At 36.1% G+C, this 72,089-nt stretch overlaps 1 protein-coding gene across 5 annotated transcripts; it reads right to left on the minus strand.

The window, feature by feature from the left end:
• Positions 1 to 2,946: 2,946 nt before the first annotated feature.
• SLITRK5 (SLIT and NTRK like family member 5) lies at positions 2,947 to 11,741 on the minus strand. Of its 5 annotated transcripts, none has more exons than XM_081129551.1 (2): positions 10,919 to 11,741; positions 2,947 to 7,620 (listed from the first exon to the last, which is right to left on the minus strand). In XM_081129551.1, the coding sequence occupies exons 1-2, from the start codon at positions 10,983 to 10,985 to the stop codon at positions 4,727 to 4,729; spliced, it is 2,961 nt and encodes a 986-aa protein (XP_080985677.1). In that variant the 5' UTR covers positions 10,986 to 11,741; the 3' UTR covers positions 2,947 to 4,726. The 5 variants fall into 5 exon arrangements, with proteins under 5 accessions (XP_080985677.1, XP_080985673.1, XP_080985676.1 ...); XM_081129547.1 differs by lacking the exon at positions 10,919 to 11,741 and adding an exon at positions 10,731 to 10,882; XM_081129550.1 differs by lacking the exon at positions 10,919 to 11,741 and adding an exon at positions 10,227 to 10,406.
• Between the last annotated feature and the right edge of the window lie 60,348 nt (positions 11,742 to 72,089).

The following is a 72,089-nucleotide window of genomic DNA, read 5'->3' on the forward strand; positions in this document are numbered from 1 at the left end:
CCCTGACCAGGAACTGAACTGGCAACCTTTTGGTGCATGGGAGGACACCCAACCAACTGAGCCACACCACGGCCAAAAGCTATTCATTTTATAACACTCGTGCAATTACCATGAAAAATATTTGACCTGTGTCTTGTAAGTCAAAGGGTCTGCTACGAACAGAGGAAGAGAATTGCATATTATTGTCAAAATCAAATAATACACTGCATAACATTCTTTTCTTTACCCCAGTCTAGCATGCCTACACCATAGAACTTGAGAGTATAATTTAAAATAATTGTAAAAAAAGTAAATATAAAGAACACTAGATGAAAACTGAGTATGCAATGCTCTCTTTGATAATACATATATAGTGTATGCCACATACATGTGACATATAGTGAGGGAAATATATATGAATATTTCTAGAAAGGCATTAAATTAAATTAATGATAAAAGGCATAGTTGTATAATGTAATATTAATTATATAAGGTTCCTGTGAATATAGATACTGGATAATTATTTTTATGCACATGATTAATGGCAATCAACTACTTTGATTTTATTGTCATATATTTATATTTGAAAAAAAGGAGAGAACTTCAAAGGGTTTGAGAAACATTTTCCATAAGTTAAATAGTTAATTTAATAATAGTTTAATCACCACTTTCAGAACAATTTATTCCCTTTGAAATAATGAATTAAATGTTCCTTTGTTCTAGTATTTAAATCCGTTCTTCTGTTGTTTTCAGTTCCTCCTTCTCAATGTAAAATTTATTCTTAAAATTAGTTATACCAAATATTTTGCCAACCATGAAAATATTTTAATTTGGAGCCATCTTGAAAAGTACAAATGCATATTTGCAAGTAAATTGGAAGCCTAATTGTGGTCTGCTTTATTTTCCTTAATTTGGAGTTGTGTGACTTTGGAAACAATCTATTGAGCTCTTGAAGTTAAGTAGCCAGTTTTTGGCATTTCAAACAAGGACTGAACTATTCTCACTCTTTCCCTTTGACCTACTGAAAAATAATGAAGAGAAAGCATAAGAAGGAAGGAGGAAGGAACGGGGAAGATTTTTAAAAAGGGAACTCAAAAATATTAGATTATGGAAATAAAATTACACATATTTAATTTGAATAATTTGTTAACAACATAATTTAGTAACAAGAATAGATTTAATGATATAGGGCAAGAAACTAGTATATTAGATTAAGGTCTTAAATTCTAACCTTTTCCACATTATGGGTAGATGTTTTTATTACCCAATAGTTTGATTTCTTAATTGCTGTTGAGGGAACAGTGGTGAGACTGACTTGGATATCCAGGACACACACCAAAATTTTCCGCTTCACATATTTAAAGGTGATAATCTAGCCTAAGAAAAAGATGTGTTTCAAGTATGATATTTATGCTAAAGTTAACTCAGAACTTCAATCAATAGTTTAGTTGTAAATGACTTTGACTATTAGCATAGGAATTATTCACATTTACATAGAATACATTTACTTTCTCTGAAATAATTTAGTTATTTACACTATAATCATACATAGACAAAAATAAGATTTTATAATATCTACCTGGAAATATATTTGTATGAGATTATGCAACATATAAAATAGAACAATCACAAATAATACGTTTAGTTTGCATCCAGCTTTTAATTGACGCCTGAAACACTGCATATGTTGTTCTCCAAAATTCTATGGAGAGACTATGCAGGGCCACTTATTCCAATCATATACCACTGATATGCCCAATTATTTGTTCAGTGAACAAACTGAAAAGCCAAAAATCAGATATCAAAACCACACAACTTATGTTCTACTGTATATGTTACTGTATTGGCAGGAAACCATGTATAAGGAGAAACATAATTCACTTTTAATGCTATCCAAGTTTCTTGATTCTACATTTAAAAAATTTTCAAGTATATCAGAGAAATTACACTTACTTTTATCCTCTTAATACACCTGGGAAAAAATAATTTAGAAATGAGAAGTAATCTCTTTTCATAAATCATATCATTGTTATTTTTGATATTTAAAATAATGTTGGACACCTTAGGAACAATAGAGGTATAAACAAACCAGCTAAATAGAGTGTATGTGACAAGATTATGTGCTACAGTGCTAGTTTGGAATATTGTTTTGTAAATCGTTGAACATCACGGGTTTTCTTTGGAAGCTACATCTTTAATTTCATGTCATTCTTATCTCTTATTTTTATGCATCAAGAAAATAAACTGGTTACTTGGAGGATTCCACTTTGCATTTTATAATTTATACAACACCGCCGTATCTGCATGTAATATTACATTGAGGAAGTGATTTTGACATTTTTTTTAAAGAAAAATAACTCCCATAATGAAGAGAAATTAATTACAACCCCAATTGTGAAAGCAAATGCTACTATTTTTCTTTTCTAATCCTGAATTTAATATGGAGGAGGTAGATGAAAAGTAAGATACACTTTTTATTTTTCATGATATCACATGGCATTATTAATCTTGTTCCTTTCCCTTTGAAATAAAGTTGGAAGGAAAAATGTGGCACAGAATGAGGATAGTTTACTTCACTTGGCCAATGTAGCATTACCATATAATGACATATGCACATATATATATATTTAATTCCTCAGGAAAACCATTACCACCTGTTCAACCTGAATTCAAGCAGTTACTGTCAATTTACTCATGGGTGAATGCTGCCTCTTGGTGGCAGAATGCCATGAAAAGTGTTCCCTAAACATAAAGTTCATGAACAGCCCTTGATATTGTACACGTTTCAGGTGAGATTATGGGAGACCCACCAATAGCAATGAGTGGCTCTTTAAATTTCACGTTAATTCAAACATCTCCTCCCCTTAAATCTCAATTCACTGGCAAACCTTATTCAGAAGTGGACAGCTTATACCCACCAACATTATGAACATTTAGGATGTAGATCAACTGAAGATAAAGTATCCGTCATAATTGTTGAAGGTAACTTTATGCAGGTAAAAATATGAAACAGTAGAAATTTGTAGACTGAATAAGTAACGTTGACATGACAAAAATACACAATATTGGAAGAAAAATGAATATGCAGTATATTACTTACCATGCTCCATGTATTAGATGAATACTTCAGTAAGGAAAAGAAGTATACAATTAAAATTTCATTAATAAACACATTAAATGACATTTAGAAAAACACAATTCTGTGAACCACCATAGACATAACTACATATCTATATATATTTAAACTTGACAATTCAGGGAAATTTTTTTTTTCCGTGAGGAATAAGTTAGCTATCATGTCCTAAATTGTTAATAATGGAGATTCGGTCAATCACACATAGCTAATTCTTTTGCACTTTAAGCAATCATTACTTCAATTCCTTGTATTTGACATAGTTATCAAGTATTTATTCAGAAACTATTTAAAAAATTACATGTGCTGGGATACATAGAAGACTGTAACAACAGTAGCCCCATCTTACAGAGATCCTGTTTGTGGTTATCGTCATTGCTTGCTGCCCAGAGGGATCAAGACATTGTATAGGGATTTGTACAGTCCATCATTTGGTCTTCTGAGGTGCTAGTACACGTGGATCTGTACAAATGCGATGTTGTTTGGTTAAACAATCAAAAACCGGCTACAATAGTAGTCAAATCAATACATCATTTTGGTTTTTCTAATAAAAAATACTTTGAAATCTTCTCTAATAAAACCAGAAACCTGCACCTGATTCTCACCCGAATGACCCAATTAATTGCCCTAATGTTTTAATATACATCGGGATACAATCAGTTATATTATTATTATTTTTCAAATTACAGATCCAAATGGGCGGGTTGCACTGGCTTTAAAATTTTGTCATTAAGTTCTCCAAGTTTTTAATGGTTTAAAAGTGCCTTCCTGATATCGCTTCAGTTTTGGAAATGCAGCTCCTCGTGTAGTGTGACACCTCTGCGAAAATCATAGGCTAAATAGTGAAGGAAAGAGAAATGCTAAATGTGCATATAAAAATAGGTGCTACAATAAAATATTTGTATATTTCATCAATAAGTTATTTTGACTAATCAATTATGGATCATATAGCTCTGTAATTTTAATGATTTGTCCACATCTGTGGTGACCCCCCGTCCAGATCACAACGCTTTTGTCTTTAATTCAAATGTCCAGAATGCATACAAACACATCCTTTTAAAAGAAAGAAAGGGAATGAGCGAGGAGGGAGGCAGGGAGGCGGAGAGAGCGGGGGGGGGGGGGGGGGGGGGGGGGAGAAAGAGGGAACAAGAATAAACTTTCTATTGAAGTTGGGGTGTGCTAACCTCTCCACGGAAGCCATTTAGACCCACCCATGGCTTAAAGGGGGAGAAGGGGAGGGGGAGGGGAGGGAGCAAAAGAGACAGAACCTGCGCGCCGCCCCTTCCACCGGCCTCCGCACTTCCAGCCGCCGCGGGACCGGCGGCCCCGTCCCCCGTCCCCCGCGCACCCAATTGCTTTCCGCAAAAGCCCCTCTCCTCTCCCCCCCCACACGCAAGAGAAAGCGATGTGCCCTGTTTACACCCACGTCCCCCCGCGTGTAAAACGAAAAGGAAACCGCACACCCTCCAGCGCCGTCCGCCGGAGCTAAGAATCCCGTGCCAAGGCACTTCACTCGAAACATTGAAGCAACAGAATTCATCGGACGCGTCCGCCGGCCGCGCCGGCTCGCTCGCGTGTTTCAAGTGCAAAAGCTCCCAGGGAGTTTCTCTGCTTTTAGAACTGGCTGAATGTGGTCTGTTTTTCCAGCACTTCGAGGTAGTCCGGCTCAACGTTTAGTTTTGCTTTTAACTCCAGATACTCGTTCCGGTTGGGTTCTACAAAGACAGCACTGGGGGGGCTGTAAAGCACCGGCTCCCGCAGCCTGCTGTCCCCTGCCCCCGGGTGCAAATACTGATGGGGGCGTCTCAGGTCATAGTTGGGGGAGAAAGTGTAAGCGGCAGGGCTGCACGGGAATTTGGGGTACTCCGGGAGGCTGCTGCCGGCGGGGGCGGGGGCGGCGGCGCAGTGTTTGTCTGGCTCCAAAATGCCCCTGTAGAAGCGGTCGGCGTCCTGCACCGGCGACAGCAGGTCCTCCCGGGGCTCGATGGTGCTGACGCTGTAGGCCGGGCTCCGCAGGTGGTGGCTTTCCCGCCTCTCCTCCTCGGCCGGCTGCAGCTGCAGCTGCGGCGGGGGCTGCGGCTGGGGCGGCGGCGGCGGCGGCGGCTGCTGCGGCTGCTGCTGCAGGTGGTGGTTGCCGCCGTAGGTGACCTTGAGCTCGTGCAGGTCTTTGTAATCCTCCACGGAGTTGCCCTCGCGGGAGCGGTAGATGGGGTTTTTGCACATGTGGCCCAGCGGGTGGGGGATGTACTCGTACACGTGGCCCGCGGGCGTCTTCACCTTGGGCAGGGCGGGCCCGCGGTGGTGCACGTGCGCGTGGGGGTGGCCGCCCGCGCCCGCGCCGCCGCCGTACACGCTGTACTGCATGTTGAAGGAGCTCACGTCGGAATTGTTGGTGCTGGCGTGGTCGCTCTGGCTCTTCTTCCTGCGCTTCATAACCAGCACGAAGAGCCCGGCGGCCACGAAGACGGACATGATGAAAACCAGCAGCAGGCTGAGGATCAGCACCGACAAGGGCACCGAGGACGACGCCCCTCCGCCCGCGCCCAAGCCCGCGGGGGCCCCGGTGCTGTTCAACCGCACGGTGGGGGTGACCGCGCTGGTCCTCGCGGGGACCTGGGCCGAGGAGGGCGTGGGCGTGGACACCACCACGTCCGAGTAGTCTGGGCACAGCAGCTCCGACTTGATGGCGCGCATGTCTGTCTCGGCGAACTTCTTGGGCGCCTTGCAGATGACTTCGTCCACCAGGACGCCCACCTTGAGCTGCTCGACCCACAGCTTCATGCCCACCACGTCGCAGGTACAATCCCAGGGGTTGTCGTGGAGGTCGATTTGGATGAGTGACTTCAGCTGGTCCAGGACCCCACTCACTGGCAAGGAGGCGAAGTGGTTGCTCCTCAGGTTGAGCCTGAGGAGGGTCAGGCTGGAGAAGACGCCCGAGGGCATGGCCTGCAGGAGGTTGTTATTCAGAAAGAGCAGCTGAAGGTTTGGCACCGGGTCGAAAGTCCCAGGCTGAATCTCGCGGATGAGATTGTACTGGAGGAAGAGGTACTGCAGGCTCTGCAGGCCGTAGAACAACTCTGGGCTGAGCCTCTCGATCCTGTTGCCGTTTAGGTACAGGCGCCTCAGGTTGGTGAGATCTCCAAAGGCGTGGTCCTGGATCATGGATATGCGGTTGTTGCCCAGGTGCAGGAGGTCCAGCCCCGTGGCCTCCAGGAAGTCGCTCCTGCGCACCACCGCGATGTAGTTCTCCGTCAGATACATTTTCTTGGGGTTGTAGGGCTTGGGCTGCAGCTCTGAGATGCTCTCGATCTTTCGCTCCTGGCAGTTGACGTTGAGGCCCAGATCGGAGATTTGCAGGTTGCAGTAGCACTGGGTGGGGCACTCCAAAGGCACGGGAGATTTGGTCTGGTAGGCGATGCTGGGGCCAGAATTGCTGTAGCTCAAGTCCTTGAAGGGCTGCCTAGAGGTGGGGCGCACCCTGGGCTTGTTGGGTTGGCGGGTCCCTTTAGGAGTTTTCAAGGGAGGTTTGTAAACAGCAGAGGAAGAGGTGGCCACGGAATTCACCGAAGCTGGGGTGGTGTGTAAATACCCCGTGGTGCTCAGAGGCGTCTGGGGCCTCATCTCGTAGTCTGAAATCAGTTTCCTCGGGCAAAGCTCCTGCTTGGACACTTCGTCCAAGTCCCGGCCGTGTAAGCGGAAGGGTGTCTCACAAACCACATCGCCCACCAGGGCTGAGTAGGAGATACTGTCCAGCCAATCCTTCAGGGAGATCAGCTCACAGGAGCAGTTCCAGGGGTTTTCCTCCAGCTGTAACTCCACCACTTTATCCATGTGCTGCAACAGCCCCACATAGGGGAGCAGTTTCAGCCGGTTCCCCCGCAGGTCCAAGTGCGTTAAGGGCACAAAACGGAAAAGGTTGTTGGGTAAACTGGACAAGAGATTGTCATTGAGGATAAGCACCTGCAACGAATGCAGTTTCCCAAAAGCATTGGGTTCAATGACACTGATGTAATTATAATCGACCTGTAGGTACTCCAGGCTCTCCAAGCCAAGGAATATGTCATCACGCAGAAGTTCCAGTTTATTGTTGTTCAGATGCAGTCTCCTTAAACCCCTAAGCCCATGAAAAGCCCCCGTCTCGATGTCCTGGATCACGTTGCTACCCAGATGCAAAATCGAAGCCCCAGTGTAATTGACAAACTCATTGGGATAGAGGCGGTTCAAAAGGTTTCCAGACAGCAAGAGGTGGTAGACTGGGAAGCGGGGAGGGCTGATTTCAGAGAGGCTGATGATCCCCCGGTTTTCACAGCTCACAGTTAAAATGCCATCTTTTTCCTCACAAGGACATGCATTGTCACAGATTTCCCCATAATAATCGATGGTTTCTGCACACGAAAGGACGAGAGATGTTAGAGCAAATGCTAGAGTCTGCAGCATCCAGCTATGCATTTTTCTGTGGAGGTCCTGTTCCAAAGTTACCAGGGGGCAGCAAGTGTGCATTTTACCTCCTGCAAGGGAGAAAGGAAAAAAGGGAAACAACAGAATATGACAAAAATTTAAGGGATCACTCAGAAAGTCTCTTTTCCCTTATACTATTTCTCTGAAACCCAGTAGGAGGGGCTATGAATGGCACCCCCTCCCCAACAAGGACATTTCCAGGCTTTCTTAAAATCTGATAATCATTTTGATTTAAAGGTTGATTTCATTTCCTAATGAGTGCAACAGGAAATGCTGCTCTTTACAAGATAAGGGCAGGTTCAATAAAGTCCCATTTTAGTGTTCATCCTATCTCCTCCCCTCCCTTTTTCAAAACCAATCCATAAATATACATAAGATGGCTGTCAGTTCACTTTCATGGTTCTAATTTAAGAGAGGGGGAAAAAAAAAAAAGCATCATTTTACGGGGGTCCCCCCCTCACCTACACCCAGCCACTCTGCCCTCCTTTCAGAATCTTTTCAGTTAACAGTTCACAGCGAAGGTCTCCCATTTTCACAGAAATGCAAGGAGCCACAATATGCCAAAGTGGGGACCTAAATAATACTTTTCAGAGGCAAAGGGGAGGCCAGATAATGCATCAAAAGGACCCCGAAAGAAGCTCTTAAATCGCCAATTGTCTTCAGGAGCTTTTGTGGGGAGGGACGGGAGCGCGTTGGCTTTGATGGTGGGCTTCCCTGTCACGCTATTAAGCGCAGCGGCGCCCTAATTGCAGGCACGGTGCCGCTGAACAGTGCTGCTCAGAGAGCGCCGCGTCCACTGCTCCTGCTGATCCTGCCAGCGGCGCCTCCAAACCGCATCTTTAAGCCACTGAGACAGTTCTGCGCGGCGAATCACAAAGAGCCCTGCGAAGGCATCCGCAACCCGGAGCACCTTTCCGTACCTGGAGTTTAACGAGGGCATTCCAACTTGCTCACCCGGAATCGGCTAAAAGTAAACCCAGGGCCAGCGCCAAAGCCCCCCTTACCTCGGGCTGCACGTCTGTTTGCCACGGTAGGAAAAATTAACCCTATGGAATGAGCAAGATTTGGACTGAACTACTACAGAGCCAGCATCCCCATTTTTGGAGTTATTACATTTAATTGTCAAGGCTGTACCCCCCCACCCCCCCAACACACACAGACTTTTTTTTTTTTCCTTGGGGAAAGGGCACTTGGGCTGCTCAGAGACAAAATAGAAAGGTGGAAGGGCGGGGGGGGGAAGAACAGCAAGTGACATAGGTCAGTGCTTAAAGATCCGAATTTCATCTCCCCACGGAATCAATCTGATCCCCTCCCCCTGGTCTTTCTTGCTTTCTTTTTGTCCCCAGGCTTCCTTTGACTTCCTCCTTGGACTCGGCAGCAGCACTCAGAAAAGAAAGGACATAAATGGAGCGAGTGTGTGAATGTGTGAGAGCGCGCTGCGTTGGCTGGAGGGAGGGAACATTCGGCGGCAATGCTCTGCTCGGGAGCCAATGCCTTTCCTCCGGTTGCCCTCGCCGTATGCCACACCACCACACAAGTATGAAGTCCAATCGCAACCCCAAACTAAAGCCAAGGCGTTTCTGAGTCACGGGTTCAAGCCTGGAGATCTCGATCTGGGCCCCCCGCCCCCGAGCCGGACCCGGCCCGCGTTATGAAGAGCCCCCGCATTCGCACGCCCGTGGGCAAGTGTGCCTGCGGATCATTCACGCGCGGCCACCCGGACGTGTCGAGAAGAAGAGGAACCACAGCGTAAAAACCTCGCAAGTGTCCCCGACCTCTCAGCGCCACGGCAAACGCCTCCGGGCTTAAAAGCGGCAAAAAACACCCACTACGAAAGCAAAATGTTTACCTTGAGATTTCGGTTCTTCGCTGGATCAAACCTGCACATCCATTCAGCCCGCGCGGGGTCCCCTCCCCCTCGCTCCCCCTCCCTCCCTGCGCTTCCCCGCCCCCGTTCACCTCCCACCGCTGCTCGCAGCCCGTTGCAAATTGTATCCAGCCGGTATTCAACTCCAGCGCCTACAACTTTGATTCAGTACCGGTTAGCCAGGGTCGAAGAGCTTCCTCCCACCCCGCTCCCTTTGCCCTCCGGCTTGCCAGCAAAGGAGCCCGAAAATTTGAGAAAATAAAGTTGAATGAGCGGGGAAGGCTGGCATTCTGAGTCGGAAACGCACCTGCGATGTAAATTCGCGGGTGCGCTGCACATTCTCAGATTATCAGAATGTTTTTGGAGGGCGGGGGAACGGTATCTGCTTTCCCCCGAAGAATTTAGACAGACCCTGCCCGTCGCCCTGCTTATCCGCGTTCAGCTGCTTGGGGCCGCGCGGCTGGAGCCGGGCACCCAGGCCGGACCCGCGGTTCCCGGCACAGCTGTTCCCGTCGCGGCCCAGGCAGAAGCACCCGGAGTTCCAGGACGCGAGGCCCCCCTCCCCCACCCCGCCCCAAAGCTAAGGAAGGGGAAGGGGAGGAAGAAGGGGAGGGAGCAGAGGGAGGGGAAAAAGCCACCCCGTCGCCTCTCTCTCTCTCTCTCTCTCTCTCTCTCACACACACACACACACACACTCATACACACGAGCCTCTTTTGCAAAGTAAACGGCCCACTTACCCCGTCTCACATCTCCAGGGCCCACTCATTGTAGCCACCCTTAAAAAATACCTCTTTGGGGGTGTGCTCTGGGCTTCTCGAGCCCAAACAGGGCGAGCAGGCGGCGAGCAGCGCAGTCCGCGCCGCTGGAGGAGAGGCGCCCGGACGTCGCCAGCCCGGGGCTGCTGCCGCGGCGGCGACCGCGGGTTCCGGGGCTCCCCACACGGCTCTCCCCGTGGCTCTCCGCAGTAGTCGGAGCCGGCAGGGGGGCTGGGTGGGTAGAGGGGGGCGATCGCGAGCAGCGGGCTGGGAAGAGAGGGGGAGGGGGCGGCAGAGGACCCGCTGTAGGGGCCGAGAACAGAGGCCGGGCGGGGCGGGGAGGGAGCTGCGGGAGGAGGGGGGCGCGGAGAAGGCTGCCTGGCACCGCCGGCACCGCCAACGTGACGGTCAGCCCCACCGATCGCTCTCACCCGCTCCTCACACTCAGGCTCGCTCGTGTACTCGCTCCCACCCGCGCCAACGCGCGATCGCGGGGTGCCCAGTCCCCTTCACCGCACACCCTAGGCGGGTACTTACAGTTGCCATCTGCATGGGGAGCAACTTTCTTCCAGCCAGCAGCCGCCGCCGCCCCCTCCAGCAGCCTCAGGCTCCTCGCACCCTCCGGCCTGGGTTCGCGCCGGCCGCCCTCCCCTCCCCCTCGGCTCTCCCGGCGGGTGTCTTCACCACATTCCCCCCTGGTCAGTGGCGCACGCTCGGGGACGAGCCAGAGGGAGCGGGGCGCGGGGGTGTGCATGCATCGCCCGCCTTCTTCTTGCAGCGCACACTGTACATGGTAGTGAGGGGGCGAGTGAAGGTGGCACCGGCCCTTCGGCTGCTCCCGCGGCGCCTGCGGCTTCCTACCCGGTCCTCGCCCCCCGCGCCGTCCTCCTCCCCCCGCGCGGCGGCGACCCCCTCGCCGGGCTCCCGCCGCCGCTCTCGCCGCGCGCTGCCCGCTGCAGCCGCCGCCGCGGTCCCCACTTAGTGTTTGCACGGCTCCCACATCTTCTCGGTGCTGTCAGCGCTCCAGCGGCGTGCGGCTTTTTAAAAATATTCCTTTCCTATCCCTTCCCCAGATGCGGCCCACGATCGTCATTATTTGGAACTCTCTATCTCCGACATCCTTTGGGTTGTCCGGAGGGACAGGATCGGCCGTTGTTCCTCCGCCCGTGGCGTGTCCCGGCAACCCGGCGACTCTAAAAAACTCAGAGAAAGTCGTGTCTTCTCTCCCCGGCGCTGAGGAGGTGGCAACGGGGTAAGCAACGCGGGGTGTCAGAGGCGCCGCTGCGGTGCGGCGCGGGCGCAGGGCCCCGTCCGGTGCACTTGTTTATTGTCGCGCGGCCGGCGCGAGCCAAGCTGCAGCAGTCATGGTGGGCCCTGGGCGAGGCGGCGCGAGGCGGCCGATAGGTGGCAGCCGAGGGCGGAGGCGTCCCCGCAGGGCTCCCGCGGCGCCCCGGAGCCCCCCTTGCCTGTCACAGTTGCGGGAGACGGAGGAGTCTTGGACCACGTGCGTAACACGGCCGCGGGACTGGGCAATCCTCGGATTGAAAAAGGGAGGAGAGGAAGTACCCCCACAGCGCCCGGCTTGGCGGCGGTCAGGCGCCCGCGGATTCCAGCCCTGCTCTCGCCCGCCTTCCCCCTGCCGTTTAGAATAACACAGCCCCGGCTGCCGCCTCCTGCACCCACTGTAAAGGACCCTGCAAGAGGGAGTGGTTCGTCCTAGCTGCAAACAAGGGCGCTATTTTTAATTTTTATTTTTTAAGAATTACGTTTTATAGGTATGTCTGGGAGATACAAGGGAATAGGAACGACTTTCAGAGAGAATAATTTGGTGTGTACCAAAGAGCTGGACACCCCTAAATAAATGCAGTATCGATAGAAAGCGAGTTTCTTGAAGAGTCACCTGCTAAACTCCACAAGAGTCATCTCTACAGTAAGTATCCCTGGCTCTTTCCATGAAACTAGACACTGCCCTCCCCAAAAGGGGGTCTTTATATCCATAAGGAGCGTATTTACAATGTTTGCAATGTTAAACCTGCAGTCCATCCCGGGCACAGGGGAAAAAAAGTTGATCATAAGTAGCCCAGTGCAAGCTGAGTGCACATGTGCCTATTCCTTTTCCTAACTGGGTAGTTTTATCCCTCTTAAATATTTTTTATCCATTTTACTTTGGAATGAATTATGTAGTATCTTTGGAATCATCTTAAACAGAGCTGATATTGTCTTTCTTGGTTACGTTTGGGATAATATTGTGGTTTTAATATCCTGATTACATATAAGGTGAATCTAGATTTTGATATAGAGAGCCACAAACATATCTTCCCACATTCTCTGTATATATTTAGAATTAGAAGGAGTTTTCTTAGAGCTGATGAACATTGCAGTCTCCTGAAGCTTTGTAATATTTCTTGAAATTTCTTCTGACTCTGTTTTGCAAATATTTTTTTAGTTAAGCCATACATACTTTGTTGGAAACAATTTTGTTTATTTTTCTAAAATTTGGGACATGTATGAGAGAGAAAAGAAGCAATCTGCAATATGAGATAATGAAAATAAAATCTTATAATTGAACTTCCTGTTGAATTTAGAAACATTTATCCTAGGAATGATAGCCACTTGCTATAGGTACATTGTATGAACTGCTATAGGTACATTGTATGAACAGACAACTTAAATTCCACTCACAAAAATCTTGTTACTATATTTTATACATTATCTTCTAACATGATTGAAATATTTTAGAATTTTTTTAAAGAATTAAGTCACTTTTATGTTTTCAAAATGAAAGTGTTAAAGTGTTATAATTTTAAAATTACATATTAATTACAGTTAGAAACTTTTGGCATATAAATAGTGTTCTGCCACAGACATAGTTTTCAATGTTGATCAACTATAGAATTTCTGAAAAGGTAAAAATGCCTTAATTATTGGACTTACCTTTAGTTCATTATTTTATTTCTTACAAAAATCTTCACAATTGCAATAAAATATCAAATTTTAGTTCAATTTATGGTTTTGTATTTTTAAAAAAATATTTATTATCATAATTTAAATACATTTTGTTGCAATAAGAAGTATTAAACATGTTTGAAATTAATGTAGGTTATAGTTTTGTTAGAAATACTGACACTGAAAATATTTCCGTTTACTTCTTGTGGTTCAAATAAATAAATGATGTCAACTTTCTACCATTAAGTCAGTTTTAAAGGTGGCCTGAGAAGCTACCATTACAATTTTCCACTAGGTGTCTCTACAAGCTCCTCTGCAGGAAAGTGAATTTTGAGAAAATGCGGTGACATGAAGAGATCGCAGAAGAACTTGGGAGGGAAAACATAGAAATAAGGAAAAGCCTCATTTACTAGTCTGTAGACTTTTTTTTCTTTGAATGTTGACTCTTGCCTAGAAATGAAATACATGAGTCATGTAACAGTGATCAAATCTGGGTCAAAGTTGTAACCACAAGAACAAACATTAATTATCTATGTTTCAGTCCATACTGAACAATATACAGCCACATGATATGTCTACCTGCTTTCATACAATACTCAAATAAATGCACACGAGTACATAAACACATTTGGAAACTAGAAAATGAAATTATTGATCAAATAGATCTCTCCAAAATTAAAGTCATTTCTAAGTTAAACATTATTTGATTGAGTTGGAAGTGGAAAGCTGAGAATCTTTGTCCAAATGTTTGTGCATATATTTATGCATGTTATAATTAGCTCATGATGTAGTGTCATCACAAATGCATTTCATATATGGTGATATATTTGGGTTTAATTAGTGTAAATTACGGACATAATTTGATACCTGCATATTGAAATTTAAATTAAACCACAATTAGCTTACTTGTCACTTGAAATTGAAATATGTGAATTCATATTTATTATTACCTGGAGTTATGGTTTTAGTTTTTATGGGCTCTTTGGAGGAACTCTTATGTTACCTGCATTTCTTAAAATATCTCATCATATTACATTTGTGTAATATTGTGGTTTCTTTAGAATATTAAAATGCTTAGTCAAGAATTATAGTTTCTCATGGAGCAACCTAACAGATTATAAACAAGGAAATTCTTTGATAATAATTTTGAAATTTCATAAGAACTAATCAGCATCACTGAAATCTAAATCCAGTAGACCTTGTATTTCTTTTTGTTAGCTTAATGGTGAGATGGGATTATAGAATTTCAGTGCTAGATTCCTTATTCCTCTAAAATTAGCTCTATTAGGTTGCGTTTGTGATAGTAATAGCTAAGAAATCTATACAACCATATTTATTAAATGACATTTTTTTCAGAATTAAATTATATTTTTAATGTCTTTGAAATTTAAATTGTATATACCACATACTCACAAATGGAGAAAAGTTTCTTCCAGATGGTAAAACACAAATCATCATTTATGATGGTTTCTCCAAGCAATTGCTAAATTAAATAACCATATAGCATATGTTTTTGATCAGTCTGACATATTTGGAATTATAACAATCAAATATATAATGCAGGGATGTTTATTAAGTCCAAACTGGCCATCATAAACTTAATTAGTTATTTACAGACTTATAATATGTTCTCGGAGGCACAAGAGAAAGATGTGCATGAAACAGTCATTTCTCTTCCTTGCTTCATCCAGTTCCTTGTAAATACACTTTGATATACTTCTGCCAGAATTATGGGTTAAAACATTCTCTTTGGGGGGCCAATTGGAAATATCTACCAACATTTAAAATGCATATATTTTTTGAACAATTATATTTTCAAAAAGTAATCTATAGGTGTACTAAAATAAAATTCACAGAACAGTATGTAAGAATATAGTCATTGTAACAGTGGTTTGCATCTGTAAATGGCTAAGAACAGCACCAACACCTTGAAATTCTGTTCTGTCTTTAATAATAGTGCATTTAGGAATATGGTTCTGTTGTTATCAATCATGTCTATAGCATCATATAAAATATATATAGAAAGAGAGAGGAGGGTGGGAGAGAGAGAGAGAACCTTTTGCGGAAAGATACACATTCAGTTATGGTGGTTACCTCTTGGGAGAAGACTGGGGAGGTTAGAGTAGAATGGAGACATTTTTTTCACCGTATGTTCTATTTTTAATATTTGAAAAATTTCATTTCAAGAAAATGAACAAGAAAAAGATGTACTTGAAAAATAAAGATATTATTTGAAAGAATGTTATGAAAGATGATGAAGAGCTGAAGATGCCTTTACCAAATTAATCTCTGTCCCATAGTTTCCAAAAAACTATTGCATTTTTATGACTTGTTGCTATTAATGGAGACACTGAATATGTTTTTAAATATATGAGTGTACATTTGTTAAAATGGTTTTTCTTTATAGTTCTTATATGAGACATTTAATTCTAGTTGCCTATATTAATTAATGGGTCGGTGATTCATATAAGCCGGCTTCCATTATCTTCACTCCACAGAACCATACCATGTAGTGACAACATTAGTTTTATTTGATACTCCGGTGGGTGAAGGGAAAGATCAAAATGGTTCTCGAGAGAAGATACGTGATTATACTTGAAATTGTCAGCAGCAGATCTTTACTGCTATCTGAAGGAAAATCAGTAAGTGTGTAATTGCAACATTTTAAATATACAAACTATCATCAGGCCCTGTTAGAACAAAGGCTGCTGCCATCTGGCTTGTGCTCACATTGAAATATACACATTCCACTGGAAAAAGGAAATTTTATTATATAGCTAGATTAACTTTTCTATATATCTTTCTATTAGAGCTATGATTTGTCTCTTGGGATCTACTGGTTCTTGGTTCTTTCATGTCTTTTGTGATTTTTAGGAAACAAGTCCAAACAGGCCTCATGTACTTATATTTTCTATATCCTTTCTGGTTTTTCAAAAAAACCCCCATACAATTGATCATTCTAAAACACAATTTTATCAAAACATTTTCAGAAGAACCATTAAGTGTATGAGAATGACTAAATTGACCATATTGTAGTCATCTATTTTTACCCCCCCCCCCAAAAAAAAGTAGCTTTTTATTTCCAGTCCAGAAACTTACTTTATTCAGCTTTAACCAACTGGAATCCTTCATTCAGTGGGAGATTCCTATAATCTCTCTATCCCCGCAAAATAAATCAGCCTTTCTCTTAACTCCAAAACTTTGGTTTATATTGCCCATTTATCTAATTGGCTTTTCACATTTCTTTTATCTATTGTTCTAGAGAATTTACCATAAATCCTTCAATCCAAAAAATCTTTCCTATTCATTCTCACCAACACTGAACTTTCTCATCTTAAGCATTCTCTTGCATTATCTAACATTGGATCTAGCAGAGTTTCCTATTTCTTGCTTAAAGTTGTCCTTTTCTTCTGGCTTATGTTATCATTTCTTATTGAGAAGAGAATATATTATTGTATTTGTTACCCCTTAATAGTGAGAAAAGTGAGCTCCAAAACCTCTGTATATAGAAGAAATATTGGTATATTATGAATTTATTTATTCAACAAATACTCAGTACCTATATTGTATTAAACCCTATTATGTTTGAGATAAATAAGTTGATTCATGTCAGGGTAGTTGGATCATTTCAGAAACATTTTGACTTTCTGAAAAATCACCTGTGTTCTCTAGTAAAAAAAAAAAAAAAAAAAAAAAAGGACTATAGTATGTAAAAATGTTATTGCATAAATTGTACACTTGAATAATATTTATTATAGGATATATTTCCCAAGCCTCTAGAACAGTGCTCTCCAATAGAACTTACTGTGATGATGGAAGTAATCTATATCTGTGTTGTCAAATTTGATAACCATTAGCCACATATGACTATTGAACAATGAAAATGTGGCTGTTATAGGGAATACAATTTAAAATTTTAACTTATTTCAATTTAAATTGCCACATGTGGCTAGTGGCTACCATATTGGATAGTGCAGATCTAGAATATAAATCCCTAGGAGGCTGAAACTGTGCTTCTTGTGCAATTTTTTGGGATACCTTAGAAATTTAATTAATACAAATAGCTGCACTCATAAGTAATAATGGTGATCATGATGCCTTCAATAAATAAGGAAAATTATGATTGACATTTGGCAAAGGGCCTGATTTGCATTCTGTAGAGGAGCTCTAGTCAATTTTTAAAAATTGCATTCAGTTGAGGGCCTCTGCCGTTCTTTTCACAATTCGAAGGCATTTTTACAGTCATTTCAAAATTCCTTATTACATTCTCATTACACCCCTATCAAGCAGGAAAGGTATATTATTTTATTATCAGTAGACTTTTATTAGAAGACAAGTGCCTTTTCATGCATAAGAAAGTGCTTCCTAAAGTGCTTTTCTCCAGATCGCACAGTGGTATGTTAGTAAAACTGGAAAAGAAAGTCCTAAATGGGTACTTTGCCTTAAGAATGATCTAGAATAGGCTTTTTGTGCAGAGAAGTCTGACAGTCAGTAACAAAACTGCACTTGAACTCTTGCATTCTATCTATTTGAATACAAAAGCCCTCTGTTGAAGTTTAGTGGTGTTTTGTGCAATTAGAGTAGGCTGTTTGGACAGCAAATTGTAATTGATGAATTTATAAAATGCAAATATGGCCTATAATTTCCGTGAAGACCTGAATAAATCTTAGTTTTAATGAAATTATATTTATATATTTGAAACAAAGATGTAATTGCTTGATAACCAGTCCCACTTACACACAAATTATTGTAATTTTACAGTTTAATTTTTGTTTTTAATCAATGTATCTTAAATATTAGTAATAAAATTGACCTATATTTTTACTATTATACTTCTTTCATGGCAAAAATCAATATAGATTCAAAAGGAACTTTGGTTGCTTAAGGGATTAAGTCAAAATAAGTAGGAAGCCACCTGATCCAGAGCTGTGGAGTGGCTCTCAGAGATCTCAACTCCATTCTTAACTCTTTATTTGCATCAATTGTGCACTGGCATTTATGAAAACACGTATATTTGTAGATCACCTATCTTATATATAAAGAAGTTACACAATGGAATATTACTCAGCCTTTAAAAACAAGGGAATTTTATCCTTTGTGTCTGCATGGATGGACCTGGAGAGCATTATGTTAAATGAAATAAGCCGGTTAGAGAAAAACAAGTACCATCTTATTTCACTCATATGTGGAATCTAATGAACAAAATAAACTAACAAACAAAATAGAAACAAACTCATAGATACAGAGAACAGAGTGACAGCTGTCAGAGGGGACGTGGCTTGCAAAGCTGGGTGATAAAGGTGAAGAGATTAAGACTATAGACACAGATAACAGCACAATGGTTACCAAAGGGAAAGAGGGATGGGAGAGGTAGAAGAGGGTGAAGGGAGTATGAATAGTGATGGATGGAGACTGGACTTGGGGTGGTGAGCACACAGTACAATATACAGCTGATGTGTTACAGAACTGTACACCTGAAATCTATATGATTTTATTAACTGATGTCACCCCAATAAAGTCAATAAAAGAAGTTACTGTGCTTTCTTTTCAATGGACCATATGACACTGGTTAATCACATGATAAGTATTATAATGTAATATTCTCCAAAAAATATACATATACATATGATTATTATTCTTAAAATAAAGTCCAGATTATTTACCTGATCTTGAAATGTAAAGTTATCTTTATTTAAACAACTATTGGGAACTGAATGTTAATTTGTGAATGGTGTATCTTCTGTGGAAAATGAATCTCTGGCAGCTCGGTTTTTGTTTATCTCTTGATAAAAAACATTGCATCAATCTAATGAATATTTTATAGTGATGTTAGATTCACAGCTATTGTCATGTGACATATTACAATATATGCTGCAATTTTAATTGATTTTACATATCCTAATGAAGGAATAACTAATTTTAATTTGAATCACCAGTATCAGATGCACGATTCATTGTACATTTAATCTGCATCCTTAATTGCTGTATCATCTAAGTAGTGAATTCTATGCAGACAGAGTTTGATCAATGACTACACTGCCACTTGCTGGTATGAAGATGCTCATGAATTTATTTCCAGGTATTTTTATATTTAAAAGTATTTCATTGTAGCATTATAATGGTAATATTTAGAAGTAATCTAGTATATAGAGAGAGGGAAATCTAAATTGATTTTTCTCAAAGAATTGGAATCTACTTGATGAGATTTTTCAATTTGTATTGTGATTTTCAGTTAACACAAGCATCAGCAGGCAATTTATACATCACAATTCAAAATCAAAGGTAAATAAGTGATATGCATACATACAACATACATATAATCCTTTACTATTTGCTAGCTATTTTATTCCATTGTCCCTTTCTTTCATGAGAATGTGCTCAGTGGGTAGAGCTTTGGCGCCCCTGTACTGAAAGGTCGAGGGTTTGATTCCTTAGCATATACCTGAGTTTCAGGTTCCATCCCCCACCCCAGGCTCATGAAGATGGCAACCAATTGAGGTGTCTCTCTTACATTAATGTTTCTCTCTGTCTCTCTCTCTCTTTCTCTCTCTCCCCCTCCCTCCTTCTCTCTTCCACTCTCCCTAAAAATCAATGGAAAAAATATTTTTGGGTGAAGATTAACAACAACGAAAAGGCATTATTAACTACCACAAATTATTGACACAGTAACTTAAATAGGTAAGGTTCATAAAGCAACACCTTACTTTTTCTTAAAATAGAAAATGTTGCTAATAATAATTTTTTCCTATTTCTAAATATTTGACTAATTATTATTGTATATTTAATAAGCCAGTAGTCAAAGCAAGCATTATATACCTCCTAAAAAATCAATGCTAATATATGAAAATGTTCCTTTGAGAAGGAATCATATCAATCTTTTCATGTGTAAGTTGAGGGATACAACTCCCTAGCCCTTTGGGACATGAATTTGTTATTTAAATAATTTAATATTGAAAATGGCATGACATGATTTCTAAATTTTTTCAAAAGAATACATACAATGAAATAATCTTATGGCTAAATTAAATTCCTTAATAATTAATAAGTCACTTTAGTTTATGAAAATATTAATTACAAATGACTTACATCCATTCCAAATGGCTGTTTATTTTATTATGTTTCAATATCTGACCATAACCTTATTGATCATCCCTGTCAAATAGCCCAATTTCATTACAAATTCAACATGGGTATCGCCATAAAACACAAAGAAAATACCTGAGTGTCTGGGTATGTCAGTATTTATTTCCTCAAAGTAAGTAAAATACTACATGGAATGATTTGACATAATTATGGATCTCTAAATATCTTAATTTTGCAAATATTAGGTTCATCATTGACTGCCACTTTATCTATTTCTGATAAAGTGCTGAAATCAGTATGTGTGCAGAAAGAAAGAATGCAAGTATCTGTCCACTTTAGCAACTCATAACGTTTCTGACCACCTTCTCCTAATATGCACTCGGAGACCCGGCGGCAGCTCTTGAGAATGCATCTTGGAGTTCTTCCAGAAACTGTGTCAAAGAGCCATGTCTGCATTCACAAAGAAGCATTCACAGCTGTCAGAAGTTAGATGTCCATGAGACTCATAGTACAGCTGCAGTCTTTCCACTACACTGACAATATCTGTGGAAACTAGAGTTTGATAACTACTTCTTCCATGGAAAAAATATCACAAAAGAATGATTAATCCTTGCTTGACTGATAATAAATAATTCTGCATTCACAGCAGAGGAAGCATCGTTGTCCTGCATTATTTAGCCTGCAGTGCTTTTGCCGCTAATTTTCACTACCAGGGAAAACACTCTGGCTGCAATAAACTGTCAATGAACTTCTTGTAGACAAACACCTGCAGACACCTGCTAGCAGCATGCATAAGATTTCGGATCAGAGAAATTCCAGCATAAACCAAACTCTGCAAAGCGGTACTGGGTGTAAGGGAGTGTGTGAGAAGATGCATGACTGAAGAAATGCACTCTTGAACACAAATTTTGTGTTTCCATTTATACTTGATAAAATGAATAGCCTCCTTCTCCCCCCCCGCCCCCGAAATGTGTAGTATAGCTGAGCAGAGTAATATGAAAGCAAGCTACATTTGCAAATAAGGTTTTCAATTTTTGTACAATCTATCCTAATTTATTATCAGGTCTTTTCAGGCCAAATGATTACTATGCTAAAAATGTTTAGCTATACACCCTCTATGTCAATATGGAGAGAAATCATTCAGACTTTGAATCACTAAAAAACACAACCACCATGTTTAATATATCTTTAGAAAATATCTGACAGACTCTAAAGGTTTTAAGTCTTTGTTTCTGTAATAGATTAGGTGAGGTTCAAATGGAGGTAAGTGGATTAGTTTGTCTTTGCGTGGCTATTTAACTGTATGGCTGAATGGAGAAACCCATTTGAAAATGTATCAGTTTTTAATTGTTGAGCCACTTAGCAGGTCAGTAGTTCCTAAATATTATGTTCTGGTTCCCCAAATCTAGTGAATTATTGAAGATTTACTTCAAGGGAAAACAAATTAATCACGTCTAAAAGTAAAATCAATCAGATGTATTTTCAAAGTCAGTTTTTTAGTATGTTTCTGGAATCATGGGTGTGAGAACTAATGAGTAAAAATGGAAAACTTCTTTTCATTAAATTTTAAAAGTGGCGGGGGGCTATAGGGATCATGGAGCACTACAGCCTCATTTACGGGAGCCAGACGGTATAAATGTTTTAACCAAAGTGCATCTCTGCTTATTGGAGAATTAGATAGGTTTCCCAGTTTTCTGACTCCTTACTCAGTGTGCATTAGCCTAAACAAAAGAGTGAGTTAATTTGATAAATGACTTATTCTGAAAAGTATGAAATAAAAATACAACACTAACAACCACAGGTTCCATACCTCTTTGGCAGCATTCTTTGTCATTTGCAAGAGAACTTCATACACTGAATGGATTATCATAAAAACTCAGCTTGGTTTATTGAAGAACGTTGCTATACAAGGTGAGCAATAGGTAAGCTGTTAAGTTGTAGTCTTATGCATGTTCCCTGACAGCAAAAATCAAGTCAAACAGCTGGTTAACTTTATGGAAATAAATAAAGTTGATCTGTGATGAAAGGGTCCTATAGTCCTGGTTATATGCACATTAGTTTATACATGTTAATTAGATCATGCTTAGAGTACCTTTATTCATATAATAGACTCATATCTGTACATTTCTGATATCAACTAATGCACTATAAGAGCTTTGTATTTCAGATTTTTTTTTGGGTGAATTTGATAACATTTCAGCAGAAGACCTAGTTAAAAAGAAGGATATTTCTCCAAGTGGTATTCAGGATAGGCACTTTAAGGACATTGAACAAAAAGTCTGAAATGTATAGTTTTTTGTTTTTTTCATATCATTGTTAGGAAAAATAGGTTTAAAGTAAGACATTTTTTGTTGCATTTTTATCCAATAATTCTTTATATATATATAAATAAAGAATTAATAAATATATATAAAGAATTATATATAGAGAGAATTATATATATAAAGAAATATATATATATATATTTAATATTTTCAAACACAAAGGTAAGGGTCTTTTTTAGATTGCATTGTTGCTTTTTCCTGTGTGTGATAGACTTATTCACAAAGAGTACAGTGATTAAAAACAGAGGTGTGGATAAACATTCCCTAGGACCCCAAGTCGTCTTTGCCTTTTAGTGACTGCTTAAAATATTGGTTAATTTACTTTAGGATAAAGTAAATAATTTATACTGATTTATCTTAATAATTAATTAAGATAAAGGAGATAATTTATACAAAAGGTTTCGCACACTTCCCAACGCATTGCAAGTACTTAATAAGTGTTAGCTATTATTATTGTTTTGTTGTTATATTGTTAATTTTTACAGGCACCAACATGGTTTGAGTCCATGTGTAAAGCCAAGAGTTGGAGAAGGCCACATAGGATTGCAGTAGAGTTTCTTTTTCCCAGAATAGACATTGTTCAGGACATGTTGTATTCATTATCAGCTGATCCTGATTAGTTATAGATTTATAGCACCAAGAGCCTGCCATAGATTAAGTGGTGCTGGCTCACAGATTTCACCAGCTCTTTTTGGCTACTGGAATAAGAAATGAGAGTGCTTGCCAGACTGCACTTCCTTTGATGAGTTTTATAAAACCCATGCATGTAAATTGTTTCAAGAGGCCTGGAGGAGAGAATAGAGGAGAAACTACAGTTTTGTATCTTGAGTTTTCATAATAAGTAATGGAAAATTCTAATGAGATTGTATACAAAGTCATGTTTGAAGGTGAAACATACTTTTATACACTAAAGAAATTATAAAGGAATTCTTATAAATGTCTTCATGCTGTAAAGATAATTTATATATATTTAAAATAAGCCTATAGTACCATAGTTAATATTTAGATGTGAAAGTGAGGGTTAATTTTATAGAAAAATACAAGACAGCCAATGCCAATTGAAGTTACTAGGAATATTAAATTTTAGTGCAAATTACTTAATTTATCATGCATATAGTACATTACATATGCATACCATTAGTTCAAATTATTACTCTGCTGTATTTTCCATTAGTTTTTGTCAGTATGTGTGTAATTATATTTCAGAAACATTATAGTTTCATTGTTATTTTTACATATATTTTTTGCTTGTATATTTTGAATGATTTTTGTCACCCAAGTTTGCATTTTAAGCACAAAACCCTCTAACTTCGAATTGTGTTATTTCATATGTTTATTTTTAAGTGCCCCTATGAAAGAAGTACTTTTGTTAAGTGCAATTTTGAAGCCCAAGATTATGACCTTCAGAATCACGTATGAGAAAAAGAATATGTTCCTTCTGGAAGAAAATATTTTGAAGAAAAATTTCATAAACATTAATTTTGGTGCATTTGACTTAACAGATACTACTTTTCACATGGCAGCAAGCTATATAACAACTTTGCATTCATAGCTGTGGAGATGGAGTTTATACACACACACATACACACACTCATACTAGTAGAGAGTGAAAATGATAAATGCAGATACCATATGTGGAGTATCCAATTTTCAAATATCAGAGCATAGTAAAATGCACTTACCATGAATGTCATCCTGAAAACAATGATTTTTAAATTTTCTTCCAATTTCAAAACGCACTTACCACATGTATACAAATAAACTCTTCTCACTAATCTGAAATTTCCTTGATGGCAGGTAGTAACTATATTATGCTAATATTTATATCTCTCAGCAGCTAGGATACTTGTAGACTGACTTTCACATATAGGTTATGATCTCTATTGCCCATCATTTCAAATAATTTTTATTATATCCACATGTTAGTTAACAAACACTTTTTGCTGGGAGAAAATCCAATAGTTCATGTTTTATTGAATTTTGGAGGCTTAGATTTTTATAAAATATTTATGTTGCTTTGATTCTGTATGCCAAGGTCATATGTTGGGGCAATATTTAGAAAGCATGTTTAGGCATAGTTCCTAAGTCTGTTTTATCTATTCCTTACTAGTCTCTAACATCTGAGTTGAAGGATGTTTGTGTTTGTTTTTATGTTGTTTTTTAAAAATTTATTCCTTACGCACCCAGCCATCTTTTTTGCAGAATGCTGAAAGCCAGGGCTCAGAGCTTGAGCACAGTGAGGAGGAGCCTGGGGCCACAGTAGCTGTAGCTTGTGAGGCCCAAGGACTCCTTCAGACATCCAGAGGGCTCCTGCTGGAAGAGCCCTTCAGAAATATCTGGCCATGTAAATCCCAGTTGGTTGACCAGGCAGGCTGTAGCTGACCAGTAAAGCTGCTCTGTGCTAGCTTTAAAAGGCTACGGAAACCTCACAGCTGTTAGAGCAAGTCTAAAAATTCTTTCTTGTCCCTGAGAGCAATGGGTGATTCTAAAGTGCTCAGCCCTCTGGAGTTCCTGAATTTCCAGTGTAAATTGTTAGGAGAATCTGATGAATGTTTCATAAAATAAAATGGTTTTGGTACTCACTCTAACCTGGTAGCCCTAAAGTGCTGAGCGCCTATTGCCTAACTTTGAACAGGATGTATGTCCTGGAGAGATTTTACTTTTACTTTTAAAAGCTACTCAAATCCCTATATTTCACCCTTAATTTGACCTCATTTCTTGCTTTTGCTTTTAAGGGTAAATTATACAGAAACTTTCTTAGCATCTGATGACACTTGCAGGCCCCCATCAATAAAAGTACTTTATTATTACATGAATAATTATTTCATTTCCTCAATAAAAATATTAAATGATTCAAACACTTTCTTATTTTTAAATTATGTGTTATGTGAATAATACAGGTAGGTTTTATTTATAATTGTTCAAGAGAACAATTTCAAATCTACATAATAGCTCATGCTCTTTTTTTTCTAATTTTTGTCTTATGTTACTCTTTTTTTTGTAATTAAAATTTGTGAAAGTTTTAAATTTTGATATTTGCATTTTGATTTTTACCTCCATTTCAGTCAGATAACTTTAGGTATCTTCTACATTTGGTGATTTGATCAGATATATACCGTTAGTATGTACTTACGAGTTTTATTTTTGAAATGAATGAAAAAATATTCTTAGTCTTAGTTTATGTGTGTCTCAAATTATAATATGCTTTATCAATTACCTGCTTATTTATGTGCATTTATGTTTTCAAAAATTAAGTTCTCTAATATACGTAATTATTAAACAATCATTTACTAATTCCTTAACATATGTAAGGTCTTTTGTAAATTTTCAGAAACAAATAGAATCAAGAATGATAAGACCTATCCTTCAGAGAGTTCACAGTCTATAAGAGAAACCTAGAAAAAATATTTAAAATGTGAATTATGTACTCATAATTCAACAAATATGAAAAAGACAATACTTTTGAGAAGACTGAATTAACAGTAAATCTTGATTACATTTATTTTTAATTTAAAAAGCTTTCCAATAATTTATGAACCAAGAGAAGAAAAAATATTCTGTATCCTGTTTTAAATTTAATGTGACTGTATTGCATATTTGAAAATTGTTAAGAAAATAGATCTTAAAAATTCTCGTCACAAGAAAAAAATTGTAACTCTGTATGATGACGGATTCTTACTAGACTTATTATGGTGATCATTTTGTAATATATAAAACTACCAAATCATAAATTTAACATCTGTTTTAGAGAAACAGTGCATACCTCTGTGACTGCATTTGTCACACCAGGACTTAATGGTTTATTTGTCTTAGTGCCTTAGTCTAATGTAAGTTCCCTGAACTTTAAAATTTAATGAAAAATGTGTCTCCAAAATCAAGTATCTTATATAAACAACTTACGATAAAGGATCAATAAATGTTTGTTGGATGAAAATTCAGTAAATCAGGGGACAAGATATGAATGTTAAATATGTGTATTACCATTTCACAAAACAGAGAACTGGAGACTCAGGAATGATTGTCCAATAAATGGTGTCAGGACTCAAACCTACGTCCTTTGTGTTCTAGCCCCAGAGCTCTCTCAATTGTTCGAACCCAATGTTGTGTTTTCCTCTTTTGATAACACCAAATGATCACACACCAGATATTGGCTTAGGAACAAATCATGACAGGGAAGAAACCATTTGGAGAATTAATGTTCTAGCAACTTAGGTTGTATGCGAATGATGGACAATTAGGTCTAGAATATCCATGGCAGTGAACTTGGATGTTGTACATGTCTTAAATGAATGGTTGTCTGGAGGTTACTGTAGTGGATTCTATAATGTAAGGCTTATTTTAAGAATATACTTTGGGCCTAAAAATCAGATATTGGAATAACTGACAGTTAGGTTTGGAATTTCTTTTTAGTAATAAATATCAATAATTTTGAAATAATTCTAAGTGTCTGATATTACTTGATATGTGTTCCACAATTTAACTTAGGCCTAATAAAAGTTTTCCTTGGATTAAAAATGTATATAATATTGCAAACATTTACAAGCATCTGTCTTCTCAATTTATTTCCGTGTTTTAATAAAATTCTTAGTTCATAGTATATGTCAATAACGTAAAAATCTTATGATTAATATTGTATTCCAAGGTTTCAAAGTGTATAAGAAACACATATAAATTAGTAGAAAAAAAGTGAAAAATTTTGTTTTCATGGTAAATTTCATATAATTTATAAACATCTTTCATCATAATTATGCTTTTAGACAAGCAGGTGCAATTCAAAGGACTGTTGCAACATTAGTCTTGCTTGCCTTTTTAAAATTAATATACATAGGGCCATAATACATTTTTCAGCATGAATATCATCAACTCTTACCATTAATATGAGAAATTATATTAATACAAAAGTTATAGAATGACATGACAAAATGTTTTTGAAAAATATAGATTAACTAAACTTTATAATTTTGGAGGTTTTGCACTTAATATATAATTTTTAAATACTAAGCAAGTCAACATTTTTTTTCAAAATTTGAAAATGTGTTATTGCCACAAAAAATGTGTAATCACCAGAACAAGTAATTGATAGCAATGGCACATTTCTGTTTATCAATGTCATATATGACCTCACATTTTTTTTTCCAATTTGTGACATCTAAGAACTCATATCAAGATGTAAAGCTGTTAATAAATAGAAAATATCATTTAGGATTGATTTTTGTATAAAAGTGTAGCTTTAATATGAATTACTTGTAATTTAAAAATTTTCACTTTCTCTTGAAAAATATTTCTCTAAACTATGCCAAAATTTAAGTAATAAAAAAGAAGCCCAGTTTGCATTTTTGTGCTAGCAAATATGTAGGCCCTGTAAGGTTCTATGAATTTTAATCCAATGAATGTAAGTGAAATAATGTAGCCTTCCCTGTTTTGGTTAAGTACAAATCTGTGATTACAATTTATATCTTACAGTGGTGGTAGTTAAAGTTCTCTGGTTGCATTCTAAAGGCAGTAAAAGATTCCTTGGTCTTTTCACTAGAGGAGTCAATTAAGATTTCATAGATTAATAAAGAAAAAAAATAAACTGGACATGTGAGAAGACATGTTTTATATGTGATCAATGAAATTCGAAGCACTCAAAATGCTGACATGAATGTTTTATTTGTGCCAAAGGACATTTTCTTCTAAGCTGGTAGTATTAGCATATATAAATCAGACTCATCATTTATTAAACCAAATTGAAATTATTTTTAGGGTACAAATTCCATATATTATATTTATCAACAATGATTAATGATGTAAGCACATATTAACGTGTTATTGAAAAATGTAAACATGTACCCATAACTCATGGCCTTTCATAATTTTAATAACTTTTATAATTATTTTTTCATCTTTTCCCTTACCCACAAAATCCTGAGATTGATATTGCAGTAAATATCTCATTTTATTTCACCCACAAATATTTCAGAAGGCATCTTCAAGATAAAGATTTATTTTTTAATGTATGGCAACAAAATCATTTCACACTAAAAATTAGCAGTAATTCTTGATCTCCCTCTCCCTCCTGGTCTTTTCCTTCTCAAATATCTGATGAAGAATTTGAATCGCTGTCTTGATCTGGATTCACCGATTGCCCTCTGTGGTATCATTTAAGATGCTCCCTGTTTCCCTCTGTTTTCCTAGACCAATAGTTGAGAGGCTGATATGGGTATTTGAAAATTCAGTGATATAAAGAAGAAAAGGAAGGAAAAGTACTAGTGTAGATTAAAATATTTTCCTGTGAAAATGAGATGCATATTTCAATCACCACATTTTATAGATGATGAAACTAAAACCCAAAGATATGTCAAAAGTTATATAGCTTGTAGATGGCGTGGTTTCTAAAAGTACCCAGGTTTCCTGAAGAGAGAAGAGAGGAATCCAGGTTTTAGGACATGGACATAGAAAGTGCCCTGCCCCTCACAAAGAAGGTATATTAGGAAGAAAGCAGTTTGAATGAGATTTTTGTCTCCCTTTCTATATACTGACCACGTAACACTAGGCTAGCTGTTGATATTCTGAACCTGTAGTAGATATCAGAACAGTTTTGACTTTTTGTTTTTATAGGAAAAGCACAGAGATACATATTCTGTCAAATAACATTTAATTGGCTGTTGAAGGACGCAGTGAATTCATCGGAAGGCCAGACGCCTGGACAGAATTTAATCACTGTGGTGCAGAAGTGCAGCTTCAGGGTCCCTAAAATCAGCAGGAGCCAGAGGACCTCCCGCAGGGGCCTTTCCTGAGAGACCAAGCTCACCTCCTGTTCAGTTTGGAGGTGTGCTCTGAGGGAAAGCTGCTAGCTACGCTTCCAGGCGCAGGCTTTGTTTCTCTCATCCGTGCTTATCAAATGCATTTATAACAGGAAAAAAGGTATGCAATAAAGTTGAAACTTTTAACTTAAGGCAAATGGAATTTCTCCTTTTAGATTTCCTGTTGAATGAATTTTCTAAGCTGGATAATTCTTCAGAAAGTTGGCCACCTTATGACATACCCATTGCATGAAACTGCTCCATTTTCCTCCTGTATCAACGAGGAAGGGATGCCAATGAAAAACACTGTGCCCCATGCTTGTTAAAAACCCTGCTTTCTCACCAACTGAAGACTATCATGCCACTGTTACTGAATCCAAAATAAGTAAGTCAAGGACCATTATTGTAAGGGAGAACACTGGAATTTGAAAGGTCAAAAAGTCCATTGCCTCCAGATAATTTTCACAATATCTTAGATTGCAAGGCCAAAAGATTCAATAATTTATTTTAAGGTATTTCTTCCAAAAAAAAAGAAGCTCTGTTAAAATACAAATTTTTGCCTAGAGCTCTTTATCACTGCTTATATCACAATAATATTATAGGGCATTTCAGATTATTTAGATTTTATAAATTTAACCTCTGGAGACCCAGAAATTGAAAAATGAGTGAAAGGGGTGATGCTCTTACAGCATTTCTCCCTGTTCATTTGAGAGATGTTCATATCATTGGATGGCACAAGGTATGTATAAGTTAGATTAGGTAGGGTTGCCAAAAAGCTGGCAACAGTTTATAAAGACAAGGTAAAGAGGTTATTTTCATCAAATTTGTCTACTTTTTGTAGCATTTAAAATAATGTAAATCCAGGTTTCATCTTTCAAGGAACCCATGAATCGATCAGGGCTGACTTCATTGACAGATTGCTCTGGTTAATTACTATAATGTTTTCACTGAATTCCCCAAGGTATTGATGTAGTCAAGGACCACTTCAAGCCTTAGGATACTAGAAATCTAGACAAAACTCTGGAGACAGTTTATCAATATCTAAGGTATTTATTATTTTAAAAAACCACACAAAATCTATAGAAACATGGGTATTAATACTACAGTATTAAGCAGTATGATTAACTGAAGATTTCTTAGAAACTAAAAACCATCTGTAGGTCATATACATTGAACAACTACTAATGTATGCTTTTTACAAGATAAAGCTCAAGTAAGTATGTTATATAACAATCCTCAGAATTTTAGCATAAAATTTAGTGTTTTATTTTTAGCATTTATTTGGGACACTTAATTGGGAAACATGAATCTCATAGTTTACGAGACACATCCTTGGCCTAGTCTCCAGGATACATAAACTTGTAGTTCACATCAACTAGTTGTGATCTATGTGACTTCAAGCAGATAACTTGGTCACTGTGAGAGACATTTCCCCCTTATCTGAGAAAGCAATAGGCTCCCTTGCTTGTCTTTCCAGGTTCATGTCCCCTCTTGCCACCTGCCATTTGCCAAACTTTAGGCCCCAGTATTTCAGTCTCATAGAATGACTTGCAATTGTCTGATACAGCTACGCTCTCTTTAGCATTTAGGCCTTTGAATCTACTAATGAATGGGAAGTTAGGAGGCAAGATTCTGGAGCACTCTTTCTCTTTTCACTTTTTCCCTGATTAGATGTCAATGTATCCTTTAGTGCAGTCATTTTGTTTCTAAAACTTACCCTGACTACCCTCTAGGCTATATCCTGGGGTGATTATATGAGCTCTCACAAAATAGGGTGAATATAAATCCTGTGTTTTCAGATGTAGTCCCAGTTTGAATCTGTTTCCTAACTGAATTATTAATAGTGACCCCTTTTCCTCTTAAATATCCCAGTTTGTATAATAAATGACATAGATGTGCAACACAGTATCCTCTGTTTATTCCCATCTTTCCATTTTTAACTTTGCATTATTACTGCCAATTCATGTGACTGTTTTTCCCAGAAGGATGTAAGACCTTTAGCATCACATGAACTGTAACTTATTTGTCTGAGTATCACCAGAACTCTCAGTAAAATCTAGCTTTGGGTCTAAACACCTAGGCACGCAATCATGTTAAGGATTGGACTTACGACCTATAACTCTCAGTTTCTTTTGTTAGGAATTAAACAAATTTTAAAAAATATGTCTTTATTGGTTTCAGAGAGAGGAAAGGAGAGGGAGAGGAAGAGATAGAAACATCAATGATGAGTCATTGATTGGCTGTCTCTGCATGTCTCCCACTGGGGATCCAGCCCACAATTCTGGCATGTGCCCTGACTAGGAATAAAACTTCGATTTCCTGGATCATAGGTCAATGCTCAACTGCTGAGCCATGCTGACCGAGCAAGGGAATTAAACAATTTTTAAACTTCATATTTATGCTGGAAATCAGGGTCAAAAGTCTGACTGATTAATCCCCATTAATAAAAAAATTCATGCTAATATATATTTAATTATCAAATAATACTATTATATATTCAATTACTTACATTTTTAAATATTTTTTTAAAATTTATCATTTTTGTTGAAAGTACTACAGACATCCCCCCTTTTCCCCCCATTGATCCCCTCCACCCTGCATCCACCCCCCCAGGCCTTCCCCACACTATTGTCTGTGTCCATGGGTTATACATATATGCATATAAATTCTTTGGTTAATCTCTCCTCACCCACCTTCCCTCTGAGATTCATCAGTCTGTTCCATGCTTCTATGTCACTGAATCTATTTTGTTCATCAGTTTATTTTGTTCTTTGGGTTCCACATATAAGAGAGATCATGTGATATTTGGTTTTCTCTGCCTGGCTTATTTTGAGTAGCATAATATTCTTCAGGTCTACCTATGTTGCCTTAAAGGGGAAAATCCTGAAAGAAAACATAAGCAGGAAAGTCACAGACATCTCATGTAGTGGAATTTTCACTGATACATCTCCTAGGGCAAGAGAAATAAAAGAAAAAATAAACTAATGAGGCTACATCAAACTAAAAAGCTTCTGCACAGCAAAAGAAATCGGCCTCAAAATACAAAGGAACCCCATGGTATGGGAGAACATATTCGCCAAGGACACATCTGGTAAAGGACTAATTTCCAAAATATACAACTCAACAAGAGGAAGACAAACAATTTAATTTAAAAAATGGGCAAGCCCAAATGGCATGGCTCAGAGGTTGGGCATTGACCAGGAGATGGAGGTTTGACTCCTGGTCAGAGTACATGTCCAGTTTCAAGCTCCATTCCCAGGAGGCGACTTGCAGAAGGCAGCCAATCAATGACTCTCTCATCATTGATGTTTCTTTCTCTCTCTCCCTCTCCCCTTCTCTCTCTGATATCAATAAAAATATTTAAAAAATAATTTTAAAAAAATGGGCAAAGAACCTGAATAGACACTTCTCCAAAGAGGACATACAGACGGCCAAGAGACACATAAGAAAATGCTCAACATCGCTAATCATCAGAGAGATGCAAACTAAAACCACAATGAGGTATCACTTCACACCTGTCAGAATGGCTCCATCAACAAATCAACAAACAACATGTGCTGGCGAGGGTGTGGAGAAAGGGGAGCCCTAGTACACTGCTGGTGGGAATGCAGACTGGGGCAGCCACTATGGAAAACAGCATGGAGGTTCCTCAAAAAATTAAAACTGGAGCTGCCTTTTGACCCAGTGATCCCATTCTAGGAATATATCCTAAGAATCCTGAAACACTAATCAGAAAGAATATATGCACCCCTATGTTCACAGCAGCACAATTTACAATAGCTAATTTCTAGAAAGCCCAAGTGCCCATCAGTAGATGAGTGGACAAAAAAACTGTGGGACATTTACACCTTGGAATACTATGCAGCCGGAAAAGTATGCATTTTAATAAGTAATAAACAACATGCACTCAACTTGTTCCATAGGCTGGCTTGACATAACACTGGCAGGATTGTTGTAACCCTAGTTGTTCTCTATCAGAGGAAATTACTGCTTACAATAAACATTGTTTTGAAATTTTATTTTAAGGTATTTCTAAATTCATTTCTCACAAATTAAAAAAAAGCTACCTGCAGCATATAACGAAATAAGACTGTATTCCGGTACATTTACATTTTTTAGCAATTTCTCTCATTTTCAGATTTCATCAAGATTTATGTGCTCTTCACTCCTGAAATGAACTCTCTCTCTTCACAAATCAAGTGTGTGAAGCCAGGGATTCACTGCAACCCATCTAAAGTGTAATAAAATCCACCAGAAGAAAGCCAAAAGTTCACTTTTGCAAAATATGAATAATGTTAAAGAAAAGAATAACTCTCATCCTGACTCTCCTTCTTACAAATGCCCCTAAAAAATTTATTGCTCAAGTGAATGACTAGCCTAGTGGGAAGCAGTTTTCGGGACTGAGATGTAAAATATCCTAAGCACATTCATTACTGCTCAGCTGCACCTGAACCTTTTTAGGAGGATAGGTCTACAAATCAGACGTATCATGTTAGAAAAACTAGTTTCTATTAAATTTGGACAATAATAAAAATAAGATTATCTTATTTGAGTTATCATTTATATTTTATATGCTCTATTTCATATTCTCGGAAAATTTATGAGTAGAGTCTAGCTAAATACCAACAATGGTGTTACACTAAGGGTGATATTCATTAGTTATACTGCTTTGGTTCCTTCTTAGAAATGTTTTTTAAATGAGAATGATTTCCAGAAAACTCTTTGAAAAACTACAAATCTTTTCAGATATGGTTTCAAAATAAATGCGGTTTGGATTGCTATTTATTCACTCTTAGCACCTCTCAAAGAAAAGAACAAATCTGCTTTGAAATATTTAGGCTGGAAGTAGGAACAGTTCCTAATGTGGCTCAATCAATCATTACTTCCACTTTTCACTTCATTTTGTCCATAAATTTGGAGACTTCCTATAGTATATATGAAGATCTATGTATAAGGTCAGCATTTGATGTGCTGTGAAAAGCCAATGAGGGGATAACTATTAAATACAGATGCGTTGAAGTAAGTTGCATAGATATTTCATGTTGTATCTATACAAGTAATTTTTAAAGTTACAGTTTCACCCAATTAAACATGATTGAAATGCTAGAAAAGAAGTCACATCTATTTTGTACATTTAAATTAAAAGTTGGTTGAATGAACTTTCATTTTAAAAGTATACACTTATAATTCCTTAAAGCCAAAACATTAGATAGCAGTAAACTAAATTAATTCTCTTAATTAAAAAATACAAAAACTGATGCCAAGTTTGATCTACACATCCTGTCTAGCCAGTTGCATTTCTAAAGCTCACTTAATTTTAAAAAAGACTGTTTTGCAATTAAATTTTTCAGAATAGGTGTATTGACTAAATATATTAGCAATTTGTTCACCGGTACATTTTGCACTTTTGTTTCTATGAAACAAATAGAAAAGAATTAGAAGAGTAAGATAACTTGAATATATTTTGGGACGTTGGTTTAACATAAGTTTTATAAATGTACACAAGTTTCAGTTTTATATTACACACTCAGAAAAAATTAATGAAAAATAAATAATAAATAATTTAAACAAATATGTGCAATGGGTGGTTATGAAATTATTATTTGGACTAAAAACCCAGTAATTTAACTTGAGTTTGATTTTCATCTACATAGTGAGTCTTTTTCTACATTTTCTTTTCACATGAATTATTCAGAGTTAGTTTTCCATATGTTTTTCTATTTAAATTTTAATTTCAGTAAATAGCTTCTATTTCTTTAAAAGATGCATAATTTTGTCCTGGCCAGTGTGGCTCAGTTGGTTGGGCATCCTTCTGTGCACCAAAAGGTTGCCAATTCTATTCCCAGTCAGGTGCTCTGGTTGTGGGTTCGATCCCTGGTAGGGGGCATGCAGGAGGCAGCCGATCGATGTTTCACTCTGACCTTGATGTTTCTCTTGCTCCCTCTCTCCCTCTCCTTTCCTCTCTCTCAAAAAAAAAAAAAATCATTTAAAATAAAGATATATAATTTTTATTCAATTTATAGTAAACACAAATAAATATTTTTAACCAATAAGTCAAATAGAAGTTTAATAATATTAATTTAGACATAACAATTATAAATTCATAAGAACTGGGTTGAAGTCCAAGTGCAGGACATGTTGACAACAGAAAAAGAAAATTAAGAAGGAATAAATATTAACAGCCAATAAAATGGTCAACCATTAAAAAATGAGATTTCATTTTTTTACCTATAATATTAGCCTTTAAAATATATGAGATCCATTGTTGGAATGGTGCATATAAACATTCCAAGCAATGTTGGTAGGACTGTTTTGGTGGAAAGAATTAACACAGATGAATTTGTATAATTTTCTTTCTCTATGCACTTGCAAATAACCTAAACTATTTAAGCTTCAGTTTTTCAGTTTGTTACATTGGGAGTAATAATATCTATTTAATGAAACCAGGCATGTAATGTTCTTTGTGTGCTGCCTACATAAGAAATTATGTAAATGGTAACCAATATGATGATTATAGTTTATGATTATGTCTATATTCTCTAGAAAGGAGTTTTGTAATCTTAATTAAGAACCTTTAAAATGTTCAGATCTTTGAGCTAATACTTCTATCGGTAGGAATTTATCCTAAGAAAGTGATCAAATTTTCACACACACACACACACACACACACACACTGCAATATCAAATTTTGTGGTAAAGATAGAGTGAGTTTATAAAAATATCTACAGTCTAAGTATATTAAATATTTCTGGGTTTTATTAAAGCTAATTCTTTTACATTGTTAGTAGGATAAAATGTATTGGTATAATGAGTTCAGGGACAAGTAGGATGCTAACCCATGTGACTATGCTGGTCTGGGGGCCAGGGCTGGCTGCACACCAACCTCCCCTTTGGGTGAGGAGGCATCTGCAGAGCTGCCTTTCCTACATTTTAGTTTTGTATCTTCTTACTCTTCGAAACTTCACATTTATTAAGGAAACTTTTCAAATGTCTTTCTTTTCTGAAATGAGCTTGAGGTGGGAGTATATATAATTCCTTTATTTTTCTCTTCTTTATCTAAATATTTTATCTTTCTTCTCTGTCTCTCACTATAACCATGAATATTTTTACACATTTAGGAAAGTACAAATAATAGCACAATGAGTGAGCAAATATCCAAACTCTGATTTCAGTAGGTGTTGTTATTTTCTATATTTACTTCACTAGCTACGCATCTTTTTTTACATTTTAAAATAAGTTACAGATATCTTGACATTTTATCCCCAAATACCTTAAGCGTGTAACTCTCTTGAAAAAATATTCTCCTTTTTTAACATACTACCATATTACAGCTAACAAATTGAGACAAATTACCTATACTAGCTAATATTCTGTATTTTAGAATATTTAGATATTCCAAAGTGACTTTTATAGCTGATTTGTTCACACCTGAAGTCAAAGGCCACACATTATTGAATTTGATTGTTTTGGCTTTTAAATTGTTTTAATGTAGAACAGATGTAGCTCCTCTCTCTCTCTCCTTTTCTTTTATAATATAGAAATTCTACACTGAGTGTGTTATGTGTTCTCCTTTATAACTTAGAATTGCTGTTCTTTTCTGAAGAATATCACTTTACATTGCAGCTTCTTTAATTAATTCAATAAATATGTATTGAATATAGAATGTGTCTCATCCATTGGACAAATTGCAGCTATGGCAGTGAAAAAAACAAAAGGACCCTTCATTCTTCTTCTAAATACTTTTTTCTTCCTTTTAGAATTCTACTTGCTCAGGATACCTGTTTGAATGTAGACTTTTAAGGGCTATATTTTACTAAATTATACTGATGTTTCCCCCTTCACCCTAAGACTAATACTTCAATAAATGCTAAGAAATGTAGTGGATTATTTCTAAAAAGTTGAATTTAGTTTCTAACCATCAATTCTGTTCCCAAAGAATACTTTTTGAGTGAAGTTAATATATAGGCACCTAATGCCATCAACCAAGGATGGGTGACTGCTCACCAGCTAATTACTTAGAGGGCAAAGCATAAGAATTTGGAGGGTTGGTGTCTGGCTTGTCATAGGTTAACAAAGGGAACACCTACGAGTCTTACCTGTCATATGAGGAAGGATGATTCTTTACAGTAAGTCATTTCCTGAAACACAAAATGTTGGGTGATTTTTTTTTAAACACTCACTACTTTCTAGGAGCATAGAATTCAGTTAAAATTTCACATTGTCAAAGACAGCCATAATAATAAGAATAATTTGGTTGTATGACTACTCTTAATTCAAGTGGTGGCTGTATCTAGAAGAAGCAGTGGCTCCTCTAAAAAATTATACTTTGAAAATATGGTATATGCAAAGAGAAGCAATAGCAGAGCCCAGAGCTGCAGTGTAGATGAAGTGCATAATACTCGAGACGGTAGTTTATTGAACATATTTGTGAGCATACGGAAAATGTCTCCTCAGTTAAACAACACAAAACAAAACAAAAACATAAAAAACAGGGAGGAGATTTGTAAAGTTGCAGACCTTCTGCAGAGCAACTGGGAACAAAAGCCAGACAAAAATGTGTTATTACTAGAAATGTGACTTAATTTTTACAAATAGTTTACAATGACCTTTGGAATTCCAGGACCTATGGGAGTGTATAGGTTACAATCACATAGAAAAGACTTAGCCTTTACCTAAATCATTGAGATTTTGATCAAGAAAAAAAAGAGAGAGACTAAATATTCTGTCTTGACATGACTTGAGGAATAACGGTAAGATTGAGATAATACAATCCACAGATGATAGAATCCCATGAATTTAATGTTACAATTATCTATATTGGCTGACACTTTTCCAAAAAACATGCTCTACTTTTGGTATTAAGAATAAAACACTTATTATGTAAATGAATATTTGACATGACCAAGAAAAGCAAGTTTTCTCTAGTGATCTGAGGAAATAACTAGCAAGAAATGGTACATAATAATTCTGCTTTTTTTTTTTTTTTGGTTAAAATAGGAGCTCGATAATAGACATAAGATTCAGGAAAGTGCTAGGGAGATATTACCATTAAGAAAAAACTAGAGACTTACATATTTTCTAAGTAAATTAGGAGCAATCAAGAAATAGTAAGGTAAGGATTTTAAGACCCCAACCTTAACCTGAGTCTTTTTCAGCATTTCCACAGAAGTTCCGAACTTCAATAATTAAATCTACTTTTTCTCCAGCACCTGCATTGAATATTAATTAAAAAATGCCCAGTCAAATATTACTCTTGAGCTTTTGGGTAATTACTATTATTGTAATACTTAGAGAAGCTACTGTAAAGGAATTTACATAATTTATATTCATATACTGAAAATAAAAGTGACTTTGTAAACTAATATCTGCTATCTTTATTGAAAATGAAGAGTGTTCAGCTAAATTACGAGGTAAATTAAATTGTGTTGTATGATTTTTCCAAAACTATAATTTTACCATTCTGTTTTGTAAAGAAAATGTGGATTCTGATTTCTAACTAATCAACTTATAAATGTTCTCTGGTAAAATTGAAATGATTCCTAAGAACTAAGATGGTTTTTCTTGTCTACTACATAGTGTTTCTCAAACTTGCTGCTATGACACATGGAGGTCTGTGGACATATTTTTTAGGTCCTACAAGTGTTGTACTAACATTTTAATTTTAATTTTATCCTTTCAATTTAACAATAATTTATAACTTTATATCAGCATTTATCTGAACAAGTGCGGTCTATTATTTTATGACATGATTGCCGTGGGTTTATTGATTTCATGAGCACCAAGTAGTACTTTAATGATAAGTCAATTAAAAATGAGATACAAATGTCATATATACAATATGTTTGTCTGATGTGAAGCCAAAATTACATCCACAGGACACTACAGAAACAAAAGTTTGGTAAGCACCTTAAAGTGGGAAAAAACAGATTTGAATAATTGTATGGCTCAGGCTTGACTAGGCTTCTGAAACTCAAAATACATTTTTTCAATAGAATTCATTATACTCAAATTGAGTTTGGAAATTAACTGTTAGCAACGCAGCATGATTCATTACCTTAAATTTATGTGGTTAATTTTAATTTTATGGGTTTTGTAATTGTGCTGTACATAATACGTAAAATAAATCGATACAAAGATCACCTAGAATATTTTTTCAATTAAAAAGGTTCCTGTCCAGTCTTTAAGCTTGAGAAACTGTTTTTTGAATAAAAAAATCTTCTTTTACTTTTATATTAGCAGGATAAAAGTGGAAAAAAGGAAATTTACTAAATTAGAATTGTTTGCGAATATATAGTTGAAATCACTTGTTAAAGCTATGTCAGTCATTCAACACATTGTTATGAACTCCTGTTGTTTCAGTATTTACCAATCAAGAAATTTATTAGAACTTGATAGAAAAACAAAAAACAAAATGAAAACAAAAACATATACATTCATATGTATGCCAAGGAAATAAAGAAAATGTTCCTTTTAAGTCAAACATGTTATTGCCTCAAAAAGGTAATTTACTGTCCAATAAGAATTTTGCACCAGGTCCTGGAAACTTTTTTTAATGATGTCACAACCAAGGAGAAATGGATTTACTGCTTCAAACTATTTTAATTTGTTGCCATGACAACAAGATAATTTCTCTCTCTTATCAGTTTTTTTTTTTTAACATGTGATAATATTTATGCAACATGCAACATTTATTGAGTCCAGCATTTTGCTCTGCGTTGGAGGTGCCAAATGGAGCAGTTATCCTATCCTGTTGGAACCTGCCATTTGGGTGCTGAGGAGAATCTTATAGTAAATATTAGGATTTGAATTGATTATTTCACATTCTCAGAGAGTTGTCTAAATTCTTAAACCTCTGCTCATTTTTTCAGTTAACTTTGTGGTGTTTCAGAAATATATAGTTTATGGTGTAGTTAAGAGAGAAAAAAAGCCATTAAGGAACAAGTAAGTTTTCTGAAGTGAAGATATACACATACCTCTAAGACATCAAAGACATTCCATAGAAAACGATGCCTCTGAGACTACAATAAAAGAATAGATTGTAAAATATAAGTTCCAAACCAATCCATTCTGCATGAGTTCTATTTATTTATAAAATGCCATGCACACAATTCCAAAACCTCACAGTTTCCTTTTTTCCCATTTATTGTATTTTATTTGATCTTGCTCTTCTTGAGCAAAAAACAGTCCTTGAAATATTATAGTCAAAGTTACTTGAATTTTCTCCCATTCCTATAATTTTCTAGTTGCCGAATTGGAAATGTTGAGGACTGGGAGAGAATTTCCCCATTCAACACTTCTTTAGTTCTTATGGCTGGACTAGTTATAAAATAATAAAACTGACACAGCACCAGATTAACAGGGGAAAAAATTAAATACATGCACACAAGAGAACCATAATATGATGCTCAGGTCATAAAATGAGGCTCAGTGAAATGATCAAACTAGGCACCTTTTTATACTTTTTAGACAATGAAAGAATACATCTGTGAGAAATGGACAGACCCAGGAACCTTAGTGCCCATTAGAAAGGATCTAAACAAGGCCTGGGCGTTCTTTACTCAGTGAGGGATCTGAACAAAGTTAGGGCTTGGGTAGTGAATTATTAAAGTGTAACACGGCTTGTTTATACATGTGTTTTCATTCTGGATTTTCTAACTTGTGATCAGGTTTTCTCTCGGCCCTTCAGGCGTAGGGAGGGCTCCTGTGAGGGAGATTTGTTTCCTGCTTCTAGGGGGGCAGAGGAGAGTCATAGGCTCTTCCTGCTTTGGCTGCTTCTCTGGTAATTTTAGTTCAAAGTAATCAGCGGGCCATTGTGGAATATCTCGGACAGCCTGCCCTGTGCCCTGACCGTTGTCATCTCATTTATGAAATTATTCAATGTGATTTTCCTTCCTGAGGTATAAATGGCCAAATCATTGTAAATGTTGGAATTTTAGGTTGGGCAGTAGGTGGATAATATTCTTCAATAAGTTATCCTTATAGTAACTCCTTATAAAGATTGTTTTCTATGTTTTACTACAATTTGGAGGTAAAAATACGTAATGAAAACTATAATCTATAGGCTTAATCTCTAGAATTATCAAAATTAGAATTGTTGAGTTCCTCAGAAGAATTTAAGATCAAATATATTATGATATATTTATAACTATTTATGTTCACTCTTTGATTCACCTAGTTAGGATCTCAGGGCTGAATTTAATGTTTTTTCACTCCCTTATGCAGTCATCTAAATATATATTAACTCTTTCTTGCCTGCATCTTAGTTTGAGAAGGCTATTTTCCTTTCAGTTGACTAGTTTTAACTTACATATATATGTTTATTGCATGTATATAAGCTGGTTTACTGAGCAAGGCAGTATAAGATTTAAAAAGTAAATTCAATATCAAAACATTTTCTTTAATAGTTAAGATAATTTTTAAAATTAAAGCATATTGTTTAGTTGAATAGTGCTATCTAAAAATTGTGATATTTAAAGGCTTAGCATTATGTAAAATGTGAAATGCCATTTTTATTTTTAGTTCAGAGTTTTAGAACAGAAAAAATCACATACAGATTCAAAATTATTTACCAAATGGACAGATGTGTTATTCTTATCAATAAAAATATAAACTTATATTACTTCCTGTAAATGCAATATCTACTGTATTTTCAATTAGAATCACTCTGTGGAGGTAGATATACAAATAAAATATACAAGTGATATAAAGGGCTACATTTATGCTGCCTTGTTCTCAAATAGATCTAAACATCAGTTCAAATAAAAAACTACAATATTGAAAATTTTGTTTGCAAAGTCATTTTTTTTGGCAAAGTATTAATTAACTGTAACTCTCAAGAATTAGATTATAATACTGACTAAAATGAACAAGATTAGCTCCCACCCCTGTATCTCACAACCACCAATCTTTTCTTTGTATCTAATGGGTTTGGATTATTTGTTTTGTTTTTAGATCCCACATATAAGTGAAATCCTGGAGTATTTGTTCTTCTCTATATGACTTATTTAATTTAACATTATACCCTCAAGTTCATTTTTGTTTTAAATGGCACGATTTTTTCTTTTCTTGACAGAATAATGTTCTATTGTGTATATATACCACATTTTCTTTATCGATTCATCCATCGATGGACACAGGTTGTTTCTATGCCTTTGCTATTGTCATTAATGCTGTCATGAATAAGGAGTGCATATATCTTTTCAAGTTAGTGTTTTTGTTTTCTTCGAGTAAATACTCAGAAATGCTATTCACAAATAAAAATTACAGAGATTATCCTTTCTTTTTTTTTTTTTAAATCCAGCCATCTTTCCAAGCAATGTTATACAGTGAAAAGTACTTAAATGTGCCAGTAATGTTATCCTATAAAATACCAGCCACCATTTATTGAGCATTCACCATGTACCAGACAATGTACTAAGGACATGTCATATATAATTTCTTAGCTCTCAACAGTAGTGTAAATATTTTCAGAACTATTAAAATTTCCCTCATTGCTTATTAGCAAATTGAGCTTAAATGATGCTAATTCAAGTATCCTAGGTCATACAATTAGTGACTGACATGGATTCAAACCCAGGCTTGGAAAGTTTCATCTTTCCACCACCAATCTTTTCTCTTTCCTGAGAAAAAAACACAATTGTGCCAAGTTCTTCTCTCTCAATCACCATATTTGGGCTGGGCTCATAGACCTCACATTCTTCATTTTCAAACTGTGAATAATATTTGTCTGACTCAAAAGGCTAATGGGGATAGCCCTCCCCCCAAAAAAGTGTACTTTAATTGTTGTCTAAGAGTATTTTGCATTCATTAATTTTAATTTGTGCTATTCCTCAGTAGTTTTCAAAATGTGGTTTGAGGCAGCTCAGAGGGCCCCAAGACCCTTCTGGTGGGTCCAGGAGGTCCTTTTTTTTTCAAATATGCATTTGTACAAGGCTCGGTTTTCTCCATATACGTCAACTGAAACAACATATCCCAACAAATCGATTTAGTGCCCAAAAAGTGGAAAATTCAGCCGTCTTCTACTAAGCCAGATGTTAAAGAGATTCACAATAGTATAAAACACCTTTGTTCTCACTAAACTTTTGTTCTAGAATATTGTCATCAAAATATGTTACTTTTGTTTACATTTATGTGTTCATTATTATTATTTTAAAATGATCAGTAAATATTTCTTTATTTCTGTTTTGATTTCTAACACTATGATATCAATAATTATAACCCACAGGAACGAAAGGTTTTTGGGGTCCTCATAAGGTAAGATTGTAAGAGTTTCCAAGGTGGAAACTTTCTGATTGTGAAATATGAAAGATTTCACATTTCAGCATTGGAAAATATTTCTCCTTTTTAGAGTAGTCTAACTTCCTCTTGGTTCATACCCCGTTTGTTTTGCAGCCCAAAGCCAGCGCATGGAATCATGTCTTACTAAAGAGAAATCATGTTCTTCATTTAAAAGTTGAAATTCATTTTTACACTGTGAGTTTTAAACATACATACTTATGTACTAGCTGAAAGAAACATGGTAACAAATTTATTGTAAGGGTGGAGGGAAATAAAATGGAAATTAATTTTACAAAGTACATTTAAGCTTCTCAGTGGCTGGAAGGCCACTTCTGTGTTTCTATTAAACTCTGGGATTCTTACCTTTCTCTGTGTGCATATGTTCTCATCTCATTTCTGTACATGGCTGCCTAAAATTAGCAGGAGGCAAATCAAAGCACCCCACGGTGGGAGTCGCAGAGAGAGAAAGGGGGGTGTAGCTTCACAGGTCAGCCATGCAGAGCGAGCTGCCTGGGCCTTGCTCTGTCTCCATTCCGAACTCCAGAAAGAAAGAACCCAGTTGTGTGATATTCACTCTTTACACTATCATCTGAAACTGCGTCAGCAGGCAGAGAGAAAGGATTAGTTCGCATGGAATGTAAAGCTAACTTTATATTTTGTTTTTTTTTGTCCTGTTCTGTTTTTTTTTTGTTTTTTATAAAGGAATGCAAAGGAGCAGATATATGAAAATGTTCTCTAGCTTTAGGACTCCAAACAATTACATCCTTCAAATGATGTTAGACCTGTAGTTAAAGTTATAGAAAATATATACTGAGTGATTAAAAATCCTTTCCCAAGTTACATAAACCTTTTCTTCAATGGCTTTAATATAAGTTGTCATGACACCTCTGGGAGTTTTGATCAAAAATAAAAATGTTATCATAGCTACAGTAGCAAGTCATAAATAATGCCTAAATGGCAGTTTTAGTTGGTTTTTCTAAAAAATAACATTACTATTCCACATAGATAAGTTGATTAGTTTCAGAATGAGATAAATAAGCTTATGTTTGAAAATTTTAAAAATAGAACTGCATACTTACATATTGAAACTTTTCAGAATATATTTTTTTATAAATTTGCTCTATCTAAAATGTAAAGAAATATAAAAATGTCAATTTTTATATAATGCATAATGTAGGAATAAAATTATGTAACTTTAAAGTAAGCTTTTAGTAGCATTATAATATGCTTTTATAGAAAATAAAGTTATCCAGAAACACAAAGACTTGCAAGTGGCCCTAGATCAATAGGTACAAATCCTGACTTGTTTTCCCTCAAGTTTTGTGTCTAGAAGTTACAAAACAGTTAAAAAGGAGCTTAGAGGAAGGCCTAAAGCCAGTAATTCTAGTGCTATGGATTGTCACTACAAAATTTCCCTAGAGTTTATAGATCTATTATCATGCAATACAGATATTGCTAACAAATTTTGTTTAACAAACAAATCCTGCAACAGGGTAAATCAACATAAATTATGATATATTTTCTACTATTCTCAAAAATATTCATGAAGTTAAATATCTACTCTACTATATTCAAGTTATTAAATCTGAAATTGACTACAAAATACATTGAACACTGATTTTGTGCATTATTAAAAGTCTAGTTTAATATAAAAAAGGAATATAGGAGCTACATAGTATAGAGATAAAATAATTCTGTGTGTATTTCTCAGTGTATTTTGTTCCCACTTAAGTGGTAATAATCACTGTATAATATGTTTTAATATTATGGACTGGTAATGGAAAGACTTAGGTATGCCCACTTTCCTTTGAGGGAGAGGTTAGGAGGTTGAGTGAATGATTAACAGTGCTGTAAAACAGAAATTAGATGAGTCTTGAAAGGCAAGATAATCCCTTGTGTTCATCATGAATACCCTTCCAAATCAGATGGGCATAAGGTTGGGGTATTCTAAGGAACTTAGACAGTTGAGTATTTTTTTAACTTTTCAACATTTATTAGGGAAAACAGTTTTTGTTTCAGAAAAAAAGAAGACAAGTTTTTTACCAATTAATTAATATATATAGAAGAGGGAAAAAAAACGTGTGAGACTGAGGATCAAACTGGGATATGGAAAGGAGGGAGGTTAGCTAATGACATTATTGCAGGTGCCCCTCCCCCTCCCTGCCCTTGCCCACCTCCACCCACCACTGCCTCTCCGTCCCTTGGCCTTCACCAAACTATAAATTTATTTGCTCTGAGCCTGGATAAGGAAAAAACTTTTCTCTCATTGTCTTTGAATCTCTCATGCACAGTCCTGAGTTCCCTGTATTTTCTAATTTTGGATATCACCTCCTATATTAAAGTGAACCTTTACTATATATAACAAAAACCTAAAAAATTCTAGTGACTTAAATAAGTGAAGCTTATTTCTAATATAATAGTTCAGACAATTGGGCAGCTTTGCTCTCCAAAGAGATTCAGGAATTCGATAATTTTCTTCCTGAGTTTCTATAATTCAGTAGTTTGTATTCTCACGACTATGGTCAAAATGGAGTTGCTTCCACATCATTACAGCCACTGGGAGGAAGAAAAGGGATAACTTAGGAAAAAGAGCTTAATTTGCAGCTGTGGATGTGCATGACACGCCCACGCACGCACTGCTGATGCAAACTTAAGGCACATGTACACACCTAGCCAGAAGGTAAGGAGAGGCAAGTTAGGCATTAGCTGTTGGTCAAATGTATAGATAAAAGTCTATTTCAATGGAAGAAGAATAATAAATTTTAGGAGAAAACCATTCCCTTAATTTTTCTTCCACTACCTTGAATCAAGTTGGCTCTTGGGCCAACTCAGGCAGGGGCATTATCTCTTTATATATTTCCTGACCTAACTCACATTCCTGATTCTATCTTCACTATCCCCTTACTATGTGCCATTCTCTCATGTGTGCTTTTTCTTTCATTTTCTGATCTCCACTCCCAGTTTTGTTATAAGCTCCTTTATCTAAAAAATATTTTTGTCTTATAGAGGAAACGTAGTGAATGTTAATAATAAGTTATCAGAGGATTTCAGAAAGGATTCCTACAGTTAAGTAAATTAAACAGGATATGATGTACATGGTGCATTTGATTTGGGTCTTGAGTGTTAATAGCGTTTAGGAGCTCTACAAATGAAGAGAAAAGATAATCTAGTTGAAATGCCAGCATATTAAAAGATACCTTTGTTAATAAAAAGTACAGGGCTTCTATGAAGTTAACATAATGCAATTTGTTTGGTCTCTTGTGCATTCAATAATTTTTTATTGTGTGTTTAGTATATATTTATTTTGGCTGTTTGAACTCATCCATGATCAAGACACCCAAAACTCACTGTCTACATGTGAATTTAATTTTCTACTAGAGGGAGAAGAATAATTAGTTTTTTAAACATATAAAGTAGGTATATTGTATAGTGGGTTAGAAGACATGGCATACTATATACACATATTTATATATATTTATGACACATTTTAAAATATGTTTTTATTGATTTTAGAGACAGAGAAAAGGAGAGGGAGAGAGAGATAGAAACACTGATGAGAGAAAACCATGGATCTGCTGCCTCCTGACGGGGATTGAGCCCACAACCCGGGCATATGCCCTGATGGGGAATCAAACGAGCGACTTCTTGGTGCATGGGTCCACGCTCCACCGAGACACACCGGCCAGACTATTTGAAACACATTTATTAAATTATTCATTCATTTAGAAAACTATTGAAAGCTGACTACATACACTGGAAATGATGATCAGTACAACTGATGCGATCTTCATTCTTAAAATTTATAGTGAAGCAAGGAATATAGATATTAAACAGATCACTGAAGTGGACATTTCTTTTATGCGAAATGTAGATTGCTGGGAGTGGATACACAATCAATTTTGGTGTAAGGGAAGACATTTCAATTCCAAAGAACAATTAGTTGAGAATCCAAAAGTAAGGAAGATAAAACAATTTTCAAGGACTGAAAGAAATTCATAGCGTGTAGAGTAAGGAGGAGAGTGGCATACGCCAAGGAGCAGGAAGCCAAGGAATCTGCAGCTCTTTTGAAGTCAAACTGAAAGTAGAACCAATAGAAATTATTAGCAGAATAGATGGAAAATGAAATGAGACAAAGATATTTCCAACATTTTTCTCCTTCGAAATTGAAAGAGAGAGTTACAATTTACTATCATGGAGAAGACTAACCATTCCAAATCATTTGCTAAGCTTTTATATAGGTTATTTGATTTGGGTCTCTGGGGCTTGTGTTTATATAAATGGGGTCATACTCTATACATTGAACTGAAATTTGTTTTGGCCTATAAATGATAAAGTGAGGAAAGCTTGTTTTTCAGTATGTATGATTTCCCAGGACTACTTTTAAATGCTTCATCCTTTTTAGTGATATTGATGTAATAATAAAAAATTAAATTAATTAAAATAGTTTTTTTAATCATATTTTTTTTAGGTAATTTAATTTTTTTAGTATTTAATTATACATGGGGTGAGAGTTGCCTGAACACAAAATAAGTTAAATAGATAGGGTTAATGTGAACATTACAAGTAATGATGTCTATAATCTTATTTATTTACATATATATTTTAATTTTTATGTTTTTAATTTTATTTTTCCATCACCATTTATCCCCTCTATGCCCTCTTCCACACACCCCCATCACCACACTGTTACATATATTTTTATGTGAATATAAGTTTGTATATGGATTGTTTATCCCTTCATGGGGGTCTCAATCTTACTTTCCTCTAATAGTAAGAAAGTCTATTTGAGTGGGATTCTGGTGCATGTAGATAACATTTTTTAGTATCACAGGGCTTCTAAATTCAAGAGTACTACTTTATTTGGTGATCAGTTGGATATAAAACTATCTGCTAAAAGTCAAAGGAAAGTTCATTTTCTGCTAGACTGGTTGAAAAATACTGTGTAAGCCTGGAAGAAAAACAAACCTTCCTTGAGATTTTTCACAGATAATGCTTTTATTACTCAATATTGACCTATGTGCTACTCTTAGAACCTAAGCCTTGCATCAGATGCCACACCACTCATCACTCTGCAAGTAATTGTGTGACCAGGTTGCATGGTGTATTCTATATATCTTAGTGCACACAGGCATAATTCTGTGGGATGTATTTCTCTAAGTGAAAATGCTATGTCTAAGGATTTACGAGCTTTTAATTTACATGGCACTACCAAATTGTCCTCTGGAGGCTAGAAGAGCTTACACTCTTTTAGCACCTTATGAGAGTTCCAATTTCCACAGTCTTGACAATACGGATATTATAAATCTTTAAAATTTTTACCAATATGTCATTATTGTTATAACTTTCATTACTTTGCTTCCTACTGAGATGGAAAATCTTTTCACATATTTTACTTCTATTTATATATTTTTGAATTCCTATGCATATCTTTGCCTAATTTCAATTGTTTTCATTTTATTTGAAATGATTTGTAGTTACTCTTTATATTTAATCCATAATTCTTTATTTAATTTACTGTAGTAATTTCACCAGCTCTGCAACTTATGTATATTTTTGCTTATTTAAGGTATCACTTCTTATTTATCCTAAAAAACTTTTCTTTTGTATGTGACTGTGGGTGCATTGTAAACTGTGTGTGTGTTTACTACAGTCAAATGTCAGCTTTTATTTTATTTTATTTTATTTTTTTGAGTGTTGTTCTAGACAACTGGCTCGTTCTCTGAGTCCTTTTCATTTCTGACTTCCTAGTCAGAGAGAAATATTGAGTTCCTGCCACCTCCACTCCATGTGGTTGGAAACAGTTTTCTAGTCCAGAGAGAAACATTTCATGTTTTATGCTTCTCACCCCAACTAGTTAAGTTCCCTCTGAGTTAGAATTTAACTGTGAAAATTAAAAAAAGTGTTCACTTGTCTTTCTTTTCGGCTTCTAGAGAAATGATTAGGAGATGTACATAAGGGAACAATATAGTGGTTAAGTAGAATTAACCTTGAGGCAAACTGCCAAGATATGAGCTCTGACTGTGGTGCTAATTAGGTTTTTACCCCGAAGTTACATAGTGTTACTGTACCTTGGTTTCCTAATCTATTAAGGGGATAATACTTCCAACCTTATTAGGTCTCTGAGCTTTAAATGAGTGTATATTTGTAAAGTTCTTAGAGTAGTGCTTTAACTCATAGTAAGTGCTACCTAATATCATTTAACAGGGGGACATAAAATGGAGTGAGGGCAAATTATGGCAGCCATATAATATTTGTGGCACACATAAACCTTAATCCTCAAATTTGCATTTGTGGAAATATGCAAATATTATTTTCTATTGTTCAACTGCATTTTCATATTTTTTAACTTTTAATTCAAGTATAATATATCAGTGAAAATGTGGGGAAAGCATATATATATGTGTGTGTATATATATTTATATTATACACACACACATATATATATATTTATATTATATATATATATATATACACACACAGTTCAATGCACTAATACAAAGAAATCACCTGTGTAATTACAACACATAAACAGAATATAGCAAACACCTCAGAAGCTTCATGTCTTTTCCCAGTTTCTATCCGCTTCCTGACTCTGCCTATAAGATTTCTTTATTTTGACTTCTAACTGTAATCCAGTTTTGCTTGTGGTTTTGTTTTGTTTTGTTTTGTTTTTAGAATTTTAAGCAAATAGAATCATATAGTATGTATTCTTTTGTGTCTGGCTTCTTTCATTCAACATTATGTAGTAGCCTCTAGCTGTAGTTCATTAGGTTTCTTTGCTGCATAGCAGTGTATTTTACATTGTATAAAGATAACCAAACCCAACCATTCCACTACTGGTAAACATTTGGGTTATTTCAACTTGGGGGCTATTATAGATAGCACATCTGTGAATAATTTTATATAAGTCTTTTGGCACACAGATGCATACAGTGAGATACACACACATACACAAGTAAAACTGCTATGTCTGAGAGTATACATATATTCTTAATTTTAGTAGACACGTCACATTGATTTTTTTAAAGTGTATTTGTTACGCTCTTGCAAGAAGTTTATGAGAGTTTCTGTTTCTCTCTATATTTTATTAGTCTTTTAAATACTAACAATTCTGATAAATGTATAATGTATATCATCATGATTTTTATATTTCCGTAATTCTAAATGCATTGTCCACTTTTTTTTCTTATCTTTGTAAAGTTTTGGGGTGACTTGATTGTAGCATGCTATTCAGGCATCTTGCCTATATTTCTTTATTATTTCTATTTCTCATTGCATTGTAGAAGTTCTTTATATACTCATGATTTGAGCTCTTGACATATATATGGCTTGCAAAACACATGTTCCATCTTTATAAAATTTGTTTTTGCAATCCTTAAACATAGATTCTTTTCCTATTTATTTATTTATTTATTTATGTATTTATTTAATAATTTCCCCTATACAGGTCCTTCACATATTTTGTTAACTATTATTCATGGTTTTTAAAATTAAACATTGTATTTGAAATTTTTCTTTAAAAATATTTTATATGTTGAATTTGTAAATAAACACGCAACCAGGTTTTAGGAAGACAAACAATGTGCTTTAGATTTTGCTTCAAGGAGAATCATGGCTACATTGGGAAGGATGGTTGGAAAGCAGTGGAAATGGAGAATTGCTGTGGATGGCCTTTACAACAACCTAAGCGACAGGCAGTCTGAGCTTAATGGAGAGAAATGGGAATTAATGTGTGATGAAAATGAGAGAAATATGTGAGCCTGAGTCCACAGGAATTAGCATCATTTGGATGTAAATAGTGATGAGGCAGAATGAAAGAAGGAAAGTCACTCCCCCAACAACAACAACAAAAAAATCCCATCATTTCCCCTTTTCCCGAAGAATGGGGTAAAATACTAATGTTGAGTGGGAGTTAAGAGGAAACGCAGGAATTCGTGACTCTGTTTTTACAAATGTGGATGGAAGCCCATTTCCACATTCTCCCCTGATGTGCTCACTATATTGGAGATCGAAAACAGTTTTTACAAGTTTTCCCCTCTTTCTTGTCTAGTCTCCACCTTCATGATAAATGCTCAGCTACTGCTACACATGAAGAAGAAGAGTCAGTGAAACTTTCAGTGGTGGAGTAGGAGTTGAGGACTTTGCAGAACCTTCTGCCTAGGAGGCCCCGTGGAAAAGTCACTGTCGTGCCTGATCGGCACACCTGTCATAGGCGCTTCCCGGGAGTGCAGGCACTCCCACCAGGTCAGGCTTGGGTAGGAGAAATGATGGTGATACTTCGCTCTCCAAAAGGAGCCTTAGTTTCTACAGCTGGAGCAGAAGTGAGCTGGGGAGAAGGCACATCACCAAGGTAAAGGACAAACAGCCCAGCTTTTAAATCATTTGCACCAATAATTACTTCTTCCTCTGCTATCTCACTTTATCCCAGACTGAATTTCTATTTCAATCCCTCATTTTTTCAGACTGTTTCACTAAACCTAGTATTTCTTTTATTCATTCACCGGTGCAGTTGCTATATTCAAGGGATTTACATAGTTCCAAAGGCATAGGAATAGGGGTGGGGAGAAATAGCACCCCCTTTGTTTTCTGGTGTACAGCCATTCTTTTTGTATCAGCCTTGTCCTTTACACACTGATAGCTTTGGCTTTTGGAAATTCAAAAGCAGAGATTTGTTTAATTTTTAATGATTTCCCTGACATACTCATATCTGAGATATCATTTAGTATTTCAAAAGCGTTATTCTACTACTGTGTTTTATAACTAGCGAGAGCATCTATTTCTCATAGCATCTATTTTTCAATTTGGTTTTTTTTTTTTTTTTTTTACTATTTCCACTTGCTTCTTTCAAATAATCTCTAGACCAATGTTGTAAAGATCCATTGTGACTCTTCTCTCAGAAAGATGGACCTTGTCAACTGGAAGGTGCTTTGTTGGCTAAGCAGCACAGTAAGATGATGTAAGTTTCGTTAGTGGCAGACTTTAGGACACAGCAAAGCACTTCACAAATTTTTACCATTTATTGCTCCTTTTAGATTTTTGAAGTTTCTTCCAATCCTGCTGAATTGGGCTGCTTTTCTGTGTGTGCCCCCAGGCTGTCTGTAAAAAGCTCAGTCCCACTGCCCATAGGAATGAGAGGATGGATCCAATACTAGGAGAGGTAGGTAGAGGTTGGGGAGGTGGTGGCCATTTGGGCAAGATCTGCAGGCAAAGTGTCCCAAGCTGCTCACAGTAAGCTTTCTGATGGAGTCTGCACAGAGGCTAGCAAGATACATGGCCCTCTGATAAATCCTGAGCCCTGGTTGCTGTGCTCCCAGCCCCTTCCAATTCCTCAGCCTTGCCAATCACATCAATATTCTGTGTGGAGCATAAAAAATTGGGCATCTTGGGCAGTGTCCCACATGCCTGGGGAAGCCCCTATGCTCTCACTTTCCCCCAGGATATAAATCCTGGTCTGAAGGGGTCTCTCCTGGCATTGAGCTCTGCTGCTTTAGGAAAGTGTGAAGTGGGTAAAGTGAAACTGTTCTCGTGCTGGTTAGTGCATCTAGTCTCAGGTGTATGCTCCAGTGGTGTGCTAGAACTTCTTTGCTGGACTCCCAGATTTCCACAAGGGTATTATCCTCCATGGTGGTTGCCAAAAGCAGTATTCCAAGAGGGTGGATGTTGGTACAAAATACCTATTCTGCCATCTTGCCAATGTCTCCTCATAAATTCATTTTTGTGGTTTTAAAATAGCACATAAAATTTTTAATAGTTCAAGTTAGTTTATAACATGCACTTTTTTTTTTTACTATGAGTTGTAACAGTTATTATCAAAATACCTTGTCAGATGTGTTTTTCTCCTTCACTTGATATCTTAGTGAAGGTATCCCTCTTGAATTCAGCTACCAAATAAAATAAACAGAGTCTTTCTAGATCCTTTGTCTTTCTTCATTTGTCCATGTCAGTGTTGTCTCCTAGCACGGGTAAATGCAGTCACTATTTTTCTCTCCTACACTTGCTGTCTGGTGTAGCTGCTCATCATGATTCCATGGACTGAGGACTCAGTCTCCTGACTCACCCTTTTCCCTCAAGTCTTGCCAACCTCAAACCTTGTCTTCTTGCCTGGGGCCAGGCTGCTTGACCTGAACATTCTGCTTAATCGGTAATATATGCTGATTAAACCTATTGATAACTGCCTCTTCCATGTTCCACTGTGCTTCATGAAGGAATTACAGGGGTGCTTAGATACTGACCTCCTCTCCTCTCAAGGCCGGAGCAGGGGGTTCATGACTTCTGCAGTGCCCCAGACCAGGAAAAGCTTCCTGCTTACCTTAGTTCATCATGTGAGCATATTTACTCATTTTATATGTATTTTTAGACTTGAGTAAATGTGGAAAGCACTAAAGCAGAACACTGAAAGTCTTTTCAGTGATACATGACCTTGCACAACTCTACTGTATAATGTGCTTCTGCAAATTTTTAAAAATATAACTTTAATGATTTCAGAGAGGGAGGGAGAGGGAGAGAGAGAAACATCAATGATGAGAGAGTCATTGACCGGCTGCCTCCTGCACGCCCCCCACTGGGGATCGAGCCCGCAACCCAGGCATGTGCCCTGACTGGGAATCGAACTGTTATCTCCTGGATCCTAGGTTGCTGCTCAGTGGCTGAGCCATGCCAGGCAGGGCTGCTTGTGCAAATCTTAAAAAGCATATCTCTTAGCTCCCAACAGAGGGTTTCAAAACCTTACTCCAAGTAGACAACAGGCTGACCTGATAGCATCCTTGTGCTTAAAAAAAAGAAAAAGAAAGAAATTGTTTCTTTGAAATAGATGCCACGATTGCAGGACTTGGTCTAGTTTCACAAACTGCATCACCATGAGCAGTGGTCCCACTTTCATTAATGACAGCACAGACACTGGCTGGGTTCCTGATCTGTTATGTCTCTCCTGCCTTCCGGCATCATGTTGTTTCACAAATTATACATTTATTCTTATCATTACCAATTTTGTAAACTCTCTTTTTAATAATTTTTATTTACCCATATGCTTTTAACTCGTGTTCTTTCTTGAACTCGAAGCTCTGTTTCTATCAAATTTATTGTATGCCACTATCATAACCATTATCACACCATTTTCTGAATATATTTCTTGTTTTTTCCAATGAACTACAACTCCACGAAATTAGATTACTTCTCAACCCAGAAATTTGCTCCTAGGTATCGACCCAAGAGAAATAATAATATATCCACACAAAGATTTGCAGACAGATGTTCTTATCAACATGTCATAAGAGCCAGAGAGTGAAAATAACCTAATTGTCCATCAACTGTTGAGCAGACAAAAAAAAGTGTTATAACGACATAATAGAATATTCAACTATAAAAGAACAAATTATGGGTACATGTTATGATATGGATGAATCTCAAAAACTTTATGCAGTGAAAGAAACCAGATAGAAGAAATCACATATTGTATTATTCCATTTATTTAAAATGTTCTGAAAAGACAAATCTTTAGAGATAGAAAGTATATTGGTGATTGACTGGAATAGGTGAGAGGGAAATCAGTAGTAAATATTCTAAGGGATTATTGGAGTGATGAAAATATTTTAAACCTGATTGACGGTGACAGTTGCATAACTTGATAAATTTATTAAAATATTGATCTACACATTTTAAATGGGTGAATTACATGATATGTAAAATATACCTTAGTAGAGTTATTTTTGAAAATTTAGAGTACATCTCTATTAATTTTTGTGGTTTTAACTACCAATGCAAGACCTGGCCCACACAAATTTTTTATGCTTTCACCTCTACTTTCAGCTTTCCCCTCAAGTTTTTCTATTTATTACTTTTTAATTTATGATTAGAATATAAATGCCTTATTGCTAATTGTTAAAATTTTGGTTTATTTCAAAGGTCACCCACAATTCTAATGTAGTTCCATACAATATTTGTTAACTGTTCATTATGCATTTTGCATTTTCCCACAGTATTTTCTGCTGAAAACAGTTATTTGAGATGATTCCCGAAACAAAAAGTTCTGGAATGAAATGGATGTTTGCAAAATTACATAATATTGACCTCTTTTAAAAAATTCATAACAAAAGCTAGCTATTAAGTAGTTTTAGGAATTTTGAGTTTGGTACTCTGTTTAAGTTTGTGTTAGTTGTCTATTGCCATGATAATGCCACATTCTTTTTTTTAAAGCCAAGTTTGTAGTGGTTTGCAATAATAAAGATGTTATTTCTCACTCACAGATCTGAGCGTTAGCAGGATATAGGTCAGTTGCTTCAGGCATCACTCTTTCTGGGACCTGGGTAAAGAGGCAGAATCTACCCCTGGGGCAGGATCTTCTCATGATGAATTACATGAGACAAAAGGCCATGTTAAATCATACAGGCACATAAAAATCTTCTGCTTGAATGTAGTATATGTTGTGCTCACGGATTAAGCCCCAAATGAACGGCATGAGGAAATATACTTTATCCACAGTAAAGTCCTGGCAAGGGAGGAAATGGAAAGGAGGATTTTGGCCTTGGTAAACAGAGTTTTCTTAATTTATAAATGGCATTCACTCCCTATTTTTCCCCCCACAAAAAAATTAGAATTCCATTTTTATAGACCATAATTTGAGGTACAATGATAATGTAAAAATGTAATTGTCAGCTCTGGTAACATATTAAAACCACATTGGGTCTTTTTAAAAAAAATATTTATGTCCAGGCTCAACCAAGACCAAATGAAACTGAATCTTTGAGGTGGGTTCCAGGCATTGGTACCTAAAAATTATTTTCATTTGATCTATGCATATATAAGAAAATGTTGAGAACTATGGCTGTACAGAAATGGAATATGGCAGATTAATTTTTAGTCTTTATTTGAACATTTCTAACTAGGTTTCAATATTTATTTTTACATCTTTAACCTTAAGTCCATTTTCTTCAGCAGTACCTGAATTTTAGTCTGCCAGTTACAGACATAGTAGTTATTTTTGAAGTTTAAATAGGCTTTAGTCTAGTCTTGTGGCCTTATCAGGATTTTAAATATATTTTCCTGGGATGAGTCCGTAAAGAGCATATTATAAATCTATTTGTATGATTATTACTGTTCTATTTTTCTTTGGTATATTATTATATAGAAAAAAGAACACATTTTGGGTCACAAATATATTATGATTACCTATTATGTTTTTCAGGAGAAATAGAAAACACAATATGGTCTCAATGTTCTATATTTGCAGTTTTAAAAATGCGTAACCAATGAATTGCACTATTATTTTAGAAATGTGACAGGAAATTAAATTTTTTTGACCTCAAAAATTTTGGTCATCCTATAGGACAATGATTTTTAATCTTTTTCATCTCATGTCACACATAAATTAATTACCAAAATTTTTCACCACACCAAAATATATATTTTTTGCTAATCTGACAAAAAAATAGGTATAGTTTTGATTCATTTACTGGATGGCTCTTGTTTTGTGGTTGTTGTCATTTTTTTATTTGACAATCTAGAGGAAAAGAGTTCAGTGACCCGGACTAAACAGTCAGGTATTACATGCTTTAAAAATTCTTGTGACACACCTGTTGAAAATCACTGCTATAGGAGACTCTTATTTATACCATAAAACAAACATTTTTTATTTGTCTTTGAGTTATATTTATTGCTTTTTAAATTAGTTTTCAAATACTTTGAATATAAAACACTTTAAATATTTAATAACTATGTTTAATGAGATAGTAAAATTCCATTTATATGATCATTTTATTCATATTTATGATTTGTAATTTTTGAGCACTTATATGTAACAGAAATTCAGAGTATGGAGGAAGAAGGAAATAAAGTCTAAATCATATCAAAGCATATTAGCAATAAAAAAGCAAGAATCAATACCAAAAAACAGCATAGTACATAAAGCAGGATGAAGTAATCAATAACAGTGGATTATAGTATACAGTTGCTGATGATTACAAGAAAATCCACTTGAGTTATATAGTGATACTAAAGAGGTACAACACATATTCACTGCAAAATTGCATTAAACAAAGGATAAAGGAAATCCCAAGGAATAATGATGAAGTTTAAAAGAAGACTATGGACAAAAGAAAAGAACATCAAAATCATAAAACTTTCTGAAGCATTTTCAAAAATAACTTTTGGAAATTATTTGTTTGCAGGCCACCAAAGAAGAAGAAAAAAGGTGTGTGGGCTCTGAAACAAATATTAACAGGGCTAAATTAGGTAGTACTAATTAGGTATTACTTATTTTATAGGGAATTAGTGTGGGTTTTGCCAGTTAGTAACTTCTGCATTAAAAAACACCACAAAATTAGTGGATTAAAAGAACAATATTTCTTTGGCTCTCCTCTCATGGTCCAGGGAGCTGACTGAGTTGGGTGGTTCTCATCAGAGTCTCCTTGTGGTGCTGGTCAGATAGTGGTTAGGAGTAAAATGATCTCAAAAGCTTCAACTCTCACGTGTCTCCACATGACTTGGGCTTCCTCACACCACGGTGGCTGAGTTTCAGGAATAAGCATCTCAAGAGAACCAGGCAAAAGATGCATCCTATGTATGACCTAGCTTTGGAAGTCATATGATATCACTTCCATTGCAGTCCAGAGATTCAAGAGGAGGGCATGTAGAATTGTCAATGTTACATCGCAGGAGCATGTAGGATAGAAGATTTGTTTGCTGTCATTTTGGAAGAACAGTCTGCTGCATGGATCTGACATTTTCTTCAAAATTTTACCTTGCTGTTGACACTGAAATACCTACCACAGACACAGCTTCAGAAAAATGTTCACGGAGGAGTAAATTGATTCATATGTGAATGCTTTTGGCAACTTTAATTTTGGGGGCATCTGTATTTCTCAGTCATACATCAGACAACCTGCAGCCTTCAGGCATTCATTTCTATTCTGTTTTTCTGAAGCCACACAGAAATCAATTAACCTTCCACATGATAGACTATACTTCAAAAATCTGAAATCAGCTTTCTGTCTCATCTATATCTCCACTTTAAAGGTTGTGTATGCTTTTAAATACTTTTAATATGGCAGGTTTATAATCCTCTTGTCATTTTGACACATTTTTCTGGAAGTTTTCAGTTTTCAAATGACCTCTTGAAAGTGTGTGGTCCCAGTAGAACATAATACTTTAGGTAAAGTCACACCGGCTGAGGACATAATAGGACAGCACTTCCCTTGTTAGGGTTCTATATTTTCATTAATGCAAATAAAATATTTTGCCATTTTGAGGAAACATTTCACAAAATATCAAATATATAGTTCCATTTTTAATTGTATAATTTTTAGCCAAAGTGAAAATCAGAGGCCCTTATTTTGTCACATGGAAAGTATCAAGGATTTTAGGGCCTTTTAAAATTGATATTTAGAAACAAAGGAAACAAAAAATGGTTCAAAATAGGTTATGATTCTAAAATAATTCCAGAGGATTGACACAAAATGAGATCATGCTGTTTTCACATCCTTGATCAAAAGAAGCTTCCAAATAATTCATAAGACTTCTGATTTAATGCCATATGGCTAGCATCTTTGAAATAATCAGCTTGAACTTCCTATTTAAAAATGGTAAAGACCTTCAAAAACAAAGATGAAAACAATAAAACTGTTAGAATCAGTTAAATTAGTTAAATTGTTAGAAATAGTTAAATTTGTAATAATTATTTGGCTTATATGGTTGGATCAAGTTTCTCTTTTCTCAAAACCCTCCCCATACATATTTTGACTCTAAATTCAATAATCACTAGAAATTTGTTAAAGGTATTAGCACAGCCCTGGCCAGTTTTTCTCAGTGGTTAGAACATCGGCCAGTGGACCAAAGGGTCTCAGGTTTGCTTCCCAGTCAAGGGCAAGTGTGTACCTGGTTGCTGGATCCCTGGTTGCAGGCTGGATCCTGGCCAGATCAGAGCATGTGTGGGAGGAAACCTATGGATGTGTCTCTCTCACATTGATGGTTTTTTTTTCCTTTTTTTTTTTTCCCACCACTTATTATCTTATTGATATTGAGGAAATTACTTAGTATCTTCCTGGCTCAGTTTGCTCATCTGTAAAAATAAGGATATTAATAGAATCAAATCAGAAATACATATAAAGTACTTAAAACACAGTGCATATGACTCAGCAAGCTTGAAATAGGTGCTCAGTAAAAGTGGGTTAATAATATGAATGTTCATATTATAAAATAGAACATTTTAGTTTGATTAGAAATATTGAGACATGCCATGCTTCCTTCAATGTTGCCCCGATTGGCTAAAAAAAATAAATAAAAAAATTCTATATTTTCAGCAACAGAATATTGGAGTTCTGTAGCTTCAATGATTAGAAATGACCTTTGGTGGCATCTGGAGTACCATTTCACCCTCACCACCACCGCTACTATAGGGCCTCAGGTCCCTGATCCCTCCAGTAGACCCTCACTATTTAAGCTTCTGTCTGCAGGCTATAAGCATGAGTATCCCCTGGAGCTAGTTAGAAATTCAGAATTTCAGTCCCTCCCAGATATACTAATTCAGAATCTACATTTAAAAAAACATATTTTTATTGATTTCAGAGAGAGGAAGGGAGAGAGAGAGAGATAGAGACATCAATCATGAGAGAGTCATCATTGATCGGCTGCCTCCTGTGCTCCCCGGACTGGGGATGGAGCCCACAACCTGGGCGCGTGCCCTGACCCTCAACTTAACCGTGATCTCCAGTCTCCTGGATCCTAGGTCGATACTCAATGGCTGAGCCATGCCTGGCTGGGCTAGAATCTGTATTTTAATAAGACCCCAGGTTTATTCATTTGCTTATCAATTTATAAGAAACTATAATACATTTATTCAGATTGTAACTCCCAGCAAAAACCTGGTCTTAAGAAGATCAGGATCTACAAAATAGGATCTTTAAAGTCCACTAGTAAATCCAGATGTGCTGGTTTGGAGCCATAAGCAAGTGATGCACTCTGAGATTTGGAGTTTCTCATCTATTTTATCTGTACACATTTGGATATTACAGAAAGGAATACAATGGGGATTTATGGGGAGTGTTTGAAGCTGGAAGCTGAATACATTAATTGACTTCTAGCTTCAAATATGAGAAGAGGATTTGAATTGTAACCAATTAAATAGTAACTAGAGAAAAAGAACATTGAAAAGTACTGTTTGTATTTTTTAAATGCCTGAATACATTTTCACAACAAATGAAACATTTTTTAAAATTAATAACTGGAAGAAAGCCTGGAACACAGGAGACACCAAACAAATACATGTTGAAATCAACTAAAATGCAAAAATAGAGAAAATTACAAAGAACAAGACATTCTTGCAGGGTTCAGGAATCTCTGCTGGGTGGCAAGAACAGACAATGATAGCAAGTGCTATTAGTGCAGGAACAGGGTATATGAAACTCTTATGGGTACTTCATCTGGTGTGTGTGCATATGAGTGTGAAAGTGATGTTTGTAAATGACAGCATTTCACCTGAGTTTGAGAGGCATAATTGCCACTTGAGATGGAAAGGAAAGTAATGACATTCCAGGAAAATCAATGTGGCCTTTCCTGTGAGTCATGTATGATCAGGAAGCAGCCTTGATATTTTAAGAGAAGACTTTGGAGAAATATTAGAGTCCATAGCATGGAGGTTTTTGCACAATATCCTGAAGAGCTTGTGTATAATGGGATGGGAGTAGTTTTAGATGAGGCTTTGAAGTATTTTAAGGAAAAAATATTAAGGTCAATTGTTTTGTTTTTGTTTTATATATGCTGATAATATAATACCTAATGGTATTCTGTACTGGTAATGTATCAGATATGAAATGTGTGTGTGTGTGTGTGCGTGCACGTGTGTGTGTTGTTGATCTTTGAACACCATGGGGTTAGAGCACAGACCCATTGTACAACAGAAAATTCACATATTACTTTTGACTCTCCCAAACAACTACAGTCCTCCCTTGATATCCATGGGGGATTTGTTTCAAGATTCCCATGGATACCAAAATTCATGGATGTTCAAGTCTCTTATATAAAATGGTGTAGATCAATACATAAGGTCAGCCCTCTGCGTATGCAGATTCCCAACTGTGGACTGAAAATGCTGTTTTCAATCTGTGGTGGAGAAATCCCCAGGGATATGAAGGGATGACTGTTTATTTATTGAAAAAAGTCGTGTGTAAGTGGACCTATGCAGTTCAAATCTGGGTTGTTCAAGCGTCAACTACAGTTGTGGCAATCATGATAACTTTTTTTTTTTAAAAAATATATCTTTATTGATTTCAAAGAGAGGAGAGGGAGAGAGAGAGAGTTAGAAACATCAATGATGAGAAAGTCATTGATCGGCTGCAGCCCGCAACCCGGGCATGTGCCCTGACCAGGAATCGAACCCTGATCGCCTGGATCCTAGGTCGATGCTCAACAGCTGAGCCACGCCTGGTCGGGCAATCATGATAACTTTCAATCAAACAATATAAAGTCTTTGGTTCTGAAAAATTGTTTATGTTTTTCACCATTTCATATTAATAAAACAAAATCTTATGCATTATAAGCTGCAATTATTCTCATTTTCAGAGATAAAACATATGAGCTTAGAAACATTAATTTTCCCATAATTAGGCACAATGGAGCTTTGCACGTGGTAAAATATTCTTTCTGTTAAAAAAAAAGGCTTTACTAACATAGTGAGAACCCTGGGAAGGACTATAGTTTGAGCCATTTTTTTAATGCTCTTCATGAATGGAAGCACATGACCAGTGGAAATGAGTTTCATTGTATTTTTTGCCATGGCCTACCTTTAGCTCTCAGAAGGAAAAAGCAGCCACTTCTGTGGGATAAAATAAATGACCTTAAGGTTATCTCGCAGTAGTGGAAAAGAAGAGATCAGAACTTTATTAACGCACAGAAAAGACCATCAAGGTGCAGGAAAGAATCTTGGCCTGACTCACCTGAATAATTGGTCCTCAGGATAAAAATATAGCAGTGCAGATCTTACATGGTCTTCGTATTATCTATCTTTTGGGTCAGACTTGTCCATTCTGAACTGGTTGTCTTCCATTAATTACTGCTGTCAATTCACCATCCTCCTGTGAATTTCACCCACTTTTCTGTTATTCTTGATCTATTTTCTTTCTGCCATTTCTTTCTTTCTTGGTTTACTCTCTTATTTGAAGAACATATCTTCCAATAATTTATTTAAAATTGCTCCATGGGAGAAAAATTTGCTGTGGTATTAAATGTCTGAAAATATTATTATTCTACCCACTGCATACTTAATAATCTAAGTATAAATTTTTTTTATTGAAAATCATTTTTCATCATAGTATGTTAGATATTGCTCCATGGCCTTCTGGTTCCCACAGTCACAGCTGAGAAATCTCAAGTCATTCTCATCTGATCTTTCTATGTGACTTTTAAGTTTTTCTCTAGAAGCTTCTTAAAATGTCTCATTGTGCATAGCACTCTGATATTTCACAATCATGTGTGTTTTGAAACAGAATTTGTGAGTTTATTTTCATCAATTGTGGCAATCATGATAACTTTCAGTCAAACAATGTAAAATCTTTGGTTCTGAAAAAATTGTTTATGATTTTCACCATTCTTTTTTCTTTGTAATCTCTTTTTGGAATTGCTAAATCCTGTCTGCAGGATTTTTTTCATCTGATTCTCTAATATGATGAGATTTTAATCTCATATTCCTCATCTCTTTTTGCTCAATTTTCTTTAATATTTAAACTTTATTAATGTTTTATTGGTTTTTGTTTCTATTATCATGCTTTAAATCCAGAGTTCATTTTAATTTTTGAAATATTTATTATATTATGATGTTGGGATTGCATTATTATTATTTTTAATTCTGAAGATATTAACAACCACTTTTAATCCCTGAATAATTTCTGTTTCCACCAATTAACTTATATTTTGTTCTCTTTCTGTCGGGTTAGAGTCTTTCCTCAGATGTCTGATAACTGTTGATGGTCAACTTATATTTAGAAGTAAACATATTTTTAAAAACCTGACATCAAATTCTGAACACTGAGTGAAGCATTATAAACTTAGAATTCGCTATCGGCTGATCTAAATGAAATGTTTAGTGGGTAACTTCTTGTTCTAGCATATTTGGATTTTTCTTCTTGACTGATCCATTTTGAATAGAAAAGTATTCCTTACTTTTGTTCAAAGAGTTAATTATAGCTTTCTGCATTCTGAAAGAACAGAGAAGTAAAAGAAATGTCAGGTTTCAGCATTCAGTATTCTTTTTTCCTCTCACTTTATAACGGGACCTACTTTTTCAATTGTTCCAAGAATCTTTCAAAAATCAAAATAATCTGTTTTACTCTTTCAAATAGCATTGAGTAGGGTAGTGGAAGTAGACTTCGAAGTGTTTCTCACACATTTTTCCAATCCATGTCTCCTTGTTGGTTAGTGACATCCTTTTACCACTGGGTAAGGTTAAGATGATATATATCCCTTACTAGAACTAGAACTTCCAATACCAGATCTATACTATAAATAGTAATAGATAATAGATTCTTTTAAGGTTGACATTTAATAGAAAAATTGTTTGTTTAACAGAAATTTATTTATAAGCAGGCATATATAAGTTTATAACAATCTTACAATTATGTTAACTAGTTTTCTCTTTTTTACTTTAGAGCAATCTTATAAATCTGAACATATTTTATAGAAAATGAATATATAAAAGGAAATCTTTTTGTAAAGCTATGGCAGCAAGTGATGTCAATTTAGAGACATGCTGATTTCTTTGTGAAGTGATATAAGCAGTCCTATCAATGACATTAAGACAGAAGCACATGAATAAAACTGACTAAGGTATGAAAATTATGTTTTTATTAATATCAATGTCTTCTCTGTTGTTTATGTGGAGAACTGTGAGGTGAATTGTATAAGTCTTCATTTAAAGGACAAGTATAATAACAAATAGTCAATTTTACAGTTGTGTAAATTAGAGAATATTTGTACTTTATAGAGCTTTAAATTTATAAAGCATGCTATCAATAAAATTGTATAGAGAAAAAAATTTTGAGGACATATAGAAAAAACTGTTTTACACTGAGTTTTAAGTGGCACAGAATGCTGATTAAACAGAAGACACAGAAAGTAATCATTAGAGGTGGCAGAAAATGTTCTCGTATAAGCAATAGTTGTAACACGGACAGATGAATGGGGAGTGAAATGAAATGAGATTGCAGGTCTGTCTCTAAGTTTCAGAGAGACAGGCATTTTAAACTGGATCATGAAATGGATTAGGAGCTAAAAGGAAATCTGAGATAAATGAGAAGGCAAGCATGAGATTTAGTGTAATGTGAATTTGCACAAAAAGCTCTTGCACAATTTAGAAAATGGGAAGATGAGATCTGTTCATATTACTTCAGAGCAAACAAAATGTGAATTTAAAGAAGTCAAAGTAGAGGGTAAAAGCATACTTTTCTGATTACTGGGAAAAGGTGGCCGTGTGTTTATAGATATAAAATGAGTAGAGATGAGCTGAGTTTTCTAAATGAAAATGAAGAGGAAAAGTTGATGGATGATCACAGGGATGTAAATGAGATTAGAAAACTCAGCTTGAAAATGTTTCAAATCAACAAGAAATTTTGATTTTGAAGTATTTAAATAGTGTATGAAATTATTTTAATGAGCTCTTTGGGTCATCCTAAAATTTTCAGGGAATATTGAATCAATTATACATGATTTATCACAATCCATTTATACTTTCAGAGAACTAAAATTTCTAGACACATTATGACAGATTGTCAAAGCTACTGTGATAAAACAACAGTAACAAAGTCATAAAACTTCCCTCCTCTCCACGAAGTTAGTCAGAGATTTATTGGATATGATTTGCAGAAACACAAATTAGATTGTTATGAGTAAAAATGTTAGTTCACATATGAATTCATACAAGTGACGTGTAAAAAGGTGGAATTACAGTATGGCAGAGTTCCACTGAGTCATAAAAAGGTACTATTAGGGATCTATATCCACCTGGCTTTCCCTCAGGCCTTCAGCTTGCTCCTGTCTTTCTGCTGTCTCCTTGTTTTAGAAGATTCATTGCACATATTGGAGATACACATTTGTCTTCAGAATCAAGCCTTATCTTCATTAACACATGGGTGCTGAAAATAAAATCAACAAAAGTGACAGAGTCTACCATATACATGATTAATCAAAGAGGAGTAACTGCCTGTCCTGTTTTCTTTAGCTCTGCCAGTTCTTTCTAATACTACCACCCTGGCGAGTGGCGAGAGTAGTTGGGATAAAGGACTTTCCACAAATGGGATAAACTGCTTTCCACTAGCAGTGCAAAGCCTACATGCAGCCAATATTTAATAAACACTAACAATGAGACAGATACTCTGTTTTAGGCATGCCAGTGGAAAAAAAAACACAAAAATTTCTTTTCTCATGGAACTAAGAAAATCAATTAAGGAAATTAGAATATAAATAATTCATATAAAAGTCAATACATTATATAATATTTAGAAGGTGATAAATACTGCGCAAAAAAAGAAAATAAAAAGTAGAGTAGAAGGAAAGTCCTTGGTAGTATGGGGGGGTGGTACTATAAATATGGCACTTAGGGAACGATTGACTGAGAAATTGGTGCTAAAGCAGGCCTTGCATGGAATGTGATATCTAGGAGAGTAGCAATCTTTCCAGGACCAAGACAGGAACCTCTCTGACATGTTAGAGGAATAACAGAAATACTAGTGTGGAGATGAGGTCAGAAATTTTAAATAGTTTTGACTTTTATTATGAGTGAATTGTGAAGCCTTTGGAAAGTTTGGAGAAGAGGAATGACATAATCCAAAATATATATTTAAAAGATCACTCTGACTACTCTGTCGAGACTAAATTGCGCATGAACAGAGAAGCAGGGAGATCCGTTAGTAGAACATTGATTAATACAAGCAAGAACTGATGGTGTCTTGATCCAAGATACCTCCTGAGCCTTCTGGTTCTTGAAGAAACACTGAGCAGGCAGAGGACACATGTACTAAAACCATTTGGATTACAATTTCTGTATAATTTAACCTGCGGTTAATGGAGAGAACAATACAGCATCTAGTCCCAAACAATTACAAGGTTTAATAATAACGTATCTACTTATTAATAATTTAGCTAATCATGAATTTACGAATAATATTCTATACAACTGTTCATCTCAAACAATCCTCAAGAATTCCAGTGTCAAGCAATATTGAGTATGCATATGTTTTATTCTGCTATTTTCTGTAATGTAGATTTTTTTGTTTAATTATCAGTTACTTTTAGTGAAGTTCTGCAATTGTGCCCATTTTCTTCCCACACACTTTTTTTTTTTTTTTTTATATCTTAATTGACTTCAGAGAGAGAAGGGGAGAGAGAGAAATATCAATGATGAGAGAGTCCTCATTGATCAGCTGCCTCCTTCAAGACCCCAACTGGGGATCAAGCCCACAACCTAGGCATATGCCCTGACCGGGAATCGAACCGAGATCTCTTGGATCTTAGGTCGCTACTCAACTGCTGACTTTTATAGAGGCTCTTCTTATTTTTGATGTTTAACTTTGACATTACTCATCTTCCAGTTGTTCCTGACTTCAAAATTTGGAATTGTCTTTTATTCAAATAGATGATTCAATCATTCTATTGATTTTTACTTCCAAACTACTCTGAGTCAAACATTCTTATTTATTTGTATTTCCATCAACCTGGACCTGGACTCATTAGCTCAAAACTAATTTGCTTTGATAGTATCACTGATAATTTCCTGGCTTCCAGACAATTTGGCGTATGCTGCTTTATAGTACTTACCTACTATACATCACTCAGAAACCCTATGTTGACATTATTTCCCCTACAGCATCAGGTCTAAATAGCTCTGGTTCTAAGTTTTATACATAATTTGATATCAATTTACTTCTCAAATTTTATTTTACAATCTCCATAATTTTCTGATTTGGTCAAAGGAAAGGAATAGGAACTAATGTTTGTGAAATGCCAATTATATGCTGGTCATCTGAGACATGGAAGAATATAATTTAAAAGACACTTTAAAAGTAGTATTAACATATGGTATAGTCACATCACAGGGAAGTGATTGAAGTAGTTGATATGGTGATATGACATGTTTTATAGAAATTAGGAAGCTTATTTGGAAAAATGAAATCAGTTGGTAAATGCTAGCACAATAGTTCATTTGTTCTGACTCTGGCAGTATGGAAGGATGAGTTGGAGATACATAAGCAATCGGGAACATTTTCTCCTGTAAGGTCTTTGGGTTTTCAGAGTTCTAGACTGAGACAATAGTCACAAGCTTATAACCTGAGTTTGAGCTAGTGTTGAAGATGAGGTAGTTCCATAAGGGACCTCTTGGTCAATTCCAAGGTCAGTGCTTTCAGTTAGGTTTAAAGAAGTTATTAAATGTTCAGAATAGAAGTGGGTACCTTTCAAAGAAGAGCTAATGGATTTAATGAAAAAAATAATCAAGTTTTTCATGCTCAAAAAAAGGGAAAAGTCAGTGATCTTTGGAACAAATATATCTGTGATATCTAGTATTTTTGTGCAGATTACAACCCAGTACTTGGCATATGTTATTTAATATTTCCTTTTAAATTTATTTCTAATAAAATGTTGTAACAAGTGTGTGTGTTGTGTATGTGTGTTTGTACATGTGAGTGTGAAAGAAAGAAAAACAGAGCCACAGAGAGGGGGAGGTACAATAACTTTCAAAAAAGTCCATTCTCCACAAAAATGTTTTGTGGGTTGATTAAAGAAAATGGTGTGTATTATAAATCTAGGATAACATGATCTATGTCAGGGATAGTGAAAACATTAATGAACTGAGAGAACTAAAGTCAAGAACCTGGACCCAGATAAGAGTAATAAAAAGACAGATCACTTTTCCTAGATACTTAATAAAACTGGAAAGACATGGGATTTCCACCATAAATAGGTTGGGATTTGAGTCAGTTTCATTTGAATGTGAGAGGACAGGCTGCTCGTCCAGATCATAAAACTGAGTTCTTTGTGGATGTAGCCCTGCATGCTGCTAGATCAGTCCATGCCAAACAGGCTGTGGAAGCAGACGAGCCATTGTACAATTTATCCAGGCACAATCTATTCTGTATCGCGAGGGAACAGCACCCATTTCTCACCTTATTACCACAAGGTTAGAAGAACACCAGGCTTGAAAGCTAGAACTCTAAGAGAATTTCAGAGTTCTGTCATTTGAAGCAACCAGGGATATTTAAAAACAAAAGAAAATCAAGCAGTAAACAAAACCATATTCCTAGGAAGAAGAATTAGCTTATATTTTTTTGTAGTTTTCCAGGTGATATCATGTTAGCTAAGGTTGAGAAACATTTTTTAGATGGCATGGTAGATTTTAACATATTCAAATAAAACCTGTGCTTACTGTTTCCACAGCAGTTAATAACATCTATGAAATACATTATTTTTCTTCTTCTTTGGAATAGATAGAAGGAACCTTAAGAGCAGAGACTAGTTTTTGGTTTTATTTATTTATTTATTAATTCATTTATTTATTTAAATCTGTTATATCCTTAGTACCTTGCACATTGACTGGCATCTATTAGGTTCTTAAAAGTATTTGTTTTATAAATATTCATGGTTGACTACAAGATTATATACAAGATTTTATAATTCCACATCTTGTTTTTTTGTCCCATTGGAATTAGTTCCAACATCTACTGGCAGTCTCTGTTTTCTCTTCGTCCCTGACTGGCTTTTTGTCATACACAGTCTGGGTAAATGTCTATAGTAATATTAATAAAACAAGTCTCCAAAGTGTGTCCTGCAAGGCTACTCTTCAAAGCAATCTGTATCAGGTGTTTAAAGCAACAGAAATGCATGCTTTCACAGAGAAATCTGAAACTGAAGTGTTAGCCATACTCCCTTCTGAGGGCTCTAGCGAAGAACATTTTCTTGCCTCTTCCAGGTTTTGTTGGCCACGGGTATTTCTTGGTTTGTTATAGCATAACTCCAATTTCTACCTCCCTTTCCACATTGCCTTCTTTCCTCTTTGTATCTCTGTGTCCTCTCCTTTTTTATAAGGATACATCATGGGATTTAGGGCTTCCCCTAAATTTAGGACGATTTAATCTCAAGATTCTTAATTAACTATATGTGCAAACCATTTCAATAAAAAGTTTACATTAGCAATAAAAATACTAATTCTTATTTTAAAGTCATGTAAAATTTTAGTGAACAGAAGAGACTTTATACTACCAAAGTTATGTTGACTTTTAAGATAGTCATATTCAGACTTTACACTACTTATCTCTACTGATGAGGTTAATACTATATAATTTATTGCCTTTAATTTTGGAATTGCTTTTGAATTTCTCTGTACAAATTATTTTTGAAAATCAGAATTATTACAGTAATCTTTTTCACCAATATTCAATGCATTAAAAAATTAAAAAGTCATAAGTTGTGAGAAATTTTATATTAAATTACTACAACCAGTAACAGAGTATTCTAGAAAAGTAGAAACTTTAAAAAAAAATGTTAAAGGCACTGTGGTATTGACAATAACTAGTTTGCTTTCCAGATAGCATTGAGGCAGTTATAAATCTAAACCAAAAGCAACTCAGGTTACTATGACGACATTCCAAAGGAAAATTGAGAATGAAATAAGTGACTTTACTCATTTGGTTTGTATAAGAACTTTGTTATGACAATCCTATTGATAAAAATGTAACCTAGTCAGCAAGATACTTTATTTACAGTTGCTGGTATACTCAGATATGACCACACAGGTGTCATAAATATGACATTTTAAGAAGCCTTTCATAAAATAAGCCAACATGCCAGTTTTTAGCCAAACGTAAACACAAAATACACAGGGAAGAGGTTCAGAATTTAATGTTCTTATCTATTGAAAGTTATGTTTAAAGGAAAGCACTGTTAAAAAACAAAATTCAACCAGGTAAAGGTACAGAACTAATGGTTCTATTAAGGGATTCATGAATGAGACAACATCCCATCTAGCAACTTGAAGGGAGCTCAGAGAAGTTGTATAAAATGTAAGGTTTTTATAAGAAGAAGGGTGGAGCAAGGGAACTATTAACAAAAGAAAAGAATAGATTATTTTTAGATCAAAACATTTTCTTTCAGGGTGAAGAGAACTTCAGGGTTTTTATCATGCAGACTACCTCTTCTCACTACAGGAGTGGAGAAGGTCTATCCATGAGAGATTACTTTATTGATGTTGACCAAGAAATTCCAAATTGGTTAAGATTATATTTCTGGGAGAGATTTAAATAGCAGTTAGGTCAGGTATAAAACCTAGGTTTGGTATTAGGGCCTGTAGCACAAGTGACATCATTTTGAACTTGTGGTTTTTTTCTTTAACAGCAAATAGAAATTAATTGTGAAAGCATATGTTTTCTGGAGACTACTGAGGGGTAGAATTCTGATATCTTTTTAAAGTTATGCACTCAAAATTAAAGAACAAATATATAGCTCTAAAGTATCTCACCCTTTGGTCTATCTTGGAATTTCTATCACATGTGTCACTTTTTGTTTTAACTTTCTATTATCCAACTTGGACAAAATACTTGGATTTTGTCCATAAGGAAATTTCACTACCTATTTTATTACCAGTAATGTTGGCTCTTGGTTCTTTAGTTAGGCAAGAAGGAATTCAGAATCAAGAACTCTAGCACAAGAGGAAGTTTATTTAGCATGCAAAGTGAAAGTATACTTGAAGAGAAGATTCAAGTAGGCTTCTCAGAGAGCTGCCTTGGCCTTTTAGAAAGTCACAGAGACAGAGATGTGAGCCATCTGGGCTGCATGGACTCAGGAAACAAGTTACAGAGGCAAAAGAAGGGCTCCTGAAGATAGGTTCAGTGGGTTAATCCAGGATGAGCTGCAGCTGCCTGCTGCTTCCCCCTTTGCAAGTCTCGTGGGTACCCTTAGATCTTAAGAAAAAGAAAGCAAAGATATACACCTAAAGGAAAAAGGTGTGGACATGAGAGAGAGAGAGAGAGAGAGAGAGAGAGAAAGCATGCACACTAGATCCTATTTTAAAGGTTTTTATCTGTTAACTAAAGGCAGGAATTTTAAAGGTGGTCTCAGGAAAGAATATTAATACAATATTCATCAGCTTTCTAGGTGTGTCCTTTAATATGCTGATGCATCAAAATGAGCATATAGGTAATCTCTGGTGGGTTTCACCTTAAAGAACATCAGGAACAGACACCAGACCTAGGTGGGCCTGCCCTGGTATGGTCTTGAATGTGTAAGATAAGATCTTGCAGTTTATTATCTGGCTGTAAATTGCTCTGCCAGTTTGTATCTTTTTTAGTTTCCTAATTCCACTTGCCAAGGAATTTTCCTAGCTTCTTACTTACTATCCTGCCTCAATTTTATCATTATCAACCAAGGTGTTTTAGAATCATCTTCTGCAATATAATGTAAATTTCTTCAATAGTCCAATAATTAGAAATCTGATATTTTCTAGCTGGAAAACTCCA

This window comes from Miniopterus schreibersii, assembly GCF_964146895.1.
Source record: "Miniopterus schreibersii genome assembly, chromosome: 2".
Lineage (NCBI taxonomy): Eukaryota > Metazoa > Chordata > Mammalia > Chiroptera > Miniopteridae > Miniopterus > Miniopterus schreibersii.

Bases quoted from the DNA above. Each gene is read 5' to 3' on its own strand.
- SLITRK5 (XM_081129551.1), bottom strand. From the start codon at position 10,985: ATGTACAGTGTGCGCTGCAAGAAGAAGGCGGGCGATGCATGCACACCC. The intron at 7,621-10,918 runs GCTCGTCCCCGA...TCTCCCTTGCAG, and splicing joins CCCGCGCCCCGCTCCCTCTG to GAGGTAAAATGCACACTTGC.